Raw genomic sequence first — 72,089 nt, forward strand, 5'->3', positions numbered from 1 at the left:
CACTGTGTGGCACTGCAGGAACTTTCCCTTAGCTGTGGGTGCTACTTGCTGAGTAATTATCTTCTCTAATTCCGGGCTTTTCACACTCCAGCAGATATCATACTCTTGGCTGTAATCTTTACCAGTCTCTAGTGGCTCTTCTCACATGAAAGCTCTGGAATCACAGTACCTTTAAAGTGCTTCTTACTTTTTCTACTCCTACAGGAGTTTGAGATGCAGGCAGATTCAACTTTGCTTTGTGTTCCTCAGCAAGGAATCCACTTAGACCCCAGGCTCAACTCTGTTGATGCACAGATGACCTCTGCAGACATCACCCTGCAATGCCAGTTCCAAAAAATAAGAGCATACAAAACCCCCTGCAACTCTTCAGACTGACACAAATCTTCTCTGGGTCCAGAATGCAAGCAAGAAGCAGGATGAAAGGATCCTGCTGCATTTACACACTTACAGTGTCTCTAGTACCTCATTGCTGCACCATGCAGGGCCTGCACAAACACCTGCAAGTGTTTGTGGCAAATCCCAAGGAATCATCTCAGAGACTGCATGGAAATACAATATTTCACAACCACGGTGTAACTTCCCAAAAATATGCCTGAAACACAAAAATATCCTTAAATAAAATGGACAGAAATAAAAGTAATTATGACAGTACAATCCTTTCACCCCTTCTCTGTTTTAAATAAACTTCAGTACCTCAAAGCACCTATCAAATGTATCTTAGTACTGTTACTGCAGGAGACTGGTACTTTTAGAACACCAAACCTCAATGCTCTATCTTAAAAACTCTACAGCATCAGGATTCTTGGGCCAAAATTTGGCTCTTTGTCATGGATAGAATGCCAGACAGACTGCACATCAGAGTATTTTTTTTTTTAGAAATTAATTGTTCTAAGAAAATAGCAAATGAAACAATGGGAAGGCAATGCCATTGAACTGATTAGATAAAAAAGGCCAGGTTGGATGGGGCTTAGAGCAATCTGGTTTAGTGAAAGGTATCACTGCCCATGGCAGAGGGATTGGAACTAGATTATCTTTACAGTCCCTTCCAACCCAAATAATTCTGTAATTCTAAGCTTCTATCTGGAGGGAAAAAAATATTTCAAAAAATCTTTGCCATTTTATGCCAAATAAAAGCTGAAGAAATCACCAGATATCTACAAGAAAATTTTCCAGTAATTTTGGAAATTGGCAAAGTAGCTGAATTATCCCAGTGGAATTTGGAAGGTTCCTACATTTGTTGAGCTGGGAGATAATCACAAGTCTCCTCGCAGCTACCCACCACCATTAATATAAAACAGATATACAATCAGATCCAGTGTCACACACTATCCACTTGTGCTTCTCACAATCTCCAAGGTCTGAACCTTCATTAGGGACTCATTTTACAACACTGAGACATTAATTCTCACCCATGATGAGCACTGCATGTCCCTGAGAGAACAGCAGCAAGGATTTCTGGGGATATGAGATCACACCTATTAATAGATGGGCAGCCCTCAAACGGGGTGCCAGTAAATAAAACACCTCAGCAGCCTGTTTAGGGAAGTGGTGGTGGGGTAGAGATGGGGACCTGCTCTGTTTGAGGCAAAGGGGGGTTAAATGAGGCAAAGGCATTTAAGGCAGATTAAATGAAGACAGAGGGAAGTTGTCCTGCCTGGGACAGGAAATTAAAATTGGGAGCATCTGGCTATAGGGACACAGGGAAGGAGTGACAGGTGGGCAGGGAAGATTCCCTCCCACCGAACTCTCCTCTGTGCCTTCATTCCTGTGCTGCTGAGCAGAGCTTTTGTTGACAATTCCTATTACCACCTAGTGATTTATAGGCATCTCTCTCTCAGATGAACCAAAACACATCTCTTCTGATGGACTGTGTTCTGCAAAGCATGAGGTTTTACAATACAGCTGCTATGTGATATCCCACACAGCAAATGTGGGAATATTTATGTAGGTTTTTTAATACAACAAATATATTTCCCCAGATGCTCTTGACTGACCATATTGCTAATGGGAGTGTGCTCAGCTTTTCAGAATAAAATGCCTTTAGAAAGGAGAAGATGCTAAAAAGCTCAAGAGTCCAACATGATTTTTTAAATTTAAAACAAGCTTTCAACAGCACTTGCTATCCTTTCTTGTCAAAACTGCTCTAAAATCTACACTACAATATTTCTCACTAGTTCCTTCTTTTTAAACAAATTTTAATTACTTACTCCTCTGGGTAAGTTATTTCCCAGAGGAGATGGATCATAGTAGAAGAAAGATGCATGTAAGATGTTAGGAGGAAATTCTTTACTCAGATGGTGAACTACTGGAACAGTTGCCCAGAGAAGCTGTGGATGCCCCATCCCTGGAAGTGCTCAAAGGTGGATGGGGCATTGATCAACCCAGTCTAGTGGAAGGTGTCCCTTCCCAGGGCAGGAGGGTTGGAACTAGAGGATCTCTATGGTCCCTTCCAACTTAAACCATTCTATGATTCTACGAATTTTTAAACCTATGGATGCCAGAAACTCAATCTCAAAAGGCACTTTTGAAGATTTCTTATTCAGTACAATTTCCAGATTGCACTCAAGGAATTAGGTGGCCAGCTGAATTTAATTTCACCAGATCTATATATTAAATATCCACTGAGAAACAAAATCTAAGAGGTACATGTGAAGGTTTTGATGTTGTTTTTGTTGTTGTTAATTGTTCAAATTCAGAAGCTAAAGGCTAAACCAGAATGGAATACTGTCTAAATGACGTCTTGGAGTGTCTTCTTGTAAATAACCCCTCACAAATAAGAATACATTATAATTTTTATATTCTTTCTTATGTACTGGGTACTGGCTCCTGATATCTTCATGTGCTGCAGGAAATTTTACATTTCCCAGGCTGTGTGCATAGCTTGAACAGAAATAGATTTTCAGCGCCATACTTTATTTTCATATCTTCACCACCACCACAAAGAACTCAGATTTCAGGTAATGCACATGAACAAAGTTCCACAAGTGTCTTGGAAGCATGGCAATTTAGAGCAGTGGGAGATCTAGTCTTAAATAGTAATTGAATGAGAAAAAAAGGGTCTGATCAGATTTACAAATCTACACAGAGTAAAAAAGATTATTGATTCTGTTTAATATTTTAATATTTTATCGGCATGGACTAAAGTCCTTCTATAAGCAAACCTATTTGTTAAGAATTATGCCATGATTAATATCTCCCCTACAAATTCATTTGTGCCTCAGATTTTGAGAATGACTATCATTTGTGTTACTGCCACAGCCTCTGTTTGCTCAATTGATTGCCTTGTTATTGTTTTCCTGTCTGCTCATCTACACAAGTGAAATGATCTTTTCTGCCTTTCTCAGATCATTTAACGAGACACACTTTCCATGCAGCCCTTTGTGATGACAAAGGGGGAAAACTGTGGGGAGAGGGATAGAGAGCTGAAATCATTGTCTGATCCACACAAAGTAATTTACTTGCTGACTGTAATTTTGCTTCCCAAAAGTCTTTCTCTTTTGCAAAAATTGTTGTGTTCATGGTTGGATCCATTTCTTTTCTTTCCCCATGGGGTCACGCTTCAGTGGTTCAGTAACACAGTCTAGCTTTATTTGAATCTGAAAATGCTAAGATTGTCTTTGGTATAAAAAATAAATAAAAAAGTAAATAAAGATAAAGCAAAACTGTATTTTTATTGTTGTTACTATTAAGCGCCCAGAAAGTTACAAAAAGTATAAAAAATCATTCCCACTATAAAAAACTCCCACTTCTTTGAACCTTTAAGAAATATTATTTACAATTATATTACCACTTTATTCCTGAAGATCCAAATTTGTTTGCAACAGACTTTACTGAGCATCCTCTTGAGCTGTGAGGGTGTGTGCTGGACTTCACCTTGTGCCTGTTCAGGCAGCACTCATGGTTTGGTGTCACCTCCACACACCCCAGGCTGGGATGCTGGGGGCAGTGGCTGCTGTTCACTACTGGCTGAGAAAATGGGATTGGCACATATCTGACACTAATGATCCAGCATGTTATGTCTGCTTTTTCTCCAGCCTAACAGCACGTGGGAGCAAAGCCAGAGCCAAAGTGGAAGCATGCCTGTGTGAGGAGGGATTCCTTCCCTTCTCGGTGCCCCACCATGGCAACATGCATCTGCACACCAGGAAACCGGCAGGCTCATGATGTGTGAGTCCCACAGGCTTGAGCAAATAAAAATATCCAGTTCCCTGAGTGCTAACATGTCAGTCTGCAAATTATCCCTGGCACTAAATTGTAAAGGATAACTGAACAGTACAGTGTGCTGTGGGTAGTAGTTAGGAAAACCATAAGCAATTGAATTTTATTTTTCTCAATATATCTGTCACTGATCTACATACTGGTATAGGACAGCACAAAATCATTTTACTTCATCATGCAATAAGTAGAGTGAGGAACAAGACAGAAGGGGGAATTACCCCTCAGCATGGGCAGGCTATTGGGGAGTGCAATGCAGTCTAGACACAAAATGAGATTATCACAAACTATTTCCCCTGAAGCAGCATAGAAACAGAGAACCTAAATATGTCCATTGGTTTTTCTTATTTGCCATCATTATATCTATGCCATACTCTGAAATGAGGGGAGTAATGGAGAGGAGAGGAAGGAGGGAGAGATTTGGAGAGCTAGGATAGAGAGAAGATGGATAGGAGAGGAGATCTAGCGTCTACTGCCGCAGGAGCTGCTCATTCGCTTCCTGACGCTTCTCGTCCGCTCTCGCTCGTCTCTTCGCGTGCTGCCATCTTCGTCATTCTCTTCTCTTTCTCCTCCTTCCTTCTCTCCCTCTGCATCAGTGATCTAGGCGCTGCTCCTTCTCCTTTCCCGGACTCTCTTCCTCTTCGCCTTCTCTTCTCGATCTTCGCCTATCGTCTAGGAGGAGAGGACCTGATCCATTATGCCCACAGGTGAGTCTAAATTCTGTTGCAAGGATTGTGGAGGTGCTCTGGGAGACTGGAAATTCCACAACAGTTTCCTAATGAAGAAGTAATACTTTTTAGTATTAAACGTTAGCTTTGTGAATAGATAATTGGAACAGTTTGCTTCTTCATTTAAAAAAAAAAAGGGAAATAAATTAAATTTTAAAAATCAATGTTCCTTGTACTCTGTGTTTTTATCCACAGTTTTCCATAGATATAACTAAATTATCTACCAGTTGGGAACTATAAATGAGAAGAAAAGCTGAAAGCTGTAGCAATTGCATGGCTTCCCTTCTGGCATAGAGGGAGTTCAGAGAATGGCTTTGAACTCTTAAATAAACATCTCATTGAAATCTATTTATTTGGATAATTATTCATTCACTAATGTGGATGGAGAGGTGCAGAGAGAGGCTGAAAAGGAGACCATACCATATAACTCTGGCAGTAAGTGAAAGTGCCTATAGAAAGAGCTTAATAATACAAAATTTCCCAGCAAAGTGAGGGAGACAGAGAGATCTCAGTACATACTCAAGTCCATGTCCAGAAGAAATCATCCCTCTGCCTTGGCTGGGTAGTCAAGGGAAAATGCAGTTTTTGGCTCAAGTAGATTTACCAGATGCCTAAAACTGGGGAGAACAATTTCTGCCTTTACCACCAGACTTTATCAGTCATCCACCTCATTGGATGAGTTTAGAGCATTCCTCCTATTTCCTGAAGTGGAACTGTTGCCTCAGCTCAGGCTGCAGGCTCAAGAGGACAATAATTTCTTCTGCAATAATTTCTTCTGCATTTGATTTTCATTGTACTGATAGGAAGAGGTTTCATTCCAAGCAGACCCCAAGTACAAAAGAGGGAGTTTTATATACTTGTCTTTTAATCACCTGATACTGTAATGTAAACTTTATCTCCATATTTCACTCTATTTCAATATTATATTCACTCTGTATCAATATTCTACACCTAAAAGAAAAAAAAAAAGGCATTTGGGTTAAAACATATTTTCAGCTTTTGGCATCTCTTTGAGCAATTTCACTTTTTTTCGTTGAAATGTTTAATGGAAGGAATGTTGAAAAGAGAAATAAACTAAAGAAATACAACCAGCATCCAAGACAGTGAGGAGAATGCAAAGCTAAATCAGTTGTGGTCTCATTTGCAATACTCTTGGCAGAGGCTTATATTTGAGATATAAAATGCAAGCAGAGGAAGTTTAATCTGCAGACTTTTGTCATTTGGTTGTATTTCAGTAAGGCTGGAAGTATTTTAACAAGTCAGGTACTATCTATCATCTGATGGCATATCCTCCAGGCAAATGACAAGTTGTGTGGAGCTTCCCAGCAGCCTCCCCACCCCTCGATATTTAATCCTCCAAAAGACATTCTTGGTGCTTGCCCAGTTCCTTGCACACTGCTCAGTGTCAGGGTTTGAGGGCTTTGTCTGGATTAAAACAGGCACCTGCAGTGGATAAGTTTATTTCTGAGGCAGCTCGCCCAGTGATCCCTTTAGCCATTCGAAAAAAAATAAGACCACAGTTTGCCTTGTCCTTAGAAAAAGTCTTGAAGGATTCAGGTGACCTGTATCTTTCTCTGCAAGTGAGCACATATTTTACTGCCCATGAAGGGAGTCTGGAATGACCAAGTCACATGAGAAGATGTCTCTGAAGTTAGGTAAGAAGGTTTCATCTTTTTTGTTAAGATTGATACAGTTGAACCACAGACACTATCTACTGCCACCACAGTGCCTGAGTTTGATACAGGCTTTTAACTCAACGGATAATTGAATTATTCTCTAAGGCATCCTTGACTTAGATTAGAATAGAGACAAATTAAAATCTTTGACAGGATTCTGGTGGGTTTTGGGAGGCTTTTTAAATACATGCAGTGTCATATACCCCATACGCTTTCACATATCTCTTGTGAAGAGGCCCCACTGCCCAGTGAGACTGTCCACCTTCCATTTTCTCCACTGGAAGGGAGGAGGAGAACAAAATAATCTATATATTTCACTAGAAGCTATTTAGTCCTTAATAATTTAATGATTGCTTTTTAACAAGTATGGGCATCAGAACTGATACCATTATTTTCAAAGATGGGCCCTTTATTATGTTTTCAGGGTATCTGCAATATGCTTGATATTATTAAAAACAAACAAACAAACTCCACAAAACATCCAAAACAAACAAACAAAAATAAAATAAGAATACAGTCCTTACATCAAAGAGTTAACAGTGTCAAACTAGTTTATTTAGCTGGCAAAGCATGATTTATTCCATTTTTCATTGCAGTGTTTTCTAAGGTCTCGGAACTTATGAGACCTTCACACAACATAATCTTTCCCTCCTTGCTCCCAGCACAGGGGTTATTTGGGTGATTGAAACTGATCTATGGCACCACGGACAGGCTCTGCTGCAGGCTGAGAGGTGTTGGAGGCAATCAGGCTCAGACCTTCGGGAGGCTTCAGACCTTCCCACGGGAGGGGATCGGGTGCGGGCTGAGCGCCGCCCGTCCCGCGGCCCCTGTCCATGGTGCTGATACCCCCGGGAGCCCGCCTGGTTCCCGCTCCCTAAACTGCACCAGGGAGCGATGGGGAAGAGCAAAACAAAAGTAAAAATAATAGTTTCACAGGGAAGCCAGTGAAATTTTGGTGTAAATTTTAGTGAGATTATTTTTTTTTATTTTAAATTAATGTTATTGATCTATAGTAATTCTTATACACATAAGAATTTAAAACAGCCGACAATTTAGTAATTATTCTGCTAATATAAATACTAACAGAATGCTTTGTGCCAGTTTATATTTCTTGGAATAAAAGCACAAAGCCAGTCTGGAGGAGAGTGAGAGGGAGAAGGAGAAGGAGAAGGAGAAGGAGAAGGAGAAGGAGAAGGAGAAGGAGAAGGAGAAGGAGAAGGAGAAGGAGAAGGGGAAAAAGAGAAGAAAGAGAAGAAAAAAAGGAAAAAAAGGAAAAAAAAAGGGGAAAAAAGTTAATTTTAAAATAGGTATGTGCCTTTTTCTTTTTTTTTTTTTTTTTTTATTCTGTCCATGTGTTGATAGTTTTTATTACTCTTAGAAGAGAGGGAGATACCAGTCAAACCAGTACATAACCATAAATACTGGTTCAGCCAGTATATAAACAGAAACCACTCTATTGAAGCACTAAGTCAGAGTCAAGAGCAAGCAGAAAGGGCTGTTGAGTTTCAGAAGAGCCTTCATTCATTGATGAAAGTTTCATCAGTTTTGTGGGTAAATCCCTTCCTTTTATATTGTTTGAAAGTTACTCTTGCTAAAGCCCACAAGGTGTTTTTCTTGTTCTCATTACTTTTAACAGCTGGATGGATAGCCTGTATAGCACAGAGTGTGTAATAAACAATTAATCACTTTGAAACATGGCTTTCATGAAAAATCACACACAAATATGATGTTTACTTGTAATTCATTTAAGTTATAAAAACACTAGCTGAAAGGGTGACTTCACAATAAATCTGCTAAAGTACTGGGTAATGGAGCCTAGCTTCTTTCCTTTTCTTAATTTGTAATTTTTCACCTCAGCTAATTTATGGGCCCTTTCCAAAATTGTACTCTAAGGCACATTTTTTTTAGCAAATTCCCCAAGTGAAATGCATCTATGGAATTGTCACAAGTTCCTCCAAATTTTTATTACCAGTTTCAATTCAATGAGCAACAAATATTAGAAAAATACCAGATTTCATTATATTTACATTTGCTTCCCACATGTCTCAAAGCACTAATACCTTAAGGATCCTTTAGTGAACTCAGTTATTTATTTCTCCTTATTTCTTCATAAATAAAACAACAGAAGTAATTATTCTTTTTTAAAATAGAATTAATCAAAACTACTAAAAATGTTGTACTGAAAGTGTCAGTGACAGCAGAGTTTTAGTAACATTCATGTGTTTTAAACCAGATACTTAAGCCTTTTACAGATTCACTGACCAGTTGAGCTATGCAAGCTTCCTTTTTTCCTGACCTGCTCTGACCCAGGTCTGCAGGAACAACAGATCTTTAAAGGGCAAATTCTCCATTTCTTGAGCACATCAAGATTAACACCTGGCCACAGTTATGATGATAAGGTGTGGGGTTTTGACACAGAGAGAACCTTGAATGCCTTGCCAACATCACCAAGAGCCCAAGAATTAGTGGTAGGTACAAGGTTTTCTGGTCAACATTGGCTATTCTAAACTCAAACTCTACTTTCAAAATCCTTCTTTCTGTGATCAGATGCTCTTTTATCAAGTATTCAAGTGTATAATATGGAAATTTTTGGTCATTTAAACTTTGCTTTGCAGACCAAGAGTCCTGTAACAAATCTGTGGCATTTGGGGACTCCATTTAATTTCTGTGATTCACCATTTTTTGTATGTACAAGTTTCACTGAAGTCAGTTACAGTAATTCTGTCAGGCTCTGAAGCAGCCTCTTTGATATGGGATGATCTACTTACTGATACACAGATATTATTTATAATTTCATCAAAATAGATTTGTGTGCCAAAAGCTTTCTTACTGCATTTTAAATGCATACTCAGAGCAGAGAAACACAGAAACAAAAGATGGAGTTTGGATGAACATTCTTAAATGAAAGAGGACATTTTTGTTTACAATCAAGAACTTTTCAGTGAAAGCATTTTTCAGCTTTGACTGGTCTGTTTCAATATACCCATTGGAACTGAGATTCAGAGTTAAAGAAGTTTGTAAATCTATTAGTGGAACCACTGAAATCCACAGGATTATCATGATGAGCAATTAGTTATTTAGAGGAAAACCTGAATTACTGAAAGTAGAGCCAAACTGCTACATAGTGATGCAGTCACTCAATAGTGATAGCAATGGACATATAAACAGATAACTCTGTTTTAAATAGATGCCATTACAGATACTGTAAATGAGATATTTGTATCTAAGCAGCACTGACTGAAACAAATGTCAAAGGGACAAACACAGAAGAACAATGCCTTGTATCAGATACATCTGTGTACAAGGGCTACAAAATGCCCAAACACTTGAATCCCTTGAACTGAGATAAATGTGTTTATACTGTATCTTAAAAAGGTCCAGGTTATCCTGCTAATCCAGTTGTTTCTCTTTCTGTTCCAAGTAATTTGAAACTGTTTCAAAAGAAGAGTTTTTCTTTAAATTGGAGGTACTTTTTTAATTCCATTGATTCAAACTTGTTTTAAAACAAGAAAAAACATTCCAACCACCTACAACTAAGTATTACAGTACTGTGTTCAATAATGTTTCTGAATGTGCATTAGTAAAATAAAATAAAATAAAATAAAATAAAACCAAAAAACCCTCAAAAAACAATCTACTTCTCCTATGAAGTTTGAAACCACTCATAAAATACTAACTTGTGACTAGAAACAACTAGTGTCACTAGTGTCCTGGTGAAACTGGATGTTATTTTAGCCCAGAAACATTGACTTTGTGAACCTCATCAGTAAATGTGTAGGTTTTCCAATTTGACAGTTTTACATAAATTCAGTAAAGGTTTTATGAGATTTAACCACCACACAATTTGCACTTTTTCTTCCTAAACTCCCGAATACTCTCTCTAAGATTATGACAAAACCAGAAAACCCACCCACATTTCCTTCACATTCCTCCAAGGATATATCTACTATGACACCATTTTCCCATACTCATTACAGGCAATGTTTTCAAACTCCTGGTAGCAGTACATGTGCTTTTCAAATCACCTCCTATCAGCTGACATTGATGAGAGGAATTACTTCAAAGGTGATAAAATCAAAATCATTTTACCATTTGCTTTCAATTTGGCTGAAAATGCTATTTCAAGCTCTCTGATTTAACAGCAGGGAAATAATACATTTTCTATTTTTATTTAGACAGATTATTTAATTTGAAAATACCAAATTGCATTTCTTGTAGATCACTTATAAATTAGATCACAGAACAAAGAAGCAGCTCTGAAATGTGCCCTGATGGCTGCATGCAGCTTATTGGCTGCTAAAAAGCTGACACTTTTTTAACATTACTGACTTTTACAGGAAGGATTTCCATTTTTGTTTCTCCTCTATTCACCCCTGCTCTATGTGTTGTTTGTTTCTGTTATTTAAGACATCAGTATGTAGGTACAGAGTTTAATTTTCATGAAGGAATGGAGTAGTGGAGTAAGACAACTGAGATGAATGTTTGAAGAGACACTGGTCAATTTTAAATACAGAATTTAAAAGCTCTATAGAAGGCAAGTACCATGTTTACTGTAAAAACTTTGGAAGCATGAACAAGCATGGTAATGTCATAGTTTAGTGGGTTTCTCCCTGTCAATGGCTGACCATCTATATGTGCTAAACTTTCATTGTGAAAAAATTAGTTTAAATTATATTTTATGTGGTTTTCACAAGTTAGACTTTAATTAGGTTTCTGTAAATATTATGCAGGAGAGCTAGGAATTGTTCTGACAAGTGTTTTATTAAAAAGTAGTTTAAAGCTGATACATTTCTCTTCTTTCTTGAGATTTGCAATTGACTGACACTAGTATCAACTTTTCTGTTATTACAGAACATGCACATAGCAACAGACTAATTCATTGCCCAGATGGGGTCATCTGACTTGTGTGGATATTTCAGCTATACTACTCAAAAACTATTTCCTTAAAAAATAAAAATTTAAAACGTTTGAGTTCTCTAATTTTAAAATCCTCACAAAATCCAATCAATTTTTCAAGATTTTTTTTCTCAGGAAATCATTTATTCCTTAGCCAAAACATGTGGACATGAGTGAAGAGAAGTTGAGTCCAAAGAGTACAGTTTTTGATAAAGCAATTTACCCAGTGTCACAGAGAAAATGAATTTTTAATGCTTGGGATCAGTTACTGATAGCCAGTTTTTCTCGTTGCTCTCACTAGATATTTCCAGGGAAATTGCCATGGTTTAATCACCATGAGATTCTCTTCAATTATTGTTGTCAGTTCCTACTCAACAAAAATTATGCAAAGAAAATCATGTTTGTCATAAGAACATGAGCACCATACCTACTAATGAAAGTCACATCTAAAGAAAAGATCATAGAGTATCTTTGGATCATAGGTAACAAAATTTCGTTTCAGTATGGTTAGTTTAGTGCTTAGGATTTTTACTATTTGGGTTTTTTTGTTTTTTTTTTTTTTTAATTGTTTGTTTGGTTTTATTTCATTTTGCTTTCTATTTTCTTAGTGGATGGTGGATATGGATCTATAAATATTATATTACTCATCTGAAGTTCACTATGAGAAAGAACAGGTCATCAGAGGCTTTACCAAAATTCTTAAGAGGTTTCTTCCAAAGACAGAAGTCCTATCAGAACAAAGTTCAAAGCAGGATAATGCTGGGTGGTGCAGGTTTTCTGCTGAAGGTACAAAAGCATGGTTTCCTAAACTCTTCTGAAACTGCTGTTACAAAGATCTTTTCCATCCTGCCACCAAACACCAAAGATCCTTCCTAAACTAAGTTTCAAAACTTAAAGTTCCTGAAATGTTTTCTAAATTTCTACTATTTTTTCCAATGCCACAACAGAAAATTTTCCAATAGATAAAGCACCATTTGAATCCTGACAGGTTAACATCAAGCCCTCGTGACTGGCACTGCAGGGCCAAGTATCAAAATGTGAAAAACAGCTGAGCATGAATTAAACTCATCTGAGTTTTTTTCTTGCATCCTTTCAGTTCAAACCCAAACTCACTACAAGCTGTCTTCACCGTGATTTCAGAATGTTCATAGAATCAGTAATGGCTCCAAAAGTGGTTCAGAAATTTTTCTCCCTCCTTTGGTTTCTCCTTTTGCTCTGGGATGTCTTGGGATATGAGATTTGATTGTCCTCCTTTGGTTTCTCCTTTTGCTCTGGGATCACTAGGGATATGAGACTTGATTGTCTCCAAGATCTGCAAACAGCTCTTATGTGTATTATCTGTATTTCTGACCCACTTGTGCATCAGTCTGCTCATGACTGTGTGACTTTATTTGCTGGGGTGACTTTATTTGGCCACTGGCAGTCTCCACTAACCACCTTCTCTTTCTGCTCTGGGATTTACTGTTGGTTTTCTGTTTCCTGTGGGGATGAAAATTACTAGGGTGGTTTCAAGATCATAATGCTCATGTAGGCATGTTCCTTCTTCCTCGGGTTTGTGATTGGTCACTGACACACTGTAAGTTGCCATACAAGGTGAATTATAAATGGGAGAAATGCTAGCCTGTAGCTGAGGGTGTTCCTATGCCAACTGTCCCCCAGTTCAAAGGCCCTTTGCTGTGAGCTTGAGAAATGGTGGGTGTCCATTCAGACAGATTTGTGGCTCAGGGACAGATTTCCCCAGAAATCCAATAAGCATCTCAATCAACTTGATCTCATTTAGTTCATGGTATTCAAGGAAGGTGGATCTCTGGTTTATCTATTCCCCTTTATTGATCCTAACTCACTGTATTAAAAAAAAGACATGCATAGCTTTTGAATAGCTTGCCAAAGAGATATTTAGCATTAAATCTTTTATTAAGAACCCATAGTTTGCATTTTAGTTTAATCTTGTTACATCATTTTTTGGTTATTTCTCATGTTGTTCAGTGATGCTGATCAGCAAGGCAGGAAAGAAAAAGGAAAATATGCAGATTCTGCATCATGGTCTTTACAACACATTTGCTTAGCACTTATTGCAATGGAGCTTTGATGTCACTGGCTTCTGGAAGCAACAGGGAATATCAGTATTCAACAATTATAATAATGCAAAACTTCCCTACTTTCTTCATTTCAATCAGTATAAGTCAAATACAGGAGTTCACCATCAAGCAGTTTATCTTTGATCTGATTTGCTCTTATTTACAAAGTAAAACAGGAAAAATGCAATACAGATAGTGTCAGAGAGAGAAAGAAAGAATAGAGAATGCTCTTTCAATCTCTTAATTTCATTTTTTTAATCACAGCTTTCTTACAACAGGTAGTCAAAATCTAATTCAGTTCAGGTTGCCCAAAATTTCTCACAATAAAAGGCTTATTTTTAATTGCATACAACTTTGCCAGGCACCAGGCTACAAGCTAAAATTTTTCATGCCAGATGTCTGACTTAGATTGAATATTGATTTTCTTTTCTTCAGAACTTTAGAAAAGAACAAAGCAAAAGAAAACATTAGTTGCTTCTAAGATTTGAATAAAGCAGCTACAGAAACTGACTGGACCTATCTCTTAAATATATAAATCTATACAAAGGTGTCACATATTCCCTTAGTGTGCTCTGTAGATAAAATGATCTGTATTTTTGAAGCACTAATTCTTTGCACCACAGAAACCTGGAGAAAATCACCAGTTTTCTTTTCATTGCAAAGTTTGAAGGAAGTGTATTTGTTAGGCCACGTGGTTAATGAGAAACAAAAAAAGAAATAGTGAAGATCAACTCTTATTGGAAGAGACAAGCATCTCAAAGAAAAATTAGTATGTGATTATGTAGTTGAAGACTCAAAAAGTACATGGATAATAGGACATTAAGATTTAACACACAGTCCTAACTCTGCTTCTCTCATATTTTTAAGTACTAAACTGTAGATTCTTACAGTTCTCTATTTTCTTTTGCTTGTTTGTTTTACACCAAAAACTGTCTGGAACTATAGCACAGAATTAAAAAATGCAGCACATAGCATTTGTCACAGTCCAAAAAAAGTCTGTTTCTTTGACACTTTATCCAGCTTACTACCAAAAGAGTCACATCAGTGATCTACACTGTCTGGAATCCTAAAAGCTCAGAACTGCAGCTGTATCTTCCCAGAAAGGTAGCCAGAGACTGCAAATAACCATCAAATATATCTTCCAAAAGAGCTCTTATCCACGTGGGGTTTTTGTGAGCTGTAGAACAAATGGATGGAAAATTTCTTTGGGAACTCCATGGTTAATCAAGAAACAGTGGAAGGAATCTAAGATGGATACTGCCCAAAAGCCACAAGATGGAGAGACCCTTTTTTAGAATAATTCTTTATAACCCTTTTTGTAAGTGTCAGGAAAACCACAAATACAAGCCTTAAACTAAGCTGTAGTAAAAGCTTTCTTTATTAAGGGAACACACCTCAAAACCCTGGGGTTAGTTACTTGGTGGTGGTGTTGGTTGTTTTTTCTTAAAAATAATAATTTTTTTAAGTAACTCTGTAATCCAAAATCATAAAATGCATAATTACACCATGAAAATTTTAAACATAGAAATGTATGAAAATTTAGAATTTTGCCTCAAAAGTTTACATAGACATATATATATTTATTGTTTAAATGTCCTACATCATGACTTAAACCTGTGACTTCTTTAATACTGGGAATTACAGCCCTCCATGTAAATGTTTACTGGCAGCAGACTTCCGTTTCTGTCCCTCACTTTCCTATTATTCAAACTCCTCTGAGAGACCAAGTAGCAGGAAGCATTAAAAAACAAAACAAAACTGGGTTACTCTTCAGCCTAATTTTCCCTGAAAAAGAATATTTTTTATCATTATCATCTCAGTTAATTGTATCCAGGGTGACCTTTTCCCAAAATAAGTCTCAGTGATGGACATGCATTTAAAAATGCAAAATTCTGTGCCATTACCAAGAGGGAGTCCAAATAACCATATGTGTGCTCAATAACTCTTTGTAAATATTGTAACATCTTTGCTTAAAAGACAGGCATTGTACATGAAAACTAACTTCCATTGTTTCCCCAAAACACTCCTTAAGAGCTGTTTCAAAAACTGTGATTAAAAGCAGGAGTCCATGTCAACTTCCATAAAATCATAGATTGGTTTGGGTTGGAATGGACCTTAAAGATCATTAAGTTCTAATCCTCCTGCCATGGGCAGGGACACCTTTCACTAGAAAGTGTGTCCTTTCTTAAATATAAATAAAACTAAGCTTCAGGATTTCATTTCAAACAGCATATTTTCAAGCTATGTTCTTTTACAAAAGAAAATTACGTTTAGATGCAGTGCAATTGCTTTAGAAGACAAAAAGTACCAATGTATTTTCTCTTTTCCTGGAAGAGATGACCTCAGTTCTAAGTGTTTGGACAGCAGAAGTTATTCTCTCTGGAAATGTGGTCAGGTCTCCCATGGAATCAGTCCTGCAGTTGCATGAAATATCTCTAGCACCAAAGCACATCTTTTCCCAAGGGACATAAAATTTGCTGTACTCATTTGTGCACACCCTCAGATGTCATGAGAGCTGAGCTCTGTGGGGTGTGGCTGATGGATGCTGTTGGGTGCAGCTGGCAGAATGCCACAGGGATCCAGCAGAGCACAGTTCTTTCCCAAAAGAAAGCACTAGAAATCTACCTGATATACCAGTAGTAGATGAGAAGGCATAGTAAATTATTAAATCAACTAATAATTATCTCAGTTACCTCCAGGTGAAGGCAATTTCAAAGCCCAACGCTGCATCATCTAAAGGAACCTAGAGCTCAAACGGAAATCTCAGGAGAGGATGTGTAATTTAACTTATTTATAGTTAAGTAACTTCAGGAGTGAAATGTAAGGCAAAACTTGGACAAAGTTGATTCATGGGGTGGACAGTTGCAAATCAGCTAGAGCATCAAAGAGACAAAACTTGTCACAAGAGTTTACATAAATTAAATATTGTAGGTGTTCAGGATTTGTTTTAGTGAATTTCATTAAAATATAATTTATTTAAAATTAAATATTTTCTAGAAATAATTATAATGAAAAATAGTTTTCCCATTCCAGTTCCATAAAAAGTGTTACTATAACCCAAGTACCAAAGAAATTATAAGAAATACAATCAAAGTCAAAAGAGATTAGTTATAGTCTTCATTGAAGATCAGAGTTGGGATTTAATTTCAGAAAGGATTTTTTTTACCCATTGCTTAATATTTTTTTAATTTGCCTAAGACAGGCTTGAGCCATGCTTTGCATGCTCTTGACTGTTCTTTCTGTATTAAGCTGAACAAAACCCGACTAAAACATAATTAAAACTTTGTGGGAATGTAGTTTAACACCTATTTTAGCATTCAAGCATTTTCTATCATATTTTTAATTGCTAGAATTTTCTTTTCTTCCTAACTGAGACACCCTCATTGTTTCCAAGGAGGTGTATGTCTTCTACATACTATTTATATATAAACCATATGTATATATATATAAAAAATACCTTTAAATAGCTATCTGTGTTTCCTCCATGTCAGTATTTCTGTTTAGGTGGTGCCTTGATGCCCACCTGTGTCTAAGATATGTCTCAGCTGCCTACTTTTGGGAGGAGGTTCTTACTGCACGCTCCCAAGGCAAGCATTGCACCAGTAGAATCACTGAACAACCCATGAGTTGGCTGACAAAAATAGTAGCATTTGTAACCTTTAATTCTTTGGCCACCTTTCTGTGGGTTGCTCGAGTGAGGCCAGACCTGAAAGCAGTCTTATGCACACAATCAATTTATGAGTGCACAATCATAATTTATTGCCCGTGAGGCACATAAATGGCTGGGGCTAAGGGGGTGTGATGTGCTCAGCAGTTCGTGAGCAGGCAGACAAAGCTGCTCTGCTAGCCAGGCTGGCCAGGCACTTGGCAAAAATGCAGGAAGGTGCCAGCCCTTCGGTCGTTCTTTGCAGTAGTCTGAGCTTTTATGAATTGCCACCTTTCTCCTCTCTGACTTTACATCTTCCCATATTTTAGTTTTCCTCTTGAATCGAGGATGATTTCAGATTTTCTGCTTCAAGTTAGTTCTTTTGCCAGTAGCAGTTCTGTACTCCTGTGGGCTTTTTATTTCTACTTTTCAACTTACTCTAGCCAATGGCCCACGTTAACTGCCTCTCAAGAGCTGACAGAGCATGCCACAGTTCAGCATGATCTTCCCTTTCTCAAAACTGGGGCAAGGGCTGTGTGGGTCCTCTTTGCACACGTACCCTTATTCTCAGCTCATATAAGCTCACTGTCCAGCATCATTTGGTGACAGAGAGCAAAAGTGCAAGCACAGGAAAACTGGTATAGTTCTGCAGGAGAGGTTTATAAGGGACATGGCAAAAAAAAAAAAAAAAAAAAAAAAAGAAAAAGAAAAAAAGAAAAAAAAAGGAGTCTCCCAAAGAGCTAGCTGTCCCAGATCTGGGAAAGGCCAATGCATGTTCAGTCAGGTTTGGAAGGGAGGTGTGGCAAAAGATGGTCCTGACCAGCCTCTCCTAGACATACCTTGGCTTGGTTCTCACACAGTGCCAGGCCCAGGGGTGGCAAAGAAAGGCTGCCAGGAAGGGCAAGGGGAGCACAGGGGTCATCTGCCCTCCCCCTACCTCTGCCCACTTCCCTTTCTCCATCACTCTTTTTAATATGTCTTTTTAGATCAGCCCTTTCTTTTCTTCCTCTTTCCCGTTGGTTCAATATGATCCTGTTCCTTCCTGTTTCCCCTCATTCCCTTTTGTCTTCTCACCTCAATTTCACTTCCTAACCCTGCTTCCCTGCCATGACACGACAATCAGTCTCCCTTGAGTCATCCTTACTTCCCCCCAACGTCCCCTACCACTCTGACGTCTTTCCCCCTTCCTCCCCCCAGCTCTGACGGACGCGGTCCTCTCACCCCACTGAACCCTCCTCCTTTATAAAGAGATTTTCCTCTTTTTAATCCGCGAGACCCCCGTCGCAGCCTCAGCACTCGGAGCGCCGTCGGCACCGCGGGGCAAGAGACGATCCTTCCTTCGCTCCATCCCTCCCCCCGCCAGCAGGAAAGCCCCGGGCGGGGACAAAGCCCCCGGCGGCTCGGTCCCGACACCGCCCCGCGGGATGGGCGGCCGTGCCCCGCGGGCTGCGGGGCAGCGCGGCGGCGGAGCGCAGGTGGGCGGCGGGCGGCGGGCGGCGGGCGGCGGGCTCCTCTCCCGGCCCGACGGCGCTCCGGGCGGGCGGGCGCTGCTGCGGCGGGCGCGGGGCGGGGGCGCGGAGCTCCCGGAGGAAGGGCTGGCTCGGGAGGTCGGCCCCGCTTGGAGCCGTCGGGAGCGCGGACGGGTCTTGCCGGCGCGGCTGTGCGAGAGCGAACGCGGAGCGGCGGGGCCAGCATGGGGAGGGGGCTCCGGGAGAGGCTGGGTACGGGGCTGCAGCTGTCTGCGCCGCTCGGGAGTTTTCCTCCGCTGTAGTTCGTATACTTCAACATTTCTGCCTTCCGACAGCTTTTAAGCTTTCCGTTTGCTTCCCGTATTGTGAGAGAACAGATTCATACGTTTCATGCTGGATAATTAAATGTTGCAAAAAAGAAATCGCAGATTTTAAAGTACGGGAGATGTTACAAGGGGGACCAGACTCAGCGTTCCAGCACAAACACTTAAAAGATGTGTTTCGCTGTTGTAGCTATTACTTATACATAGTTCTAGTATTACTTAAGACATTTTTGTCTTCAAAATAGAGATTTTTGTAATAGTCCGCATGGCCAAGATCTTCTATCTCTTGTACCAAACTAGTCTGTGACTGAAAAGTTCCCAGACATTGAGGACTTGGTAATACCAAAACAATTCAGTGCTCAGTAACTGACTTCTAAGGATAGTTTAGCTTTCAGCCACGTCATTCATTCCCTTTTGTGTTCAGAGACTGTAACCACTGGTTGTTGCTCCACAGGCGTTTTAATTGGCATGTGACATTAATCTCAATTACATCTGAAATTCTCATTTCATAAATTCACTGGAATAGCCTCTTTATAAACCATCTGAGGGTTTTTGTACACTGATTCTAAAAAGCAGGCATGCTAAAAGCAGACCTATTATTGCATTCTCTCCAGAGGTCTTAATGAAATAGCGATAAAAGAAACAGTTGGGACTTCAACATGGCTTTCCATGTGGAGGGACTGGTGGCCATAGTTGTCTTCTACCTGGCAATCCTGGCAGTAGGGATATGGGCTGCTTGGAAAACCAAGAACACCGGCAGCGAAGGGGATCGCAGCGAAGCTATTATAGTCGGGGGAAGAGACATTGGTTTGCTAGTTGGTGGATTTACTATGACAGGTATGTAAAAAACCACCTTATTTTTTCCTAGTCAATGTAAAACTTGTCAGTTTTCCATCTGAATGAATTGCAGGTTGCATGTTGAGTAATGCAAAGTGTGGAAAATAGATATACTTTTTTATCCAATTGTTTATGAACAGCCAAATGTAGCATCTGTATAGAAACAACAAATATTTGTAAATCTTACAGAAAGAATATATTTTAACTGGTTTACATATATTTTCATTCCATATTCATCTGTAGATCAGATATGTTTGGGACAAAACTATGGAATTAATATAGATTAATTAGAAGGTCTTAAAGTAATTGTTATAGTTTTTAAAACCATCCATATTTGTGTCATATTTGGTTTGTTTAATCTGAGTAAAACAAAATTCATAAGGAAAAAGATTGTTGGGAAAGGGAGGGTGTACAACATAAATTAACTTTTTAAAAGAAAATTGACATAACTCCAGACTTGTAACTGTACAGATTTCAGCAAACTTACTTTGTGGATTCTTTTAGCTTCTTTTTCAGCAATTGGACAAAATAATGCTTTACTCTCAATAGTAGTATCAGTAAGAAAAGGCTGGGCGAAGGAAGAGTTCTTCACTGATTTTGTAAACGGTGCTCTCTGACTTCCAGAGCCAGTCAAACCAGCTGTCTTTCCTGGCTAAATAAGATATTCACAATATTGTCCAAAATCTTAAAACTTATATTATGGTATTGGAACAAAAATGGAATATAGGAACAGTGAATTTGCCCACCGTTATATTAAGGCAAATTATGTTTAGGCATGGTTGCTTTTTTTATTCTTAATTTAATCTAAATCCTATTCAGGCAAAGCCCTTTCAATTGTCAAATTGAATTTATCTGACTATATTTATGTTTTGCTGTTTTGCCCTGCTCTGCTTTCCCAATGATCTAATAAGGAAGAGTCAGGTAAAACTTGGGCCAAAAATCTGCATTCTTTATTTGAGAAAACTACACATTCTTTTGCAGGGGTGTTTTGTTCATTCAAAGACTGAATGTTTAGATATTGAGTAAAGAATGTTTGTAAAAGTCAATAAAGTTTGAATACAGTCAGATGTTCTACTTTTTGCACTGTGCTGCCATTTACTGTATCACGCATCCGTCAGCTACTGGTGCATAAGATATGACGAGAGTCTGCTCATAGTGAGAGCTGGTTAGACTGCTTCCTGCTGAATGAAATGTTTTCAAAGGCACTGAAAACAGAATATTTTGCAGAAATACTGGTTGCCACAAAGCAATAAACATGAAATCAGGGGAGCCAAGATAAAAAAGCATTTCCCACAGAAGTGGCTATGACTAATGGCATTGCAAATAGAAGATACAGATTCTGGTCTCCTTAATCCTATTTTGCAGGAATATTTTGTGTAACAGCCGAAGCACAGATGAGACCTGAACTGGGATTTCCTATATCTCAGGCATTTTCTGTAGCCACCCCAATTCACACCCACACATGTTCATCCTGTATTGTGCAAGCCCTAGAGATGGCGCAGCATCTCATCTTTGCAGCAGAATATCAGACTGATCCCAAAGCCTTTGGGTAGCTAAAAGTATCACGGATTTTATACTGTCAAGGCTGACACTCTTTTTCCCCTATGCCTTCCTTAAATTTGGCAATTAAAGCTTGGTATGGCAGCCAACCTACCTTTCAGTTGTAGTGAACCACGGCTGGTGCATAAAGCGAGATCTGGGCACAAATCTGCTGAGCCAGGGGTTAGTCTGAGCTTTGTCTTGGTGAGGGTGTTTGGGGCACTCGATTTCTAAAGTCATAACAAAACAATTGTGAAAGTAAGCTGATAAAAATCGACAATCATTTTTACAAGCTGATAATTTTTACAAAAGAGACATTTTTTTAATGGCATAATTGCTTTTTAGAAAATGGTTGATGCTCATTTTGCACCTCGCAACCCTGACTATTCGCAATACATGACTATTCCAACATCATCTTTATGTTTTACAGGTTTAACTGTCTAAATATAAATTAGAAAGCCAAGCCTACCCCATAACAGGAAAACAAGAATTGTTTTAAAGTTCTCCAAGGTTTTAAAAACATAAAGGTTTTATGTTCATGAAGCACTTTGGGTTATGAGATAAGGCCTTATTTTCTCTTTTTTGCCTGTGACAAAAGCTGCAATGTTCCCTGGGTATCAGCCATGAAAGTGGTAGAAGTTTCTAGGGTTGCTTAGTGGAGAGGATGACGGCACTTAGCCTGTAAATTTGGAAAAAAAATTCAGAACATAAGCATCAAAGTCAAGATTCCAGAGTAATTACGGCTGATTTTCTAAACAACATTGAAAAATCTTAAAGCACTACCTACGAATAACAGCTGTGGATATTTTTGGATATATGCTATGATCGTGAAGAAGAAAAAGCTGTATCAATCAGCTACTGAAATGCTGAACACAAAGCCTGTTGAAGGTTGAGTGTGTCTGCAAGAAAGAAAACAGAAAGAGTGAAAACATTGAATTGTGGATGGATCAGAGCAGCTCACATTAAAATGAAATAACATTGTACCATAGTAGACACATTTAATCTGTGTATAATTTTTATAAAATTATAGATAAAATGTTGCATTAAATACTAGCATTCCTTATTTTTGTGAATAATTTTTTTAATCAAGTGATATCTGCAACAAAATTGAATCTAATTTGATTTTAGTGACTGAGTTTAAACCTCAAAGGAAATAGTTGAGATTACATAACTAAATGCTCACAAACATGACCCAAAAGGTAATAATCTATTGATGTATTTTTTGCATTTTAGTTGGATAGAGCTACATAACCCTTCCACATGAAAAAAAAAATATACACAATTCTATTTTATTCTAGTCCTTGAGGACCAGAATTTTCATTTCACAGAACTTGATGAGTTTATTAAATAATTTGAGCTCTCAGACAAAAAATTCTTCCTCAAGAAGTGTCAAAAAATTTGGTTTCCTAGTATATATCACTATATATCAAGAACTCAGAGATCAACTTCTGTGTGTCTCACAGGAGCTAGAAGAAAAATTGAGCTCCTTACCCTCAGTATTTGCCTGATCATTTTTCACTGTGCATGTTTTAAATGGATGTTGGTATTTGCTGTGTTTTTTTGTTCTTCAGACAGCAGGCAAAGAGAAGATTAAAATAGATTACCACATGAATGCTTCCATAGATTATTAAATATTGTATTCCTTTTGGCTGATTTAGGTTAAAAAAAAAGAATTTCACCAAAAATAATGGTATTATACTAACTTTAAATTGTGGTCTAGCAAATGGGGATCAGAAAATTAATATCAAAGGTTGAAATCCCATCCTATCTTATCCCTTTATTTATTTCTCGTGTATTTACCTGTGTCAGTGTACGTGCTGACTATCCATTCTCCCCCTCAGAAAAAGACATAAAACACCTCCCTAGAGCTCTGTGGTCCTTGACAGGTGTTTCAGAACAGTCATGTGCACAGAAAAATTGATTACCAGCAATTTTTCAAACACCAATCCAGAAATCAAGAAATGAAATTAAAAATAAGGGCTAAATAAGGGCTTCATGTCACCTTACACAGCAGCATCTGTCTGCAGGGCAGACAGTGGAGGGTAATGACCCCTACAACATCACATAGAAGGGAATTGACTTGATCTCCTCCAGAAGAAAGTAAGGGAGCTAGGCATGGCATCCAAGTGCCCCTTGGGGGACATTTGATACCTCTGCAGCAGCCATTGGCAAATCAATGCTGGAGCTGGAAGCCCCCTTCACCACAGCTGCAACAATGTTGGACATCTGCCCCAACTATGGGATATTATTCCCACCTGTAACCAAGTATATAATTAATGTAGAATTCATGCTTTTGCATTTTCTGGGGAAAGAGACAAATAAGCTTCCCTTTCTAAATATTTACTTTTTGATAATGGATACAGGTGCTTATTCCATAAGATTATAAGCAACACACATCCCAGGTAGTCACAGATTTCTCCATAGAGAGTGGGGTCCATACTGGGACCAGTACTATTCCACAGCTTTGTTGGGGCCATGGACAAGGGGATTGAGGGCACTCTAAAGCAAGGTTAGAGATGACACCAAGATGAGTGCTGTGGTTGATACTCTAGAGGGAAGGGATCCCATACAAATGTACCTGGCCCAGTGAAAGAGGCCAAGTGGAAGATCCTCCACCTGGATCTGAGCAAACCCAAACATGGATACAGGGTGAGTGATGAGTGGATTAAGAGCAGCACAATTGAGAAAAACTTAGAATCACAGAATTGTAGAATCATCAGGATTGGAAGGCATCTTCAAGATCATGGAGTCCAGCTGTCAAGGCAGCACTACCACTGTAGCCCCTAAACCACTAAACCACATCACCCAGTGCAGGATCCAGATGCCTCACAAACACCTCCAGGGACGGTAACTCCACCACCTCCCTGGAATAGATATTCCAATGCCTGACTGCCCTAACAGTCAAAACTGTTTTTCCAACATCTAATCTTAATCTCACCTGCCTCAGATTAAGACTGTTTTCCTTGTGCTTTACTGCAGATGTGGTAGAAGAGACTGATCCCACATCACTACATCCTCCTATCAAGCTGTTGTAGCGAGCAATAAAGTCCTACTCATCTCAAGACTAAACATACCCAGCTGCCTCAGTTGTTCCTCATCAGACATTTTTTCTAGACCTTTCACAAGCTTTGTCACCCTTTGTTGGACACACTTCAGCATCAATGTCCTTTTTAAAGTGAGGGGCCCAGAACTGGGCACAGTACTAGAGGTGCCAAGTACCAGGGGATGATGTCTTTCCTGGTCCTGCTGGCTGCACCATTGCAGAGGCAGGACAGGCTGCCATTGGCCTTCTCGACCACCGGGCACACATTTGTTCATGTTCAGCTGCTGTTGACCAGCATCCCCAGGTCCATTTGTGCTGGACAGCTTTCCAGACACTGTCCCCAGCCTGTAGCACTGCCTGGAGTTGTTGTGAACAAAGGCTAAGACTCAGCACTTGGTCTTGTTGAACCTCATGCAGTTGGCTTCAGCCCATCTCTCCAGCCTGTCCATATCTTACACCCCTGCAGATCAACACTCTGACCCAACTTTGTGTGATCTGCATATTTGCTAATGCTAGATTTAATCCCCTCATCCAGATAACCAGTAAAGATATCAAACAGGACTGGGCCCAACACTGATCTCTGGGTCAGGCTGGGAGAGCTGGGGTTGTTTAGCCTGTAGAGGAGAAAGATCTGCACAGACCTGATAGCAGCCTTAGAGTACCTAAAGGGGGCTTGTAGAAAAGATTGGGATCAGGGCATGTAGTGAAAGGATGAGGTGTAGAGGTAGGGAATGGAAAGGTAGATTTAGATTATATATTAGGAAGAAATTCTTTATTGTGAGGATGGTGACGCACTGGAACAGGTTGCCCCGAGATGTTGTGGTTACCCATCCCTGGAAGAGTTTAAGGACAGGTTTGACAGGGCTTTGAGCAACCTGGTCTAGTGGGTGGCATCCCTGCCCATCACAGAGGGATTAGAAATAGAATATTTTTAAGGTCCCTTTCAATCCAAACAATTCCATAATTCTAGAAATCTGGTAAACAAAGTATGATATTCCCCTCTATCTTAATTCACATTGTAAAGACTCACCAAATCCCAAATGTTTGACAACTTTTTATGTAGACTATGTATCCTTGCTCTACTTGTAAAGAATCAGCCTTAACCCATCTTCCCCATGTGGCCCCATACAGGCATCACTCACCCCTTACCTCTGTAGTACACAAATGTTCTTGATAACCAAAACTCTACTCATAACAGGTCTCCTTGGGTCACTTCTTTTGTTGCAGCCTTTCTCTGCATGCACTGCCCTCATAAAAGTCCATTATACCATTTCCAACAACAGAATGGTTCTTTCCTGTGCTTCAAATTGCTGAAAGGGGGACAATTGTAATTCTCTGGTTGCTGGAGATCTTTGATTCTAAAGCCACAGTGAAATTCAGCAAAATACCCTCTAGTAGTACTTGAGAGATATCACAGTCAAGCGGAAAAGAGCAGTTATTTAGCTCTTAATGAAATTTCTTAAAGAATTTTATTAAATTTTCTTAATTTGTTTTTCTCTCCAATTGTTTGGCTTGAACACAAAATCAAGTTTTCCTGCAAAACGGTGGATGATGGGAAAATTCTGAGGACTGTTTAAGAAAAATACATTTCCAACTATTGTGACTTTTTACACAGAAACCCTAACTACTCTTACATGAAAAAGTAAAGGCTTATGACACAAACCAAAACATCATTACAAAAATCTAGGTCTGGTAATTGTCTGTCTGCCCTTGTTCAAACTGCAAACTTGGATTTCTAAAACTTGCTTATTATACATCAGAGATAATAATTTTTTTTTTGCATGGAATCTGCAAAGAGGAAGATATGAACTTTATTACTTGATTTGTTATTAAATATTTTTGCATATGTAATCACAACACATTTCTGTGTTGGAGTTTTTCTGTCATATATACTGTTGATCCCAAATTCTCAAATGTAGAAACTTCCCTTAAAGGCATAGAATCAACTCATTAAGTGTCAGTGGTCAGTATATTAAAAATACTGCTTTCTGGAGAGAGAGATAAAATCAGAAATATTGGAGATAGCACATATCCTTTATTGAATATGTGTCAAAGGAGAATAAAAGAAATGAATTAAAGTTTAGAACTTTAAATTCAGAGTTTATTAGTATGCTTCATGTAATGACAAAAATTTAACACGGTTTAAAAGTTTTTGGTTTTTTTTCATGAAGGTCCTGGTAAATAATGTGTTCATCAAACTTTTGCCTAATTTACATGTTCTTCTTCAGACTCCCCCTTATACCTCTCCTTCATTTGTACAAACAAAATAGTAAAGGTAAAAAAGGAGTGAGGGACTCACCCCTCACATCTTCACTGACTATATAGAGGCTTAGACACTTCGATGATTGCCTCAGTCCATTTGACTTCTTTTTTCATATGCTTAGGCTGTAAATTTAAATTAGGGCTGCCTTTAATAAAAGGATGCCATGCCTGTTGCATTGTTCATATAATAAAAAATAGCCATATCCTACATAATGATGATTTTATTATACGGTGTGTGATCTTTTCTTTCTTTGTGGACATTAAAAATCTTTCCATCTCTTCTTTTTCAGCCACATGGGTTGGAGGAGGTTACATCAATGGGACAGCAGAAGCTGTGTATGTCCCAGACTATGGTCTAGCTTGGGCTCAGGCTCCTATTGGATATTCCCTTAGCCTGGTTTTAGGTAAGCAAATACTAAAACTAATAGGCCCTCATTTTAAAGAGTTCTGATGTCAAGTTCATTCTTTGAAATATAAACCTAGGGTCTGGTTGCTGAAGTAAACTGGATCCCATCTTCTGGTACATCTGGCTATTGAGAAAAACAAAACAAAACAAGACAAAAAAACTCTATAAATAGTTTGATATCTCAAGTCTCCTAAATTGCTTGCCAAGACCAATTTGATTATTAGAACCATATTCTTTGGGGGTGGGTAGAGGGAGGCAGCGATGTGTTTTAATTGTCAATACCAAGTTTAATATATTCAAGTTTTCTTTAATTGCCTATATGACCTGGAACATGACCCAGGTGCCCAGGTACCAGTACATCTATAAATCTTGGAATTAATCAAATATCCTTTTGGGTTAGGAAAGTGCTTCTACTTTATATATCTCCACCAAGAATCTAGGTAACTTTTCTGATTTTGTGTAGGAAGTATGTAGCACATATTCCTAAGATTGGAAACTATTTCCTTAAAACTGAAATATGCAACCTCGTAAATGTACAAAACTCTAAATCACACGTCAGTGCAAATGCAGAATCCTGATAAATGCAGGGACAGAGTGTAAAATACAGACAGCATTATAAGTTCTAACGCTGAAATAATGATGCAACTGTTTAAAAAACATGCTGTTACAGAAAAAAAAGATCCCGTGGTTTTCATATTTCCTTAATGTGACTGATGTACTCACTTTTCTAAGATTATTTGACCTCTCAGTCAAGTAATAATAGAAAAGTGAGTACATCAGTCAGCAGCTTTATGGAAAAAGTCTATTCTCAGGGTCCTCCTAATCTGTCCCTTTGTTTCCTTTGGTTGCTTATCCAGATCCTCTTCTACATTTTATTTCTTCCTATATTTCTTTCCTTCCTCTTTCTTTTTTCTCCTTGAAAATGTTTTCCAGTGGTCTGTTATCCTAGTTATCCTCACTTCCCAGGCACAAACTTCCCCCACTGCAGACGATCCTCCCTGGCAGGTGCAGGCCAGCTCCAGTTCTGGCAGTGGCTGTCACCCCTGAGAGCAGCTCTGTGTGTTGTAAGGAAAGCAGTGGCTGTGGATGTCACTCTCCTTCTGGAGAGGAGTTGGTGTCATTAGGAGGTCATGAGGTGCCATTGGTGTCACTAACCGGCTGTTGGGATTGGAGTCACAAGCATCCTCCTGGCTTTCAGCCTCTGCAGAATTGACACAAATTACCAATAGTCTGGAAGAGTTAGCCTCTCTGCCTGTTTTCAGCTGTTTAGAGATACCCAGACTTGTTTTTCCTGAAAATTATGATGGCCACTGCAGAGAAAAGCAGTCCACATGTGTAACCATCTATCTCTCTGCAGAGCATGGAGAGAAGGAATTGCTCTAGGCATGATCCGTACATGAAGGTTTGAGGGGAGGAATTCTTTATCCTTCTTTAAAAAAATACATAATCAAAATTAAAAATACAAGGCTGGGAGAAATATTACTGCTTCAGACAGGGAGTATTTAAGATGTTTTTATCTCCCTGTTTGCTCTCCATACAATTTTATTTTCCTTATTTTTTCAAGCAATTTAGTTTTAAAAGTTTGAATACCTCCTATTTCCTTTGACAGGAGTTTGAACATCCTAATAGATTATGTTTTTTCTTCTTCAGTTGTCTTTTGCAATGATGGCATAACAAGTAGACTAGGAGAAGGATCCCTTACCAAATCAAAAATCCCCCCCCAAAAATAAAGAAAAAAAAAGCTGAAGGGTTTCTGCATCGACCTTCCTAAACACAGCATTCACATAAGCATTATAAACTGGGATGACAGTGTGTGACCCAGTACCTTCTGTTTAGGGAACTTGATGAAGTGAAGAAATATGAGTTATAAAAGGCAATACATAGAAATTGGGAAAATCTTCTGCACAATATAATGAATAAATGACATATCTTGTCATGAGCAACCTAATTAAGGGTTGCCAAATGCCATAGAGTAAATCTTACTGGGAACTGACAAACTGACAAAGTTTCCAGTTCATGATTATACCGTATTATACAGCAGTTTTACTGTGGTGACTTGGTTATAGTCATGTGCAGATCTCAACTACACAGCTTTCCATACAAGGGCTCTTTCAGCTTTCCTCAGATAGACAGAATTTCCCCAAGACAGAAAGAATTTGAGGAGGGGATGTCTTTGCACATTTATGAACATATCCAGCCCACCTACCAGCCAGGCAGAGCAGAATAGTGATATATCAAAATTCCTGAACATGCATGAGTGAAAAAACTGTATGAGAAATATTCAGGGAATCTGACACCGGCAGAACTCAGAAGACCTCTGTCATATCCTGCAGGTGTAGTAAAGTTGTTTCAAACATACATAATAAATCTGAATTGTCCTGAAAGAATCAGATTTGCTGTGTGTGCACTGAACCACATGTGAAATTCTATTTCTAATCCAGGAATCTCAGGTGGTTTTATTTTTACAGTAGGACTGTGTGGAACTTCATGCTGGATTCTGGTCTAAGAATCAACAGGATTAGATAGAAAAGCCATTGTCTCAGGCTAATCCAAAATTAGGCAAAACTCAGACACCATCCATAATGGGAGATTACATAAACTGAGCCAGAAAAAATAAGAAAAAGCCTTTTGTAAAATCATCAGACTATAGATACTAATGGAGTGTGTGTGTTTAAGTAATTCTTTAGACATATGTAAGAGTTTCCGGAGTTTATTTTCACTGTACTTTTTACTTACAAACAAACTAAATAACTAATAGTATTGGTGACATTTTTGTACCCTTAACTGACAATGAATGTTTTATCCCTTAATGGTAATGCATTTCTAAACTGCAGCTGGTGTCTTATGTGGCTTTTTCTTTGTAGGTGGCCTTTTTTTTGCAAAGCCCATGCGATCCAAAGGCTATGTGACAATGTTGGACCCCTTTCAGCAGCTTTATGGAAAAAGGATGGGAGGACTGCTGTTTATTCCAGCTTTAATGGGAGAAATGTTTTGGGCTGCTGCCATCTTCTCTGCCTTAGGTAAGGAATAAGCGGTATAAATAACAATTTATTACAGGTAGAAATTATCAAGAATATCAGAAATGCATTAAAATTCTGGCTCCAAATGGTAACTATTTAAGCCAAGTGACTCAGACTGTGACATTTCTAAGACCCATGCTAACTAGCAAATAAATCCAGTAATACTACCCCTTTTATTATATTGATAAGGGAAAGACAGGCAAAGTATCTATTCATTTTCACATACCTTTAAGATGTCCCTCTTCAAAGAGCATGAAAGGATTTAGGAGCAAATTTCTGTTCATAGTGAGGGCGTCATAAGTGATTGCAAGGGCCCCTTTTGTATCAAATCTGACCCAGCTTTTCTTTTACATCTCTGGGATGAGAAAAGACAGTCAAAATTTCCTTTAATGATATGTAGCCATTTTTCCAATGCATCTAAACAAAATAATCCTTTGAATAAAGGAGATCTCCGTATACAGAACATTCCATAACACAAACAATAGAAGTAAACCAGACACTGATCAATAAATTGAAGAATTCTTCAATTCTAAATGGCTTTCTTCTTGACAAAATGAAGAAAATACTCAAGAAAGGATTTGGAGAATTAGTGAAACTATGACTCAATAGAAAATCACTCAACTACTCATCCAGTCCTGAAAAAAATCAGCTTCCAGGGTTTTTAATTATATTTCAGGCTGCATTTAACAACCCCTTTAAGAATAGAGAAAGCCCTTGAGTTGAAGCACCAGTAATTGACTTTTACCAACTAATCATACTAATAATGCACATGCATGTGGTAATGCCTTCTAGCATAAGCTATTTTAAAAAATAAACTTTGAAGGTACTCTCCAACTGCGCTCTGATGAACTGCAAAGCAATGGGGAGCTTGTTTACCACAATTTCATCACAAAATCCTTAAAAGACTAAGAAAAAAATGCATGCTGAGGTGATAGGAGTTGAATAACTTGAGGAACACTCAGAGCATTTGCAATATTTTTGATTAAGGACAAGCCATTCTCTTTTATTTCAACACAAGAGGTATGAATACCTTTCTAGATTTAGATAACAGCCAACAGTTAAAGACTGTCAATGATTATAAAGGTCATCGAAGATTTTGATTTTAACTACTTTGTGAGTAATCTAGTTCCTTTTTCACACCTATCCTCACTGATGAATGTTTAATCCCAGTATTCTTTACTGCTTGCTCTTCATCAATACTCCTTGCTTGACAGGGTTGTAGATGGGAAACACTGGTCTTTAAGCTGTGGAAGAGGTCTGAGCTTGTAATTCTTAAGGGCGTGAACTTTGAAGGCTCATTGTGCAGCAAAAGCCACATCTCTCCAGAAGCTCTTATATGTCACACATCAAGTTGTCTTTTAAGTCCAAAACTCTTCCAAATATGTGCTCCAGACTATCCATCTACAATAACTGCAAGCCACAAAAGTAGTTGCATTGCAAGATGTTTAATTGAAATCATCTTAATTAGAAGGAGAGGAACTTTTTAAGCGCGGTCTTAAAACACTGCAATGGCTTGAAATAGCTGACACATAGAAGGGAAATGTACAGCCATCCTGATAGCTGCTGGAGGGGCCGTGTAGGAGGACACAAGCTACTCAAGAGGTTTCTTGAGTGCACTGGCAGCAACCTCGTGACACAAATGATCAGGGAGCTGCTGTAGGGAGGTGCTCTGTTGAACCTGTTACTTAGACACCAGGAAGAACAAGTCAGGGGTATAAAGATCAAAGGCAGATTTGGCTGCAATATTCATGAGATGGGGGAGCTCATGGTCCTGAGAGTGGGCAACAAGGCAAATATCACAACTGCAGCCACAGACTTCAGAAGAGTAGAGCAGGCCTCTCCAATATTCTGCTGGGAAGAATCCCATGGGAGACTGTCCTGGAGTCCAGCAGAACTGGTTGATATTCAGAGATCACCTCCTCCATGCTCAAGAGCAGTTCATCCTAGCAAAAGGGAAAATGTGGACTGCTGTTGAATTGGATGGGGCAGCCGGTGGTAAAAGACGTGGAAAAGGCTGATGTATTCAGTGCTTTTTCTGCTCAATTCTTTGCTGGCAAGATCAGTTTTTAGGAATCCCAGGACCCTGAGAAGCCTGGGAAAGTCCAGTGCTAGGAAGACTTGTTGGAAAAGAACCAAGTGAGGAAACTTTAAAATACACTGGATAGACACAATTTCATGGGACCTCAGGGGATGCATCCTGCAAGTGCTGTGGCAGCTGGCTGGTAGCATTGCAGGAACATTCTCAGTATCCTTCTGAAGACTGTGGCAATCAGGGGTGGGCATAGCTGGTTTTCACAGACAGAACAAGAGTGTAGTCCTCACAGACACTGAGTAATGTAAGGAAGTGCTGTTGGGACACTTCTCCAGTTCCTAAGAACCTGCAAAATGGCAGATGCTAAACTTAGACCAACAGGAGCACCTCTTTTCCCATTCCCTTCAAAGGTGCAGAAAGGGTGTGTGCAGGATATAGAGAGGGGTAATTATTAGTGCTGTTACTAAGTGTCAGACCAGAACCGAGATAAGCAACTTAACAAAGGTGTGGTTCTCATCAGACTGCTGTGATACACACACTAACACACAGTGCTTTGGTTTTCCCCTTAGGTGCGACTATAAGTGTGATCATTGACATTAATGTCAATATTTCAGTCATTATTTCTGCCCTGATTGCCACTTTGTACACACTTGTGGGTGGGGTTTATTCTGTGGCCTACACCGATGTAGTTCAGCTCTTCTGCATCTTCCTGGGACTGGTAAGTTTGGCTTTTTTTGCCCTTTTTTGCCAAGGATTTTTCCTGAGAAGCTAGAAGGGCCAAATGTGTCCTGGGCTGTACCAGGCACAGCATTGCTAACTGGTCAGACTCACAGAGTGCTGACTTTAAAAGAGTCTGCATTTGCATCAAAGTACAGCCTGTACTTGGGAAATAGTGCTGTCCAAGAGGTCTGATTCTTTGGCTTTTTTCCAGCCAGTCTGAGTATACATCTAATTCAGAATAGGTCTGGTGCTGACTCCTTCCCTGTCAGTCTGTAGGACTGTGACTTAGGCACTGGAAGGAGGCATCAGACACAGCAAGCTGTTGGTAAAGAAGTTCTGTCACTGGACCTGCAGAATTGATATTCTACTGCCTCTCTTTTCTGTGGTTGTCACCTACACAGCTTAGTTAAGCTCCTGTTAACTTAGTTAACATTCTTGGTTTTTCCCTCCACCACCCTTGGAGACCGTAATATAGGAAGTCTCACCAGATGCCTTGGCTGTTTTAGTGTGGAAGTGCAAATATCCCTCATCAGCTATCAATGACATGGGTAGCATTTTATTTTCTGCTGTTCTTTAAGCCCCTATTGGAAAACATCAGTGTGACACTGATCACAAGGATGCAATCAAAGAAGCTGCTGGCTTTGTTTGCCAGTGGCAGCAATAGACAGCCGTAGGTGTGCAGAGAACTGTGATATGCTAAAATAAATGGAGTGGCTCAAGATGAAGGAATCAAAGCACACCTTGGAGGCCTGGTGTTCTTTCTCTGCTTTCAACGGAGTTCTTGTGCAGCTCTAGGGAAATTGTAAGCAGAGCTTCAGCCACTGCTTACACAGGTGGTCACTAACCAGCTCTCTGTGTGTGCTTACTCTGTGCCATCTTACTGTGAGGACTATGGCCTTTAAGTGATTTAATGGAAATGGTGCTAAATAGCCTGAAAAAGCAAATCCAAGTTCCAGCTGGCCACCTCAAATGAAAAGTTATTCCAGACTTTCTTCCTTCATATCTTTGCACTTCATCGGAACAGTGAGGAAAATACTGTCTCTTCCCCTAACATAAATGTTAATATTTGTGAAACATGAAGTTTCTACAGATGGCATGCATTACAGAAATTCCCAAAACTGGAGATAAATCAAAGTACAGAAATTGTCTTCAAGCATGATCTATTCAAGAACCACTAGATAGCCTGATCCCGCAGGAATAACATAAAAATTAGTGTGAACCTGATGGGAGGGTGGGAAGCAAATGAAGGTTGTACAGAAGTTTTCTAAATTATTAGATCTAAAGCTTTATAGTGTTTTGTTTAATTCAGGTTGGGCTCTTTATGTAATTTCCCATTTGAAATAAACAGCAATAATGTAATGCTGAAGAGCCCATATTCATGAACTCAAGAATGTCATCAGTGAGGCTGAAGAGTCAGTATCTAAATGGTCATGCTCTAGGGAGGCAGGTTTAGATCAGATGGGACTCTCTCACAGTAGATGTCACAGCAGAGGAGAGCACAGATTCAGTTATCCCAGTTTCTCCTCCAGACTCTGGAGCAGTTTTTACTCCCACTGTCACAGAACTTTGCTGCTCCTTCCTCTAACGTCTGGTGGTTCAGAAAAGAGTGTAAACAATGTATGAGGAGGTTAGGTAAAATAGAAAAAAAATTTATATAAATGTGTATTTCTTCTGCTTTTGCAGTTTCCATTTATTAATTCTTTGCTCACACTCTCGAGAACACGTGAGCTATCCACAACCAAGCCCTCTGGATTTCAGAAATGTTCCACCTGCACATCTGACTTTTTGTAAATCATCTTGATAATTTAGTATTCAATCATATTCAAACATGCAAGAATAAAAAAACTTAATGAGTGTTAATATTTAAATTTCACAGATTTAGAATATCTTCCTTAGACCTGAGCACGTTGTTTCTCTTTGGTTACAGTGGATCAGTGTCCCCTTTGCCATGTCCCATCCTGCAGTAACAGACATTGGGCTCACGGCTGTGCACCACGTGTACCAAGCACCTTGGCTTGGATCAATCAACTCACTTGACATTTACACATGGTTGGACAATTTCTTTTTACTGGTAAGTGCTATTTGTATGAAGGAGTAAAGTATTTAAGCACTTACACTATGTTACTGTGACAGCTGAAAATGATGGAGTCTAGTTAAGAGTTTCTATCACACTGAAAACTTTTACCCTCTTGACTCCTGCTTGATATTTCTGCACATTTGAATGATTTCAGTGACATACCAGCCAGCATTGCCAGGAATGCTATTTAAATATCATCAGGCTGAAAGAGCTGACATGTTAAAATTAAATAAAAGTGTGTGGCTAATGCTTAACTGATGCAATTGTTGGCAGAGGAATTCATATATTGCAGGAGGCAATAAATACATTATACAAATGATTAAATATGCCTTCAGTATAGGGGAAGAAAAAGCTGTGCAGAGATGGATGGCAGGATGGATAAATTCATACATGCACACATGCCAGAATGAACCATGGTCTTTCACTATTTAATTCCTATATTACACATGGGATCAGTGGTTATTAAGTACTTTCCATTAGAGGATCTAGAAACACATGCTAACATTTTCCATTCTCAGTGTCCCTATGCAAATTTACACTGGTTTTATTATCATGTTTTATTTTGGGATTACATTTTCTGGCTTTTTTTCAAATTCTCACAGACAAAAATCTTCAGGGTTTTTTTATAATTGGTCTATTAAAACATGTTATTTTATTCAGCATTCTCTTAGAGACCTCAAGACATTAGCCCAAGTGCCTGTATTCTCTCCTGCAAGCCTGAAGGTTTCATTTCTGCTGTTGCCCAAAAGAAAGTTCTGATACTGCCAAATTATGTCACACTTTATTTTCATCTTGTCTGTTTCATTATAGCTCAAGAAAGTTATACATTCTTGGAAAGCTTTGATAAAGGAACATTATTATCAAGATGGCAAAGAAAAACAGTCATAAATAGCAAGTCAAAACGAGACTTGTCTGTGAAACATTATTTAGTCCCTATGTGTGCATGAAGCTATATGAAACACCTGCATACACACTTTCTGGTCCAAATTCCTCCTGCCTCATTTGGTGTATAGAACTAGGTTATAAAATTTGCTTGGCTTTTTTTCCATGCTGTTTAGAGACAGACACTCGGTTACTTAGTGGAGACTATTCAAATCCTGCTCTCAAGACAGAATTGTTAGCACTTGAGTTTTTAACCTTTGGTAATACTATTTTGTGTCATATTTTGCAGAAATAATTTTAAGTCCAATCAGGATCTTCAGCTACATATCCAAATAAAAGCAAAGGGTTTTCACCATAAATCAAAACTTTTCCTTTTTTTCCTGTGTCTTCTACCAATTTCTATTGGTACTGTATTTGCTTAAGGCAGTGGGAGAATAATTTTTCAGATTCCTGAGGTCAGTGTATACAGAATGTCTCACCTTCTTTAAATCACTACACACATTCACAAAGGAAGATAAAATCTTGCTCTGATATCATGTCACAGTCTAATCTAATTTTAGTGGAGGAGGAGTATTGGAGGGCAAATTCTTCAAATATGAAATATGAAAATATTTCTTTCCATTAAGTTTTATCAAGTCAAGAGACCTGGGGACTACAGGGACTATGAAAGTGCAAAGGGTTGATGCTAATTGTATAAAAAATAACTTGTCTGAAAGAATGGGATTTAAGTGGACTTACACAACTTTGACATTTCTTTTGAGAATGAAAGTTGCAGTTATTACTGGCTGGCTGATATTCAATAAACAAATTTAAAAGTAGCAATATGGCTTACAGCATTCAAGTGATTCTTGTGCAAGTTCTCTGTATGGTGACAGTAAAACTATTCAGCTACCCTCTAGTCACAGCATGCTGTTGTGTTTGCAGACATTAGGAGGAATTCCATGGCAAGCATATTTCCAGAGAGTTCTTTCCTCATCTTCTGCCACATACGCTCAAGTTCTGTCATTCCTGGCTGCTTTTGGCTGTCTTGTGATGGCTATTCCTGCAGTACTGATTGGTGCAATTGGAGCATCTACAGGTAAATGATTAAAAATCAGTAGTACGACAAATGTAAAATGAATACATTTCACATTATACATAGTGTGTGAAAATAAATCTTGTGTTAGATATAGGTGACATACAGGTTAGATAACCAGGTGACATCATTTTTCAACTCATGACTGATTCAACAGAAGACTACACAGAAAAATAATGTTATAGAATATTTCTCCTAAAGGAAGTTGCTCCTACCACAGTGGATGAAATTAAATAATTTTGTACATTCTAGATACCTACAGACACAATATTTCAATCTTTGTGTTAGATTCTGGCACTTTTATTGTTGTTACAGTAATAATGGGGAATGGCCGAGGGAGCTGTGGTTATTTAGCCTGGAGAAAAAGACACTGAGGAAAGACATTTTGCTCTCCACAACTACCTGAAAGGAGGTTGTAGCAAGGTACTTCTCCCACATAACAAGAAACAGGATGAGAAATTGCCACAAGTTGCAGCAGGGGAGGTTTAGAATGGATATTAGGAAAAACATGTTCACCAAAAGGTTTGTCAAGCACTGGAACAGGCTGCCCAGGGAAGTGGTGGATTCTTCATCCTTGGAGCTATTTAAAATATGTGTAGATGTGGCTCTTGGGGATGTGGATTATTGATGGGCTTAGCGGTGCTGGGCTAATGGTTCAACTCAATAATCATAAAGATGTTTTCCAACCTAAATGATTCTTTGATTTATCAGAAATTTCTTACCTTGACCAATATATCCTTGCCAAGGTTTTTTTTTATCACAGTGAAAGTGATCCCCATCACAGTGACTGTGTAGATAAACTGATAAAAATATTCTGTTAGAAATATTTACATTGCTTTGAACCTTTTAATCCAAAAGAGTAGTTAAACACGTGACAAAAAAACATGGATCCCAGACTTATTTATTGAATAAAACTACATTTATGAGCAATTTAAAGTTTATTTTAGAGACGAAGAAAAATGCTGAGCAGAATTAAATCTGCCTAACAGAAACTGGTGTGACACTGCCTCTCTAAAATGCTATCGGTTGGGCCCTAGTAACACTTTGTTCTTGAATTTGCATGAAAATGTGGCAATATGAATAGCTTGCTACACATGAAGTCAAGAGGTGCTGTGGCTGCTAATGTTACTGATAACATACTGGTGTCCATGTTGCAGCTTGGAACCAGACTGAATATGGTGTCCCTGATCCCAAGAGCAAAAAAGAAGCAGATATGATTTTACCTATCGTGCTGCAGTACCTTTGCCCGGTCTACATCTCGTTCTTTGGCCTTGGTGCTGTATCTGCTGCTGTGATGTCCTCAGCTGACTCCTCAATTTTATCAGCAAGTTCTATGTTTGCTCGGAACATTTACCAGCTTGCCTTTCGGCAAAATGTGAGACAATGTTTTCGTTTTTACTGTTAGAGACAATTTTAGGTGAGACCTTCGCTAGGTGATACACAGATTCATTTCATGATGAAACACCTCTTTCATGTTCCTGCCTGTAACTAGAAAAAGAATTTAATTGCTAACAGTATGTTGAACCAACTGAAAATCATAAAAATAATTATGGTTGTGACTGATGACAAAAGTGAAAAAGCTGGCTCGGGGAGGGCAGCTGTCAAGAGTTCTCAGGGACATGCAATTTATCCAAACAGCTAATTAGTGTTGCTACAAGTGTAAGTTCCACTTAAACTCTTCACAAAATGAGACATTCTTATAATCTTTCATTTATTGGGAAATCATTTGACAACAGAATAGTCTAATGAGTTGGAGTTTTTCTTAGAAAACAGAGAAGAAGAAATTCTGATGCTAACAGATTTTTTTCTAGTTGTGATTCTATTTAAAAGTTATTTTTTACACTGCTGTTTTTTCTCTTTGACTCATTATCAAGCTTTTTGCTGTGTTCAAAGAGTAATGGCTTTGGAAATGGCAACCATAACCCCTAGGGTTTTTTCTCTGAGCTTGAGATTGAGCTAGGGTTATTAGTTTGTAATTATTATTGAATTAATCATGCAAAGCTTTCTATTACAACTCAGTATTTTATATTGACTGTATGTAAGTGTAGGCATACATGTATAGGCATGAAAAAAACATCTAACACTGCCCTTTTTTGCAGGCTTCAGACAGGGAAATTGTGTGGGTCATAAGAATCACTGTTCTTCTCTTTGGAGCATCAGCGACAGCGATGGCACTGCTGGCTTCATCCGTGTACGGCCTCTGGTACCTCAGCTCTGACCTCATTTATATCATCATATTCCCCCAGCTCCTGTGTGTGTTATTTATTAAAGGAACCAACACCTACGGTGCCATTGCAGGATACCTGTTTGGTCTTGTCCTCAGAATAACCGGAGGAGAGCCCTACCTCTACCTTCAGCCCTTGATCTTGTACCCTGGCTGGTATCAAGATGATAACAACCTCTATATCCAGCGATTCCCATTTAAAACACTTGCTATGCTCACCTCCTTCTTTACTAATGTCATAGTCTCCTACTTAGCCAAATACTTATTTGAAAGTGGGACTTTGCCACCAAAGCTGGACTTTCTTGATGCTGTTGTTGCCAGATACAGTAGAGAACACATGGACAAAGCAACTCTTGTAAAAAGTGACAATATTGTATTAAATGAACTTGCACCTGTGAATCCACGACACAGTCTAACTTTGAGCTCAACTTTCACAAACAAGGAAGCCTTCAACTACGTTGATTCAAGTCCAGAACTGTCCAACACTGAAGATAATTAAAAAATCTTGTAGCCACGGGAAAAAACAATGAGAAGCAGGATATTCTACAAAGAATACTAAGAAGCATTTTATCAGAAAAAAAGCAAGAATTGGGAATAAAATTCCGCTGCACATTCTTTAAATTGTTTCTAGGAGCAGGAACATCCCATGGGAGGAACTCTTTTCTGCTATTATCTAATATGTTGGATTAGATCACAGAGTGTTTACTAAAGTATACACTTAATCCCATTCCTTCCATCCAGAGCTATATACTGTACCATTAAAAAATATTTAAAATTTAAAATATATGTAGAAGAAAATGTGCAACAGTTTTTAGCTAGGATATCATATGAAGAGATTATAATACAGTAAGTCTGAAATATTATCACTCAGCATTTTATTGGCATTAAGTGAAAATATATTGCCACAGCTATAAGTGATTTATTACTAAAAAGCTAGTTGCTTGAGCAAAGACAGATAGATATATTCCCTGGGGTTTTGGCCTGGTAATTTTTTTTCCTCATAAAGAAATTTAAATAATACAATCTAGTACTTTATTATTTGTATGAGACAGCAAAATGCACAAATAGTAATAAATTCCCTATAGGAGTGCTAAACATGATATATTAATTTTTAAAAGTTAAAATTAAACCACAAGTTTAAAATTATATTATAGCTGATATTAGGCAACCTTAAGCAAAATATGTTAATATGGGTGTTCTCTTTCCTTTTCTGTGGTTAGTGACTGTCACCAAAATTCTTAGAGCAATAACTGGAGTTGAAATTCAGCTTGTGAAAAGTGGCTCTTATAGAAAAACTCAAAACAAATAGAATTTTTCAGTGTTGGGTGAAGAAGACTTATCTTGATTTATCATCAAAATGAATACAAGCAAAGCTGTCTGACACCAAGCAACTTCACCAATGGAATAAATATTGAAAAGTAAAGAGAATAAAGAAGCTTTGAAAGAGAAACAAGAGGGTTTTCCTTGCAGAAAATTCCCAATTTTCACTTACTAAAAAAAGCTATTCTTAAAGATGCTGAAAATCTTTTGGCTTGGTCATGCTGGAATTACTCTGAAAAATCCAGATTTTCCATAGAAAATAACATTTCCTCCAAAATTTCTCAGAAAACCAGGCTTGCTGTACAGCTTTCCATATCTCTAAGTGTTTGCCTCTGAGAGCAGCTTGGAGAGGAACTGAAAGGAATGCTGAACCCACAAATATAGTGAGAGGCACAGTGGTGTCTTCCACTAAGTGCCGGACTCCTCCGTAGATCCTTGTCCTCCTGGCTGTCTCAGTGAGCCTGCAGAGCAGCAGCAGTGGCCAGGTGCAGACAAGACATGGCTCACAAATGGCAATGCTGGCCAGACGCAGCACAGTGGGGAGATGAGGCCTCTGCTGACTTTGCCCAGGCCAGCAGGAGCACGCAGTGCTGCTTCCACTTGCCCACGGCCAAGATGATTGTGTCTGTCCCCATTGGTATGTGCCTTTCTCAGCGCGAGCTCCAGTAGCTACATTTCTCTACAATTAAGAGTTATGCTCCAATAATTCTTTTTAAAATCTGTGTATGACGCAAAATTTTCAGTTGAAATCCAGATATCCTCCTGTTGCTGGTCACCAGTGACATTTCTTTTTTTAACACTCACAGCACGAGGAGTTATAAGGGAGGATAGGAGACGTAAGAATAGGTTTTGCTGCTAAAGGAAGAAGCCATCAACTTGTGCATTCAATGTTGACATAAGCTTTCACAAGGCTGAATCCTTAGATATGTTTTGCTCCTTTTGTGGAGTCTTAACAGCATACATATGTATTTAATATGTAGAGTACATTCATTTCAGAGATGTTGATTTTTTTTTTTCTCCTTACACTACATTTAAAAATAACATTACAACTCATTTCTGAGTATGCACTGTGACCTGCAGTACTACTGTGCTTTTCAGAGTGTGCTCTGGGTGGAGGGAATCAAAACCAGGATATGCAGTAAGAAATCAGAAGAGCCAATATAGCAAAGAAATGAAAAATTCCTGTGAGATGAGTTAATAGGCCACCCATGAAATTCAGGGTGCTGAGTATCACAAACCAAACATGAGCCCAGCAGTCTTAATTCCCCCATGAACCACAGAAGGGAGATAAGAAAATAGACTTTATAGAGGAAAGAGGGGAAGAACAGAAGCACTGCTGAATTATTTTCCATTTTCAGCCCAAGTCCACTAGTCTGAATCCCTTCTAATGGGAAAATATCAAGACACAGTTTTACCTGCTTACATAGCCAATGCCTTATGCTGCTGTTCCAAATTAAGTTAGAGGATCCCATTTGACAGTCACCTGTAGGCCTTCCTAAAAACTTTTCTCTTACCTCAGTTTCATCCAGAAATTGCTAGAATTTCACTATGAGATGCTGAATAGTGACCAGATGCTTTGAATACAGCAACATTTCGATATTATTTATTTCAAAATGCCCAGCTATGGGAAAAAAAGAAAAGAGAAGAGGATTGAGCTGCAATAATTAAAGAAATTTTGATTGAAAAATAAAAATATTTTTCTTTTGTATTCCATTGTTGCCATGAAAATGTAAATGGCTTTAAAATGCTCCAAAAAAAGGTAGGTGAAAAAAATAAGTGTTAGCCCAAAAACTTCAAACCAGATGCTTTCAACATTACCAGAATGTTTTGCACTTTCTATCCTATAGAAATTTTTATTAAATTGATGTGATTTTATGCAGTATTCCTGCTTAGATGGATTACAAAAGACGAACCAAACAGCCCCATGCAAAGTCTGTTTACAGGTTTCATTGCCTTAGCTCAGCTGTCCTAAATTTGTACCGAGCTGTTCATATAACCAAAGGCCATATCTGTGATTGATAGCTGTGGAGGAAGAAAAAAAAAACCAAACCCAAAACAAACAAACAACAAAATAAACAAACAAAAACTATGTTACTTCCACAAGCAAAATGCCAACAGGATGTGATTCTTTAAGCAGATTTTATTTTCAGAGGAATTATAAGTCTTTCTCCCTTTTTGCAGTTTGTGGACAGTGGTACTGTGCAGTTAATTGGATTTATAATCAGTGAAGCAAACAGCTCATTTTCAGACACTGAGGTTATTGTTTCTGAGCCTACAATTTTAAGATAAAATATTCATGACACAATCACATATTTTACTTTCATATTCTTAACATTTGTGAATAACATTTATTTGACAGGGCTTTTTTCCTCCTTTGCATGAGATGTGTTCATAAAATCAAGGTTAATAACATAGCTGACATGTCAAAAAAGTTATTTCATCTCTACTTGTCCAAATGGGATGGTATATGTATTATATACAAACCATACTTTTGTGAACCTGAACTGAATGTAAACATTAAGTGGATCAAATAAAGTCAGATTTAGTCTTTTATTTTCATATAGTACAAGAATTTAGGAGTTCAAATAGAAGTATCATAGGAAAAAACTGTTATTCATTTTTCCTTCTGCCCTTCAAGTGTATTTGTCAAGTTCCACGTGCAGTTAGTAAGTTATTGTAAGTCTGCTACTAATCAGGGCAGTATTCGTGGATGTAGTTAAAAAAAAAAAGTATATTTTTGTCTGTGTCAGAAATGCTATATTAAGACTATACTTAAAGCAGATAGAAAGCATAATATAAATATCTATGTTTTAACTACATTTGTATTGTAGTCAATAGCGTCCATGCATTTCAGGAAAACACTGTCTGGTTTTGGGTCTGTTTTGTCCATCTATTAAAAATAAAGACGTTTATTTTATTATCACTCAGCATCACCTGAAGTCCTGTCTCACAAGCACAGCCTCACAGAGATGAGGTGGTCCTGGCAAAATGGGATCTGGCCCACACCCCAGTCACCAGCATGGTCACAATGGCTACAGCCCTACCCCAAAACCTGGCTTCAATGTTGGAAATAGAGCTCTCATCTCAGTAATCTCCCCCTTGTTCTCACAGTCACAAAGAAGAAGAGATGCCCCTGAGTTGCAGGATAATCTACATCCAATGGAATTCCCTCCTGCAGACCCCTTGCCAAGGATTTTCTGCTTGGGTGCCACACTGGGATAGGGGCTGTGAGTCTGGTAAGGAGCACAAACTGCACTGTGAGTCAGGAACTCCCACACCTGGAGACTGCAGCTGTGATCCACTTCTGTGTGAACCCACTGAAGAATGGGTCTGATAGCTTTTCCCTTTGTAGAGAGACATTAAGTCATCCTGGGCATTGAATATGTTATAAATATTGTTATTTAGAAATACAAAAATTAGTGAATTGAAAGCTAAATCTAAAATAGGCTTATTAAGAGTTTGATCATCACAGGAAAGATACAAATGCATGGCTTTCCAAATGCTAATGGCATTGCCAAATAATGCCACATGCCAAATATGCAGAGTGTTTATCCCCCAAATGCTTTGAAACAATACATTAACAATACTGTCCACTCATGGATGGGGAAAATAAGGCACACTGGTTTGTTTTCCAGGGCCCTTATGGAGCAAGCACAGTCTGAGGTTTTCAAAGAGTGTTGAACAGTGTAGACATTTCCCCGAGGCCGTAACGCCCCAGTCTCTTCTGCAATTAGTAGTTTAATACCCACCCGCATCTTTGAAACAGAGAAGCATGCTTTAAGACAAGGCCCCTGATATCCTGTAGCTTGCAACATAGAAAAAAATGCAAGTCCATAATTCTACAGATTCATAAAAGGAAGAAAAATCCTTAAGTAATGTCGCACTGATGGTGGCAATGGAAACATTAATGAATGGTTTCACCACATTACATGACAGGTAAAATGCCATGTGGATGCCAGCTCTGGCCAAAAGCACAGCAAAACCCAGCCTAGGAAGCTCTACATAGGGACTTTGGGGCTTTTAACCTTCAGGAAGCATTTCCAGAATGAGCATAGTTCCCAGGCGTGAGTTTGCACCTGAGTGTCTGGAGCACTGACCTTCAGCAACCAAGACTAGAAAAACAGATAAAGAAAAACATCCATCTAGGCTGCAGGATGTGATCACATGTTGTGTGAGACATGGTCTATGTGAACAACTGGTGCTAATAAATGAAAGGTAAAGTCAATGTGAATGAGGATTTAGTCAGATATAAGGCCATGCTACAGAATAAAGTAGTGGAGAGCACAGGGGGAAAAAAAAAGTATTTCTGCAAATGAAAGAATTGATCAGGTTGGTTATATTCAACTGACTTAGGAAACACTGTGAGGTCAAAAGGAAACAATGAAGCTGCTTGTGGACTAATGCAGGAAATGTGGGTAATGAGATGGAAGAACTAGAACTGCAAGCAAGATGTGGAAACCTCTCATGCAGAGTAGAGGAGTGACGATAGAATGGCGCTCAAGATGGAAAAGGATTTGAAAAGACCATTTTCTGAGGTTATACAGGCCTAAAGAATTTAACATGAATGTGGAAAAACACACATTAGTATTTTCAGTGAAAGAAATCCAAATTCAAACTGCATGATCCCGTGAACATTTGAAACCTGACAGAAACTGGGAAAGAAAGACTCTTGCAGTGCCCAAAAATTAGCAAGTTTAGTCCTGTGGATAATAGATTTCTGTCTCAAACAGTCAAAGCACAGAAGAACAGTGCTGATATTTCAATATTGTACTTAGTGCAAAACCATGTCATTGAAAAATATCTGGTGGTATAAAATCACTTTCTATTGGAAGCTAAGAGGGATAAGATTATATACAAAGATTAATGAGAGGACATATTTAAGATGGAAATACCCTAATTAAGTGGAAATACACGATATTAATTATTAAAAATATATTCATTAAAATACATGAGTACACAATACTATAGAGTAAATCTGCAATGGCAATTGGAAACAAATTCCTTATAATATGATTGAATTTCTGAAATAATTGGGATATTGTAGAAAAAAAGCAGAAGTAGTGCTAAAATAGATTGTGTGGGTGAAACAGGAATGATGGTCAGGTCCTGCAGGCCACAGACCTGCATCTCATGTTGCTTCTGGTCCTAATGTGCATCATTATAGGAGTCTAAGCACACTTGAAGTAAATTTGAGTGGCATCCTGCAATGCATAATGGCACTTAGCCACTTGTTAATTCTCCCAAATGAGTTTTCCACAATTATGACTGAAGCACTAAAATTGACTTACTCCTTTTGAAATGGAAAAGGTCATTTTTTTTTTGCCAAGCTAGTGAATTTCACTACAAGCAAAAGGAATTGAATATATCCGGCCAATTTGCTAATGGAATATAATTTTTATCCATTTATTAATAACGGAGGTTAGAATGCTGAACTGCACTTTGTGTTATTCAGCAGTTCACATCCATCAAAACATTGGACACAATTTTCAAAAAGACTGGGAAGGAAAGGTGCTCCCAAAACTTATCTGTCACTGAGGGCATGGCAGTCAAGGCATGGGCAGCTCCAGTTATCTGGTTTCTTGTGGTTTCAGCACGTTTAGATAGAATACAGATTATCTTTGATCAGGGCTATTTTGACAACAGAGTCAATTTTTACATTATGCCACTAAGCACTGCAGAGCCATGACTGGGTAAGGCTTTTCCTCCTGTGGGGCTGGGCAGGAGCATGGCCATGGTGAGAGGAATGAAGAGATGCCTGCTGCCCACCAGCCTATAGGTCTTTTTGCTGTCTCTCCATCTTTTGGTACCTGCATTGTTCTGGTCTATGGTCAAGCATAGTGAATAAGCCTGTCCTCAGCATCACATGAGTTGTCTGGCTATGAACTTGCACATAGCCCACTAATAGTCAGCCAAGAATGGGAGAGAGCCATCTTTAAAATCCACATCATCCCACAGAATCACACACACAAAAATATCATCAATGAAATTCTGCTGGTTTGATTGCATGCTATGCTGAGCAATTCCACTTTGCTTGTGGAACTGCCCAGCATAACATGCAATTGCTCCTTTAATAGTGTTAAGGTTTCCTTCTTTTCTTTCCTATAGAACAGCTTCTTTGGAATCTAGAATATCTTGATTTGACTTCCTCCACAATGTGCTCTTCCCACTCCAGTAATGATCAACAGCTACTTTTGCCAACACACAAAGTGCAAGCCTCATTGCTCAGCATGTAAGAGGAATGTAAGAAGTTTGCAATAAAAAAGATTTCTAGCCTGTACAGATTTTTTCAGACCCACAAAGATGAGGTGAGAGAAATATGACAGTGAAGTTAACTGAACACCAGAAGTAATAAAATTTCTCAGGGCTTGTGTATCAGAGAGCTATGTAAACTTTATTATTCTGTGAGACTGTTAGAAAATATTATGCTCCAGCAAAGCAATGAACTAATAACTTCTGCTTCATTCTTGTTTCCTGCACAACAGGAAAGAAATATTTGAAGACATGATATTCTTTTTTGTCAGTTATCTGTTCTGCTGGGTACTGTTAAGTGTATGTTTTAATTATTATACACTCAAACCATACACTAATTTTAGATTAGTGATAAATTTCAATAACTAAAGGTAAGACAGCCAACCTAAAAATGACAACTCTGCTCCTTAAGTTTTAAGGTAGGCTATTAAACTTAATTATTTCATCTGTAAAGAACTATACAGAAAGCCAGGCTCTGGTTTATGAAAACAAAAAAGAAAAATAACTGTGGTTCCTACTTAAGATAGGAGATTGTTTTACTCAAAATAACACCAAGAAAACTGACAAAAAAAATGCATTTTTATGGGAACTCATCTTATACAGCCTCTGAACTGTAGCCATTGGACAGTAATGACACCTTCCTGGTGTCACACATGGGAACATGCTGTTGAGCAGGATCAGCTGTGTGAAGCCAGAAGGTGTAGAAACACCTTTTGCAGGAAACAAGAAAAGGAAGATATGGGCTCAATGAGTTAAAACTCTAATTATCCAGCAATCATGTAGTGCTTGCTGACAGAGACTGATTGGTATTCTACTATGTAAGTTAAAATGATATTTGACATTGTCTGATATTTGTGTATGCCCTCATATACAGCAGTTATGCACGTAAGGTGTCCATGCTGAGGAACAAGCACAGTTACCCAATTTTAGGACTGAAAAAAAAATTTGTGGTTTCCATCAGTTTCAAATCAAGTTTTCTGCTTCTGGTGAAGTGTCCTTGAGGATTTCACTTTATAAAAACTGCTTGTAATTTAAGAGAAATGTCATTTTACCAACCTAACATAATATTCGAATAAGCAAAATAAGCAGTTATATCTTCATAAAGAACTTATTTCCCTTCTTAAAAAAGGAAAAATGAAGCCTTCATTCCTGAACAGGCCCTCTCACAGGATTTCAATGCTAACATTTTAAGGGGACTTCATTTTTAAAAAGAGTTACATGTTTGCACATTGAATACTAAATCAGCACAAAGCAGAAATACAAACTTATACAAACTTAAGAAAACCTGGATTGTGCAGTCAGTTCAGTCCCATGCCTGATAAACTGACTAAAATGTATGTTTAGCTTATCTTGCACAAAGGCTTGCATCAAAACTTGGGAAACTTGACACTGCCTTTTTATAACTAATTTTCATGCACAAGCAGTTTCTATTCAGGTGTACTATGAGAAAAATACATGCACCAGAGCAAGGCAAAACCAGAAATTAGTTGTCTCCTAGCCCATATATTCAGGAAAAAAGCTTTGTCTGAGGGATTTCTCATGTCATTCCCTTTTATTTAACCTAGTAAAGCATTTACAGCTGCACTGCTCATCCATTTCCCTCTCAACATCTCCTCTAGATTTATGTCTCTTTCCAACAACCTACGGAATACTGCAGAGGTTTTTAATTAATCTAGAGAAACTGCCAGCAAAAAGATTTATTTAACAACACGTTTCTAATTTAAAAATAGGGATATAAAATGCAGAGGTCTCACAGCAATTACAGTACCTACAGTCATGAGAAGAAATGTCAGAGAAAATAGGCATTTGGCAATATGACATAGAATAGCAATACCAGGACAATGCAGAGTAACTCCATTACTCAGTTTAGTAATGAAGGTTAATGGTCCTGTCTCTGCTGTCTCTGTATGCCAGAGTAATCCTGGAAACAAGCAGTGGGGATGCAACTGAAGAGTTACCAACTATAATTGAATATTTGAAAGTAAACTTTACGTTAGTAATAGATTCCTGTTAATCACACAATGAGCCATTGTGACAGGCATTATCAGTGAGGAACTTCTTGTTTACAAGCCCACTCAAAATGCATGGTCTGGGATGGTTTTCAGCCACACAGAACACTGCAGGGTAAGAAGACCAAGTAAAAAATATGGTGCTTTACTAAACAATTTATGTATGGAGACAAAGCAAGTTGGGAATAATGGTAGCTACTAATAGCAAGCTAACTTTTGCTTCTAAACCAAAGCACCACCAGCAAATTAGGATGGGAATGGATAGACTAGATATGTTTGTCCTGCCCCTCATCACACCTGTGCTGTAGCCAGCAATAACCTGTGTACAAAAATTTTGTAAGGAGAGGTACTAAACTTCTAGATAAGTAGCAGAGTTTTTGTAATTAAAAATATTTAAGGCACCAAGAAACTGCTTTTCTAAATGCAGGTCCACCACATCATATATATGCAGCTGGAGCTGAGGGTTTACGACAAGGAGGACAAGAAAAGGGCTCACACAGGTGGTATAATTTGGATTTCACTAGATGATGCATTAGAGGAAGCTGAAGCAGGCCTTGGAAGTATGTGACCTCTTCAAATTCTTCATACTGCTTCTTTCCCATCTTTTTCTCCCCAGTCTGTCACTAAGGGCACGAGATAATGAAAATGTTTGGATCTGTTTGCTGAATTTATTTGTTCTACCATAACAAAGGTTTGTACCAGACTATTCCTCTGGATTTGTCCAATTTCTCTTTATATAATTTCTCCTCACAAATTTATGTTGATTTTTACAATCATTGCAAAAGTCAAATGGCTGCAGTTTCACTGCACTGAAGAAAACCACAAATATATAGGGAGACAATGCATGTTCTGCAGTGTTATTCCCATACAGCTGAAGAGGACATTTATAAAACTACCAAGGATTAAATGTCAGGACAAGGGCAAGCATTCATACAAAGGCAAACATTCATACAAACAGGCTGGGAACACAACTCCTGAGGTTCATCTTACAGTTTTGCTATTAAAAATAGAACAATAAATGCCAAATTAGACTACATGCCTCTTAAGTGTCCTGTCTTATAACCTGAGTAGTGGGACCAGGAAGGGAATGTCATTGTCTGTAGAACCAGAGAATTGGAAGGGTAGCAAATCCATCCAAAATATCTTCTTCAGTGTCTCAGACATCTTAGGCACTTTTACAAAATGAGTATTTGATGCTACTGCTGTGGTTCAGGCCAGCTGGGCAAGCAGCAGAGCAGAGGAGGTGAAGTCGGGTGTCCTCCTATCTCTCACGTGTTACCTGGTCAGAAGTCACTGCACCTCAAGTCATTGCACCTCTTTGCTTTTGCTTGTCCTCCACTTTTTTATTTTATTTTGCTTTAAGGTCTCTAAGGTAACATCTCTTCCTATGGACCTGGAATGTGCCCAAGAAGGTTTAAAGTTGTCCAGAATACCTATATGCTGTTATAATATAAATAATGATAGAAATAATGAATACATCCCCAGCCTTCTGCTTCAACAGCTATTTCCCCAGTACATGATTAGCAAAATTAATTCAGAAGTTGGCTGTTCTTTGACTCACATTGCTCTGAGTAATGTCTGGCAGGTTTTCTATGACCTTGTGCATGCAGTGTGGTGTTAACAATTTGACGTGCAGAACTATTTCCTGCAGTAGAGGATTTATAAAATGTCACGTTGCTGTGCAAAGACACTCTCTTCCAGTCAAACACAGTGTTTGGCACAGTATTTACTGCTAAATTAGCAATTGCTAATTGGTTATAATAATATTATTGTTGAAAGAGGCATTTCATTTCACACAGCTGCCTACCCATTTACAACATTCCTGTAGTTGATGGGAAAATTAGAAACACCTTAGAGGCTTACAAATTCAGTGCTCTGTCTCAGTGCCTGAAATGATCCCCTCTTTAATGAAATGTGAATCCTGAAGGACTGGAAGGTAATGAACTTTGTAGTTGTTCATTTTTCCAGCCTGTTTTTAAAGTCTGCCCTATGGCTTTTATAATTTATTTGTGCTTTTTTTATCTAAGGCTCAAGGTTTTACACCTGGTCTAGTAGATATTTGCGTTCCGTTGCTGGCACTTTCAGAATAAATAACTGTCTGCTCTTTCAACTACTGAAATATCTCTTTGAAGCCAATTATTAAAGAAATCCTGGAGTAATAGCACATGCCCTAGACAGCCTGTCAAACATATACTGCCAATATTATATATTTATACTAATCCTGTGTTAGAAAACAACCATTCCTTGGATTTCATAGCACAGAATTCTAATGGTAAATGACTTTTTCATTCCTATGTAGGTAATTTTTTGAAGGGCTTTAAACTATAAGCTCTTTAAGCCAGGACTTATGTTTATATTTGTCTCCTGTTCTTGGCCAAATATTTTTAAAAGACCCCAATCCCCTAACACAATACCATTTTTTGCATGGTTGACATATTAGTTATCCAACTTGCTAAGCTTTACTGTCTCCCCTTGGTAGACTTTGCTTGAGCTTTGCAGATGGATGGCAATATAATATCAAAAACACTGAAGTAATTTTAATAAAAGTGCAGAGAGAGTGCTAAAAATTAACTATATACATACATGTAACTTTGCAAGTACATATACAAGGAAAGACCTTAATTAGAACAACTAGAACTTAATATATTTTGTAATATTTAAGAGACCCGAAGCAAGGAATCTTTGAAATACACAGACTTGCAATAACAAAGAAAAATACTCCATTCACAGTCTTTTCACGCCATAGTTCCATTTCTTGTAGATTTTTTAAATTAACTATAGAGCAGTAAAAGTGTATGTGCAACTTCAGAGGGACCATCATGGCAACTGTCAGGAATTCCATAGTAAATGTGCTGTGTTCAAAGATACACAGATATACATATATATATATAGATATATATATATAGATGTATATATATAGATATAGGATACATTGCTCACTTTAAACATTTTATTTCATTGTTGCAGTATTCTCTGCCTCTGAAATGATATGGATCATATGCAGATATTCTTTTTAAAGCAAAAGCTCTTAAATTAAAAGCTTAGAGTAAAAAGAGTAATTGTCTTCACTCTCCTAGGGCCAGCTGAAGAAGAAATACTTTGCAAGTCAATCATTTTGTGCAAAGCGAAATCAAGAAGTAGAGTGAAGTGTAAATCACCACCATCAGTTCTGATCTGGTTGCAGTCAAAGCCCCCAGTGCAAGGTCATCACTGGGGGAAATGAAAAAACTTTAGATGCTGAAGGTCTTGCTTCCATTACATGGAATTCCCACATGCATATTGGTCCCTTTCCACTTTAACATGCAATGACTGGCATATTAGGGGGCTGCACCAGCAGTCTGTGAAAGATTTTGGGGGATATTTTAGTTCCTGCAGTGCTTCTGTCTGAGCATACTAATATTAACTAGCTCTGCCAAGCCCTAGCCTCTGAGGCAGGTAAAGTTAAGCAAAGAAATCTCAAAGTCATTCTGAGCAAAACAGTGACCTTTGAAAGGGCCACTGAAGTAAGGAAGGGTGTCAGCAGAAAAGGTACCTGTGACTAGCACAGGAAAACTTTGGCCTGCTCAGGATGCTGGTTGAGTGAATTCCTACCTTGGGGGGCAGTCCTGAAGAGTAAAGGTGTCCAAGAAGGCTGGACATTCTTCAAGAAGAAAATCTTCTAGGCACCAGAGCAGTCCATCCCCATGTGCCAGAAGGTGAGCCAGAAAGAAAGACCAGCCTGGCTGGACAGAGAGCTTTGGCTGGAACTTGGGAAACAAGAAGAAACTTTACAGCCTTTGGAAGAAGCAGCAGACAACTCAGGAGGACTGCAAGGGTGTAATGAAATTATGGAGGGAGAAAATTAGAAGGGCCATCTACAAGAAGGGCTGGAAGGAGGATCTGGGTAACCAGAGGCCTGTCAGCCTCACCTCAGTGCTGGGGAAGGTCATGGAGCAGATCATCTTGAGTGCTGTCATGCAGCAGGTACAGGACAGCCAGGGGATCAGGCCCAGCCAGCACCAACATGGGTTTGTCAAAGGCAGGTCCTGCTGGACCAACCTGATCTGCTCCTGTAATAAAGGCAGATGTAACTCTGCTAAGTGATACAGAGTTACAGGCTGGGGGCAGAGTGCCTGGAAAGTTGCCTGCTGGAAAGGACCTGGGGGTCCTGGTGAACAGCAGCTGCACAGGAGCCAGTGTGTGCCCAGGTGGCCAAGAAGCCGGTGGCATCCACTCAGTGGCATCCTATCAGCAGCACTGTGTCCAAACGGACCAGAGCAGTGACTGTCCCCCTTGCTCAGCACTCGTTTGAGGCCAGACCTCAAATCCTGTGTTCATTTCTGGGCCCCCACTGTAAGAGGGAGGTTGGTATGGTGGAGAGTGTCCAGAAAAGGACAGCAAAGCTCATGAAGAATATGGAGCACAAATCTTATGAGGAGCAGCTGAGGGAGCTGGGGTTGTTTAGCCTGGAGAAAAGGAGGCTCAGGAAAGGGCATTATTACTTCCTACAACTACCTTAAAGGAGGCTGTAGCCAGGTGGTGGTCAGCCTCCTCTCTAAAGTGACAAGTGACAGGATGAGAGGAAATGGTTTCCAGTTGCACCCTGGGAGGTTTGGATTGGACACTGGAAAAAAATCCTTCACTGAAAGGCTGGCTAAGCATCGGAACAGGCTGCCCAGGGAAGTGGTGAAGGATATCATCCATGAAGGTAGCTGTGTCACCTGGGGGCATGCTTTGGTCGTGGACTTCACTGTGCCATGTTAACAGCTGGACTCTACAACCTTATGCTTAATGATCCCATGACTCTGTGAAATGGATGAGAAGGAAACTAAAACAAAGCAATCTAATATTTAATTAAGATGGGCTTGTGTGTTTAAATAAAGCACTGAGGAAAGGTGAAGCTGTAAGCCCTGGAGCTGCCCTGTACTGGATGGGTAAAGAGAATGAAGGCTTTCAAGGTTAAGGGCTGTCTTGACACAGGTGTCATATTGCCCTGTACTGTTTTGGTCCTAGACTATAAAAGTACTGTGAGGTCAGTATTTATGTAGGAAAGCAAAACAGAGAAAAGATCACATCACATTCATATAGCTAAGTAGTAATAAATCAGAAAAGAAAAAAAAGTGTTGTCATAGTTGCTTCAGCTTTTCCCAGTCTAAAGCTGAGAGTATTTTATAAAGGGGCTTTTTCATTGTTGTTTTAACAAAAGAAAAATCATTTAATGCTGCTAAAACTTTGCCATTTGTTAGGCTGCCTTATCCAAGGTACAGCTATGACAGCTTCTCAGCAGGCACCACAAATGGCTTGTTAGCTGAAGCTGGAAGGATATTTAATATCTGACGTTTCAAAAGAACTAACAAGCCCCTGAGACAATGCATAGATATCAGTACACAAAATAAATAAAGCAATGTATAGATCCATCCTTCTTTGCATACTCTGGTATTTAGATAGCTTGCACAGAGTTTCATCTCAGATCTGAAAAATGGCTTCTGAATGAGTCTAAATTTAAACACAGAATAACACGAACAGTAAAGCTCTGTTTCAAAAGATTTATTTATTAGGGAGAATGGAACAGAATGATTAATCATCTTGCTCCAGACAGAGCTGCAAAAGTGAGCTGTTGGATTGTTCAGTGAAGAAGACACTCTGAAGCACAACTGCAGAACTACAAAATATGGTATGGAGAATGTGTGGTATCAGGAATTCAGTGAGTAGATTAGGGTCATCAAGTTGCATTAAAAAAAACAAAAAGAAAGTTATTATTTGTAGCATGCATTTACTGCAGTTTAGTTTTCCCCATCAGTGAATGCCTCTAGAGGTAGCTTCCTAGGAAAGTCCTGTAGGGAACAAAGGCAAGATGCCTAAAATTTTGACACAGCTATTTTAACATTAGTTAAAGCCTTCATTCACATTCAGGATAGTTGCACTCTCACAACCTTCTTTAATACAGGTCTCTGCCTCTGTGTCTTCTGGTGCTCTAGAAGCCTGAATATATTGCTCACTTTAAACAGCTGCTCTATTCCAAGCCTGTGTCAGGATGCTTTCAAAAGCTTTTTATTTTGTGCTTTTAAATCCCTTAACATAAAAAAGACCTGGACACACTCTCTACTATTAATAATAGGAATATGGAATGCTTCTTGTTTAAAGTTGTCTTTTTTCTAAGTCAGCTTTTTGTGTTTCTTCTAAAAATGTGTATTCTGTGAATGAAAATATCATCTGATACAGGAGACTGCCCTAATTAGGGAGTTTAACTATTAGAATGCACATCATTCATGACACAATATACTTGGCATTTATAAGCCTTGTGCACCAGTTTAAAATGATGGCAGACTTGTGTCCAGAACTTCTATTGCAGCCAAAAGTTTTTATTTTCTCCTAAAAAGCATCTTGCCAAATACTTGTGTTGCCGAAATTTTCCAAGGTGGTTTCTGACTTAAGTTGTTTTATTCTCATGAGTCCTATTTTCTAAGCCACTCTCCATGATTTGCCCATGCAAACACAGTCCTCAACATTCCTGTGGCTTGCATGAAAATTTCACAAGCAGACAGCTAAAAGTACAATTATATTAAAGCAAATAAACTGTCATGCAAACAAAAGTGGTTATACTGTTAAAAGTTCTGGAACTATTTGTTTGATTTTCAAAGCTGATTGGCTAATATATATTAACCATCCTTGGGAAGATACTCGTGTTATAAATCCACAGTATTGATATTATTCTGATAGCTGAGTGACGACATTGCAATAAATTTTTGGCAGATACAGACTTTAAATACAGAATGGCAAACAGACAAATGTCCCTGAAGGGCTTTTAAGAAGCAGAAATCTTAATGAGTTCATCACTTACAAAAACTGGGTACCTGCCTGGAGACAGACAATGTGAATGGTAGAGGAGTCATGTGGTAATGTTTCTCTTCAAGCTTAGGCATCCAGCTAAGCTCATCTTGTGTCTGCTCTTGCACAATGCCACATGCACTGAAGCAAGACTGAGCTGTATAAGTTATATTAACCCAAGGTGATATTTTGTTTTCTAGTCATTCCTGTAAAGGATGAAAATGAACCTTTCTCAAACAAAACAGGTTCTTTTCTTCTTTTGCAGTTCCTTGTTCTATTTAGTCTTTAACTGCAAACATGGCTTTTAGAAATCTCAAGTGCTCCTGCAGCACCTAAGTGAGTGGGTAGTGTTTGGTTTGTAACATTTAATCACGCCTGGTCAGAAATAAAAAAAGTCAGTGTTCACTAAAACACTGACTTTTATCACCTCTCAAAACCTATAAATGCAGAATACTGTCAGTCTGGAGTTTGATTCTTCACCAAAATCAGTTTATTCTTATCTTAGTGGCTTCTGGGAAGTATTTACAAGCCCTTGCACATAAAAAACTTAACATATGTGTGTCCCCTGTTAAACAACTTCATAAATATCTGTGGCAAAAACTTTTTTATTCTGGAATATTTCAGATGTCCTCCAATCTTCCTTACAAATCCATTTGTCCTTACAAATGGGATTTGTTTTACAGCTTTTCTGTGAGCATCGAGCTAAATCTTTCAAGCACTTTGACAGACATTCCTCTAAGGGCCAGTTTAGGCTGCATGAAGTGAATTGGTTTTGTTTTCCTTTATTTTTAATTTCTGCTCAGCTGTCCAGGGACTCAATAAGTCCCTTTCTCCATGAGGTGTTCAGGACAGTGCAGTCAAATTGAGATGTGAGGGAAGGAATCTTCTTTTCCTACTAAATAGCCTCAGGAAAGAGAAGGCTGTCTCCCACAGAAAGCAGGTAAAGGTCTTATGAATTCAACCTCTAAGCCAGGCCAAAAAAAGACGATTCACCCTTGCCCAAGCTGCTATGCATTAAGGAAAGAAATGTGACAGCACAGAATACATCTTGGAGAAACCTCTTCTGGCTAGCAGCATGGTAAAATTGCAGCCTAAGTGTATGCCTGGCTTTTTTCTTTCTCCAGCATCACTTACCTGCAGGTAACAGCAAATCCATGACAGACCCTCAGCTCAGGATTCAGAGATCAAAATCATTTTCATGCTACACATTCTTCTGCTGGCCACTGGCCTCTTATGACAGTAAAGCACTAGTTAGGCATCTCCCCACTGCTCAGCCTCACTGTGTGATTCCTGCCCTCCCTGGGGCTGACATCAGCCAGGAAAGCAGATGTCTCATCCCACAGTTAAGTCACCATACAGTCAGCATCCTGCAGGCACTTCAGCCATCCAGGAGCAAACAGATGGTCACTGGCTCCCCAGGCTGACCCAGCTTTGTGCTGGGTGCTGCAGGTGCATTCTAGGCATGGCTAGGCTAGAGTTCGTGACTGTGGTCAAGTGTCATGAAGAGACATAAACAGTCTGGGTTTTTCACAACATTTCTGTAGGGTTATATGGTATAGTTTTAAATTGGACTGGGTCTGCAAAAAGAATCACATCTGCTGATCAAAAAAGAGAGGAAAGAAAAAGTTACATGGGATAGAGCAACCTACCAAATGGGCATATGAGCACCACTGCAGGCACAAGCATGCATTTCAGAGAAAAAAAAAAAAACAACAAGAGAACAAAAACATTTTTTAATATCAGTGCTATGGTCTGTTTCTCCAGCTGCTTTCTTTGTGACTTCTTGGATTTACATTAATGTTGCATGCATCCCTTTTTTTGTTTTTTTTTACCCCCCCCCCCCAATCCTTCCTATTCTCTTAGCCTTCAAACTCCTTTTACAATTTCAATTATGTGCTCCAGCTGGAGACATGAGCTCTCAATGACTAACAACCATAGGAGCTGATTTCACATAAACTAGGCAGAAGTCCAGCATGTGACTCAGAAGCAGTCATTCTATCAGAGTTCATGACCTGCAGGATCTCACTGTGGCCGCACCACTTGTACCTACAGCACTGCAGTTATTACGGGCTGAAGGCTGTGCTCCAGCGCAGGACAAATCGGCTGAAGCCTGTCTCCCTTCATCCTACTTAGAGCTAAATGGAATAAACCAGCAGAGCTGGAGTAAATGAGCCATGGCAAAACTGATCTTAACCTCCACCCCCTTGATTTGGCAGCCAGGCACTAGGGCAGGAGACAAGATAATTCCAGTCAGCTCCAGCAGGCTTTGTAATGCAATTTGACAAATCAAATAGATAGTTTTATTAATGTAACTAAATGAATTATTGCAAATGGGAGATGTGGACATTGATCTGTCTTCATTTTTGCATTCTGCTTTGGGGGAGGGGAAATAGCCTTTAAATTCAAGCTGCTGCGCCTGAGGTAGAAATTTGCTGTAATGAATCTGTTCTGCAGTTTCATATCCCCAAACTGCCCATTTAACACCAATACCAATAAAGATAAAAGGGAAATACAGAGGAGTACTATGCATGCAGGGCTGTCAATTTTCACACTTGGACACACAAGTGACAATTCAGGGCCAGATTTTCCTAAATATGAATGTCTGCTTTGATTCTCTGGTTATGAAACGGGACCAGCAAGACTTTTTAAAGACTTACAATACCAATGAAAAACAAGGATACCCTGGCTATATTCCTTAATAATAACTTTTCCTAAATAAACTGCTTAAATAATGTATTTCACGGAACATATGATGCAAACACACAGATGACTTCCTCAAGGAAATCATTCAAGTCCAGGTGTCTCAAATCAGGCAAATAAATTCAGAACCTAAAGAAACCTTTATATTCCTGCCCTATTATCAGGGCTGTGACAGAAGAACCTGGATATTTTATTTGAAACAGTACTTTTTTATGTCTTCACATCCTCCAGAGCTAGCTCTGAGAAAGCTAGAGGGTGATATGTGTCCTTCCTCCCCTCTCTTGTGTGTACCCAGAATTAAAATCCCACTGTGCTGATGCCAATCCTACCTATGCTGGCTGAAGCATAGCATGGAAGGCGTACCAGTACTGGAAGAAAAAGCAAAATAGTATAAGTAGAACAAAGACTGATTTAACATGCAGTAAAGGAAGTCTTCTTGGAACCATTTAATGTGCTGAACTTCTGGGAAAGCAGATTAAGCAACTCTTGGCTTTGTGTAGATATCACTTTCAAGATAGCAACATATTATGTTGAGCCACTGAGCTGAACATGTCAGATTCTCTCCAGTGATCCAGCTAGAATGGTTCAGCTTTCTACAGACTACAAACTGGGAATGGATTTTGTTTTGTCACCATCCAGTAAAACACTCTCCCTATTCATGTATGCGAAAATATATTTTTGGGTTCCTTGGAGGTTTTTTATTCTTAGCAAAACAGAGAGTTTTGGTTTGCTTTTGTTTAATTTGGCTAACAGTGAGTAGTTGATTTAAAGTACTTTTGGATGTTTTTATACTATTTATTCAAGGGGTTCTTTTTAAAAACCATTCTCCTAACATCATAATGGAAGAGTGTTAATGCAAACTTAAAGTATGCCATGTATAAACAAAATCCATGTCTCACAAGTATTAAGGAAAAATGTGACTGGGACTGCAATTATAACTTAAATTTATTTTATTAAAGGTGTTTCATTTGAAGGTATCTAATGCATCAGCTTATTGTCACAAGAAACCTTATCTATACACCAGAACAGAAACCCACATTTTCACCAGTTTTGGAAGTTCTGGACAAGGGTGCACCTAAAGGTCTTCCACAGCTTTTTAGACAGGGAACATCACAGCTATCATAAATGCAAACCCTCTCAGTATAAAGAGACCTTGGGTAGTACAAAGTCTCCATCAGCCTGCAGGTTTCAGATAATTTCAGTAGGAAGTTGTACAGTAAGCATAAGTAGAAGGCTTCTTCTCTGAGAAGAAAGCATTAGTTTCCTTCTCTCTCTTTTCTGCCTTTCATTGGAAGGGTATTACAATGAGCATTAAAATAGAGACTTTTCAGGATTATAGTGGGGAAGATATCACAGCTCTCAAAGTGGGTCCATGAAACAAACCTGAGGGTTGTCCTGCTTTCCCTATTTTGCATTTCTCATACAGGAATAACAGTTCTGTCACACTCTCCCAGTTTTGAGAAATATGTGACCATTACTTTGCAATTGCATCTGTATTTTCCAGAATGAGTTCTTGGTATCTGTTTGCTGATCCAATATACCATGATATAATACCCCAGAGACTCTGGATTACTTCTGACTTCATCTCTGCTTTATGTTCTATAAAGATGCCTCTTCCCTCAACAACCAGTGTTTACAGACCTTCCTAAAATATTGCTGGGCAAATTGCACAGCCTCCCAAATTTAATTAACTGTTCAAGTCAGCATATCTCAGTTTCTAAAAGGAACCTTGGGCAAACACTGAGGCAGGTGAATGACAGTGTTGCTTACTGCAGTAAGTCATCAGTGTGTACAGCTCAAATGATCCCAGCTCAGGCTGATGGTACAGTACAAATTCACTATTGCTAGGAATGGTAGGAAGGAAAAATAAGAAAAAATAATGTGATGCTCAAGCACTATTATTATTTGTTGTGGAAATAGGAATAAAACCATGAATCCATCCTCTTCCATCATGCATTCCTTTTGAAGAGATGCTATTTTAGGCACAGAGGCTTTTGAGGTCCCAGAAAAATGCTGAGCAGCCACTGAGCAAGACCACAGAAAGAAGGGTCCCAGCAACACTTATTCTAAAATATAAGAGATGGAGTTTGCCAGAGCCAGCTTTGACTAAGAAACCCAAGAGAACACTAACAGTATAGAGATCTTTTGAATACCCAGGTGCTGAAAGATCAGGCAAGCAGTAAGGCAATTGCATCTGAGTAAAGAGAATTAGGTGCTGTCTGCTTTGAGCTTTGTCTAATACAAGAGCATGCAATAGTGAAAGCATAGGTAAACTGGATCTGCAAGACTTTAGATGCCTCTCTGCTCTGGGGTGACAGGAGATTACTTTCTAGAACATTTACAGCAGTTTATGGCAGTGAATCGTTTGTTTTTCCTTGTGTAACTGTGTTTAATAAAAGAGTTGTAATATTAAACTGCACGATGTGGATGCATATCTTTTTTCCCCTCACAGCAAAAACATTACTTCAGCAATAAATTGCATGGAAGACAGTAGTTTTGATTACCTGTTTACTTGGAAAAATTCAAAAAGTAACACCTAAGATTTTACTGGCTCTGAATGCCAGTCAGACTGAAAGAGCAAAAGGAATTGCTCTGGCTTTATTAGCAATCTTTATTGCTCAAAGCATGTGAAATTGGGAGAGGACAGAAGCAACAATCTGCATTTTCATTGGTTCACAGGTTCCCTTGGGATGAAAGTATGCATGTGTATTCCCAGTGAAAATCCAGGGCTGAGCTCACTGCTGTGCCTTGGGAGGCAGCATGTGGATAGCTTTACTCCACTTGTGTTCTTTCCTCTTGCTCACTTTTTCCCTCTGTAAACAGCATTTACTATAAAATTTTGCAACTTGCATTTGTCTTTTTGCTCTGTATTTTACTTTGTATCACTACTAGTCTAATAAGGCATTAAAACATATTACTCTTCTTATTTAAGCTTCTGGTCCTGTCGTACCTAATGGACTTGGGAACTCTTCCAAGCATCTGTACTCTGCAGCCCATGCCCTCATTGTCTCCTGAATATCTGTAAAAGCAAGACCCAGGCACACAACCTCCCTGCCCTCCACTGTGCACAATTTCCACAGAGAGAAAAGCAAATTGCTCAGGATAGACAAGGATGACATACCCTTGTCCTAGTCCCATTCCAGATGGCTGAGAACCCTGTACTCTGGGATGTACTTCAGCACACAGCCACCCCTCAGCTGTGGTGACAAAAAGGATGTGTTCCTTGCCTTTAATGCAAACAGCACATTCTTAAACAGTCTGTCCATTGAATGGTTGGGGATTTGTTTTCCTTATGAACCTGTGGCCATTCTACATCTGCCCAAAGCTTTTGGAGGGTCAGCTGGTGATGGGCCAGGCCTTCCATTTGCTTTGAATCATTTCTTCTTACTCAACTGCAAGTGCCAGGTATGTCCAGTACATCTCTAACTCTCAGATCTCAGCAAAACCCCTCTCAGAAAACTGAAGGATAAAAGAACATTGCACTTGTTTGGCTTGGCCCCTGCCAGCGGGGCTCCTTGACCACTGTAACCACAAGTTTCACTCCATACCAGAACTACCTTGTAGCTTTCCAGCCAGTCAAGCAGCGTGGTGAGCAGCAAAGCTTTGGTGTATTTCTGTCCAAACTAGTGGGATCCAGCTGGAATCCAAGGTTACCAATTCAAAATCTGGTTTTTACCACAAAAAGAAAAAAAAGGCCTGATGCATTCTAATATGTGTTCACTAATTGGTTTAACAGCTTGTCTGTGAGTTTCACACAGAAAACATTAAAACCTCACACATCTGCTGGGCAAATATCCTTCTAGACATCTGGAATTCTGCCCACTTACAAGTATTTTCATGGAAATTTGCAGATGTGATTTGGGCTTAGCAGTGCTGAAGGGCTCTGGTTTTTGTTAGGCATGTCAAACCTGACAGGGACAGTGTCCTATCACAGTGCAGAACCTGTCAGCAGAAGATGGCAGTGTCTCTATGAGCTGTCATGTACAATTTTTGCAATTAAATAGGCCCAAGTCTATCTAGAAGTATAAAGGGCTCTCCAAAGAATACAAGTCTGTTGTCCCTGTTGTGTGTCTTGCAGAAGAGAAAGCACCTGAGGGGGAAGAGAGTGGTCTGAGGTCTGGGTCTCTGTGGCATAGAGTTCCAGAAGGACTCTATATATATGAAGACAGCATCTTAGAAAAGCTGTTATTTTCCATTGTGAAGCATTAAAAAACCACCCAGAGGCTGTTTCAATGTCAGAGGAACCAGCATAGCTTCTGTAGAGTTAGAATTTAAATACTGCCCTGGGAGGCTTAGGGTCAGTGTGAGATCACATTGAAGCAGAGCCAGCAGAAAGGAGCATCCCAGTAACTCACCCTAGATAACCAGAAAAGTGATGGATGCTGCACTGACCGCAACATGTTTCCAAACATAGCAGTGTCACTACAGCAGGTACTTGTTTTGCCTCAGCTCTCAAAGAGGAACACAATTTGCTTCAAGGAAAGCAGTCACCCCTTGGTGCAGCTCCATTAGGTGAAATACCTGAAAAAAATGAGCCACAGAAGTGTTGCTCTTCTTTTTGCTTACATTTCTATACCTAGATTTATGTTTGTCAAATAGTCACAAGCTAGAAGAGCCATAAAATGCTTTAGTATTTGTAACAAATAAATAAAAAGAATTATATTCCTGGGGAAAATTTTTCAACTCCTCTGCCTTCCAAACTGTTGGCATTACTCCCAAGAGGAGTCCAGACATGAGTCTGGAAACAGCCTTTCATTTGTACTGTATTGCTGCAAATATGAGGTCATCCTCATGTGTTCAGAGCTCTAACAAAGCTTCACCAACTTTGAATAAGCCTGTTTTGGACAATGTGATGATACACAGAGATATTCCAGATAGTCTAAACAAACAGATATGACAACAGAAGCGATGCAGATGTATCTTCACAATCATAGCCTAAGCTGACTAAACCTGATGCTGGGTTAAGGTTGCTTTTAGCAGTCTTGCTACCTCTGTCTCTAATACCCCTCTGTTATCCCTAGAAGTAAACCAAGTGCTGTTAGCCAAGAAGCAAGACTTGGCAGTGAACAGGGACCCACAGAAGAAACAGTGGGATGGACCAGATGGTTGAGTGCAGCAGTGGAGCTTGCACTCATGCAGACAAAAAAAAAATATCTCATGAGAGCTCAGTTTCTCTGCAATACTGAGGTGTAAAATGTAGACATACCAGACAGGTCATAACACCACAGAATCATAGAATGGTTTGGGTTGGCAGGGACCTTTAAAGGCCATCAAATCTAAACCCCTGCAGTGAGCAGGGACATCTTCAACTCAATCAGGTTGCTCAAAGCCTCATGCAGTCTGACCTTGAATGTTGCCAGGGATAGGGCAACCACCAGCTCTGTGGGTAACCTGTCCTAGGGCTTCACCCTCCCTCATCATAAAAAATTTCTTCCTTGTATCTAGTCCCTTGGATTTCTTCCAAATCCAGTTGAGGAAGAGGCTGTTTCAATAAACTGAGGCTTAACCTCAACTCACTAAAGCTCATCTCCCAAAGGCTGGAATTCTAAATGTTATTGTCTCTGTGATTCATTCTGTTGGACACAATATATCACTCATTTCACTGACCTAGTGCAACAACCTCAGCATCATCAGCTCAGAGTAAAAATCTTGAAGGATGGAAATATTAAAGTTGTTTAATTAGCCCTTATAAAGAGAAAAAAATTAGCCCTTTTAAAACAGAGAACATTATGATAAAACTCAATGTTTAAAGTAGAACAAATCCATTGGAAAACAGAAAGTTTCAATTATGGTCATTCAGTCAGTGAGAATATTTATACTTCACTGGACTATGGCTGCTACCACGCTCACATGGTATCTGCAGTTCATCACACTAAATTCATTTACAGACCTAATGGGCAGCACCATTGCCATGGACACACGCAGCTGAGTGAAAGGAATACATCCCTGAGCGGGTCCAACATGTGCTTCAGACAGACTCTCATGTAAAACACCACAAATGGGGCACAACAAGTGTCTAAGTAATCTTAGATTTGTTGCTCCTTGGACAGATTTTCTATTACTGGGTCCACTCTTGAATGTATGAAAGGATGAATGAAAGGAAAAGGGATTAGTTTATAAAGACTGTGTCAGTAACTCGTTTCCAGACTCCTTAATATAATGAGACATCAACTACCAGGCTTTCACATTATCCTATCTTGTTACCCCCCAGGCTTAAGCTCCTGAAACATTAAGGAGCCTGCATTCACTTCAACCACTCACTTCAAAACAAGCAAGGTATTTCACAGCACTTTTTGGCATGTGTGCTGCTCAGAATACTAGGATTAACTTCACTGTCAGTGTACAAAAGCAAAATGCTTTTCCAAAAGCCTCTGTGAGCCGCCTTACTGAAATGGCATATACGTGCATCCCGTAGCTCTGTCAGATCAAGCAGAAGGGATTTGATACACTCATTTGATAACATCCATACAGTCAGTATAATAATGCCATTTATAATGCTGTACTACCAACATCCCAAATTACTTCAGAATACAGTCACAACTCACAAGGGAAAAATGCATTAAAGTATTTTACCTTTAGCTCTTGCAGTCTGCTTTTCATTTCCTTTACACTAAGGTTTATACCCTTGTTTATGGAGAACTATGGTCATGTATCTTTGCAATAAATAACCTAATCCAACAGACAACACTAACCAACACCAACACCAACATACAACACTATCATAATATGGAGAATGCAATATTTCTCAAGCTTATCCTGCTAAAATTCAGGTTTCTATTCAGCCATAATAGTAAAATTATTCCATAAACAAATCCTCCAAATATTTGTGAGGCAATATTTCATCCTTTAGATAGAATACATGTCAGGGATACAACTGGGATTTTCCTTGAAAATAAAATGCCTAAGATTTCTTGCATTCATCTTACAGGGCTATTTTTCATATTTAGTGATTTACCCCATTTCCAACTATCAATTTGTCTCTCATGTCAGCTTATCTGAAGGTCAAACATTAAAAATAAAACTAATATTTAATCCTAGTAGCATTTAAATATTTGCAGATAATTATTACATTTCTCCAGGTCCCAGCATTATTTTCCAAGCTACCAATGTTTAACTCTCTGGCTTTCCCTGAAAATCAGTATTTCTTGTCCACAACTAAAAACTCCAATTCCACTAAAATACTCTCAGCATTTCAATCCAAAATGTTAATGTTATCACTAGTTAAAAAAATAAGGAATTTATTCAGATTCCATTCATAATCAAGATGCAATTTTGTATTATATCATATTCTCACTAGTTATAAAACCATGGGACTTCATCAATTCATACCTAGCAAGGACCACTACAGTTGCTCTATTTTATTGTTATAAGAATGTGGCAACTCTTGCATATTCTAGATTGCAAGAAGGACTTCTGGTTTTTGTATCTAATACCATTATCATGAATAAATTTCATCATGTATAGAAAAAAAAGAACCCTTATTATTAAAGCTTATTTCTTAACAGTAAAAAAAATCAATTCTATGGGGTCATATATACTTTATATATACATATAAATATATGCACACACACACATATGTTGTATGGCTTGTAATTTTCCTCTGTGTGAATAATACACTCCACACTGATCAGCAGGCTTTTGTGCTCCAGTAGCAACAGCTCCTGTCATTAAGATTTAAGTTGCATGGGGCACTTGTAATGGAATTATAAAATCTATTTCTAAAAGAATGATTGATTCAATTCATTACCAGCTTTCAGTATACAATAAAAATTTTTCTGAACCTTAGGAAAAAAAAGTCATGAGGCAAATCCAAGTGATAATAAATCACCTGTATAAATGTTAACAAAATGGACTCAAAACGCAAAACTCACTATGCATGGCCACAGTGAATGCTGTATAAATAAAACATATTTTCTTTTTCATTAAGTAACATTTCAAGGAGTTAAAATAATTCAGTGCAGTAGAAAATGGGAAAAAGGGGGTTGTAGCAGAGTGCACAGTAAAGATCCTTATTGACTGATTAGCAATTTGTTTCTACAAACACTGCACAGCAGTTGCCCTACTTTGCAGCAGGCTAATAGAGCCTAATGAAAAATGTTCATTTTCGTTCGAGTTAATGGTCTTGAACAGAAGCCCTGTGCTTCTACGAAGCTTTATTCTGTACTTAAATTATGGGTTCATGTCTGTCATTACAGCTATTGTCCCTTGTTTGTACAATATATGCACATTGCACAGCTCTGTATTTACAGTGTGACTCCAGCAAAGATGACGAACAAAACCAGTCTCTCTCAGATGGTGAAGGCCCTGTCCTGTGAGAGCAAGCAGCAGGACTCTGTCAGCAGATGGGCTGATGCCTGAAGAGCAAATTTGGCTGGATGCTCGCAGCTTTTGACATTTCAGGCTCTCACTTAAAAACTTCAGCACAGGAGTGGTCTGATGTACATGGCACCTGAAGGTACAAGAAGTAGCACTGTAGATGAAGTTCTGGATTAATTAGAGACCAGGGCACTAGCTGGGGATTCCCCTGCCTGGGAGAGCACAGAGCTGTGCAAGGTGCAAACACCACGGCAGGGAGAACAGGGCAGTGTCCCATGGAAACCTCTCTGCTGTCACCAGGCATGGAGCACAGGGTGCCAGCACAGCCAACAGCTGGCCCTGTTCTACAAATCCACAGCAGCAAAAACCTAAGGATGATATAAATGGGCCAGCAAGAAAAAAGAGGTACTATTTTACTTTTTAACAGATGATAACAGGAGCTTTCCCCTTCCTACTAGGAGGATAGAGTTGAGAACTGGAGCCAGAAAAAGTTTAAAATCACATGTTGAGATAAAAATTATTTAATGGAAACAGCAATGACATAAGAAAAATGAGCAGAACCAGCAACAGTATTAATAAAAAAAGGTATAAGACAAAGAAATAATTTACATGGAAAGTAAAACACTACTAGACCATTTCACCCACCATGTTTTTTGCCCTCAACTGGAAAGGAGAGGGTCCCTTATTCCCACTCCTGGCTCCCTTCCTCCTGTCCTTGGCAAATAACATGACATGGCATTAAATAAAATTAGCATCTGGCCATGCTTTCCTCTACCTCTGTAAAACATTAACTCTGTCCTGGCAAAAGCTAGGACAATCAGTCATTGCCTATTTCTAGGTATGCCTTAGTAAGTCTACACTGGGTTGATTTTTTGTGTGGAGCTGCATGTTTTATCTCATGCTATTTCATATCTAATTTGAGGTTATGTGGCTCCAAACTAAACTTTGTATTTACATAGATATGTGGACACATATACATGTGTGCGTACACGTGTTATGTGGTTTGTGATTACAACCAGTAATCACAAACCAGTTATTTATCTGATCTGGTTTCATGTGCATTGGAGAGTGGTCACAGACATCTTTGGTCTATATACATGTATTTATGCTAACTATAAGATTTGCTTTTATTTTCCTTCTGCTTTCTTTATGGCAATGTCTAGTTCATATCCAGTTCTGGTTCAGCTGGAGTCTTGCTGTACTTTGTTTGCCTGGCTTGGCTCCTTGAGGCTTGGGGCTGCAGCTCCTCCAAGTCAGGGAAGGGAAAAGCTTTTTGATGGGCAAGCAAAGCCAAAAAAGCCCAGCAAAACCGAACCGTGCAGAGCTTGTCCAGGTGCCTGTGGATGGCCCGTGCTTGCGTGGTGCCCCTGCCCCACTCAACCTCCCATCCCCAGCAAAGGCGCCAAAGGTGCACTCGGTGCCCTTGGGTGTCATTGCTAAAGGCAGTGACGAGCCCTGAGGGACACCCCTGCCTCCTGCAGAACATGGAGCCACTGCCCACAAGTCCCTGGCACATTCCTGCAGCCAATTCCTCGTGCCCTGGGCAGGGCAGCCTGCAAACCCAGGGCTCTGCAGTGTGGGGCACAGGCTGTTGTGGGAGCATGGCGAAAGCCTCTCAGGACTCTGGGCACAGCAGGGGCATGTGGAGAATCAGTAGTCATGGCCAAAAGCGAAGAGAGCTTGTTATAGATGGATAATGAGATGATTGGCTCTTGCAAATAAAAGATAACTATTGTGGTAATATTAATAAAAGCTTTAGTGATGTATAGTCATGTTATTGTAGTTTAGGTGCCATCTGTTGTCCCCATAGCTCCCTTTCCCCCCCTGTATTGCTGCCATCAGACAGTCTGGGTTGTCCAGCACAGGTAAAAAGAAGGCAGCACATGTGCCCTTGCATGGGGCAGTTGGGAATGGAAAAGCTCAGTGCTTAGGGGGTGCAGCATGGCAGCACCTGACCTCCAATCGAGTTACAAGAAAGCAGTTTCCACAGATAAATGGCAAAGAAGAGCTGACTGACAGACTTTGGGAGGGGCCAGGGCTGCCTGATGCAACCCCCAGGGTATAAAAGACTGAGCATCCATCTTGAAGATGAACTGGCCATTTAGTATGCATGTGGGTAGTTCTCAGCGCTGCATCTTTTTCATTATGTAGTCCTTTGTTGTATTTTTGTTAATGTTTAATAAACCTTTTTTAATTTTCTAAGTGAGTAGTTGTTTCTCACAAGCTGTTACATTTTCACACTCAGTGCTAGCGAGAGCCCTGTGAGCAGTGACTGCTCAGCCCCCAGCACCAGTGGGAGAGTTCCCAGCAGGGCACGCAGGGCAGGGCTCTCCCTGCTCTCCCAAGGGTTCACATTGAGCCCAGATGACAGCAAAATGTGCTGGGACCCCCTCTGCACCTTGGCTGTGCAGCTTGGACAGCAAAGCCACCACAGCCCGGCTCAGACACTGCCCATGGCCAGGGAGCCGAGCTGGGTTAGAAAGGCAGCGCGAGTTTGGCGTGGCCAAGGAGCAACAGCTGCCCCTTCCCAGGCTTGTGTGGTCACAAATGTGCTGCAGAGGCTCTTCTGCCCTGTAGCAGCTCGTTTGGGGGATCCCCGGGGGCCCCCAAAGCTGTATGTTAGCTGGTAGCAGCAGGCGGGCAAGGAGACTGCACACAGCTTCGGAGGGTGCTGATTAGATGAGGGTTCAGTGGGGGCTCCACCCCCAGGAGCAGCAGGGATCCTGAGGGAGAAGGGGAGGAGGGTTTAGGTGAGGGTTCCTTGGGGCTGCCACCCCCAGGAGCAGCAGGGATCCTGAGGGAGAAGGGGAAGGAGGGTTTAGGTGAGGGTTCATTGGGGCTGCCACCCCCAGGAGCAGCAGGGATCCTGAGGGAGAAGGGGAAGGAGGGGGAGGGAGGGAGAGCCTGGGGAGCAAAGGGCCGAGAGAGAATCTGTGGTCTCCCCCCGCAGCTTAACAGGGAGATCCAAAGTGGGCACGGAATAAGCCTTGGGGCAATGGGATTACAGATCCGTGATACTGCAGGGGAGGATCACAGGCTTGGAACAAACCCTACATTTTCGAGCGGTGAGATAGAGCATACTATTTAACTAAAATGTAACACCACACTCCCCATTTTTGCTTCTATTTCACACACAAAACATCCACCAGAAGGAACTTGCAGCTGACCCTGTGGCTAATGCTATGAGTAGACAAATTGTCCATTTTTTAAAGGTTGCAGAGTTCACAAGTTAAACCAATTGCTGCCAAGTTGGAGTTCTAACTGTTTGTTGTTAATAATTTCATGTTGTAATCACCTGTTGTTAATAGTTTTTCTTTAATTACCTGTTTTTGATGGTTAGAAATCCCTTTTGTTGAATATCACCCTGCTGCTTCCTGGAGGATGGCACCTGGGACTGTGAGGAGGAGGGGACATTGAGGCTGGTGCAAATGAGAAACCCCTCACCAAATCTAGCAGGAAAAACCCCTAAAAACAACAAGCCACCACCGAATTAAGAGATCAAGCTGATGTCTAGATGTGAGGAACAGAATCCAGTGTCTACTAAGACCCTTTTTACCTTTCACCCTAACCTTAAAGACGTCAGCTAAAAAGAGGACCTCAAATGTCAGACTGAAAAAGTGGGAATGTCCTGGTGCTCTCATGAGGACATAAGCCCCAGCTCTGTCTGCAGACCAGCAGACACAGCTTCACTCTTCTTGCTCCTCTGTGCTACTCCTGGGAGCAGTGGAGGTGTGTGTGTAACTCATCGGTTCTCCCCACCCGAGCTGATTCTTAATAAAGGCATTAAAAAGGAGAAAGATCTCCTGCCCTATTTGTTTCAGCTAAAGTCTTGCACCCTCTACTCCCCTGTTCTTGCCCCAGGTGTGCTCAGGAGAGAGCAGAGTCACTTCTGGAGTCTGTTCATAACTTCTACTCCAACAGAATTGTTGGGTTTGGCAGGGACCTTATGGCTCGTGTAGTTCCAGCTGATGATCTCCTGCTCTGTGTCTCCCTCTCTCTGACAGGTGTTTCCTCTTTCTTTCTCTCTCCCTACCTCACACTTCTTGTGCAATCAAATCCGTGCTGTTGAATAAAATCCCTCTGTTGCCATCCCAGGGCCTCATTTGCCTCTTAATCAGGGCCGTATTTGAAACAACCAAGTGAAAAGTAAAGCAATTTGATAAGTTACAGACTATATTAAAAAAAATAAAATTCTCATCATCCTCAAGGGAAATTTAACACAATCTCCATACCAAGCACGTATTTTTTGAAATTCCTCTCCTGAACGTATCCCACAGAAGAAGCTGTGACAAACTCAGTTACAAAGTAAAAGACATTCAAGTGATTTTGGTTAGCACTAACATGTCTGATTCTTAAATATTCTATGTTTAGGCAAAGCCTCCTGGATAAGCAAACAGGCCCTGCAACCAGCCAAGTGCAGGTATCACTGTGACAACTTGTGCCACTTTCAGCAAACAAAACAAATTCTTACAAAAGGATTCACACAGTTTCTGCAAATACTTTGTGTCTGTGTGAGCAGTCTGTTTTCCTCTGTTTCTTCTTTCTGATCAGCCTTAGGGATGATTTTGGGACTGGTTTTATTTTCTTGCCCTCTGTTTATTCATTTTGCTATCCACTTCTTCAGCTGAAACAGGGCTTTTGATGATAATGATGGTAACAACAGCAGAGTTGAATGTGGTGATTTTTTTTTTTTTGTGCTGTTAAGATTTTGCTTCCTGGAAAAAATTGCTATTGATTGTTCATCAAGTTATCTGCTGCAACCCATTATTTATACCCACTCCAGTTCAGACTTTTGGGAGAGAATTACATGGCTGATGATGTGAAGCGCTCTGTATATGGAATGTTATTTTTTGATTGCTAAGCTTCCTATAAGAAAAGCTGTTATTGACTTCCTAATTCTTGTGGGTTTTGCTAAGAATCAAAAATTCCTAAAGCTATTCTCAATTAAATGAATATCTGTTTACTTAAAATAGAAAGCATATAAAAGAAAAAGTGTGTTCTCACCCTGTCTGCACACACTGATCACCTCTAGCTGTAACATTTCATGATTACCATCACATAGTTATAAGCCCATAAACAGAGTCCATGTACTCTAAGTTTGCACATTACAGAACAAGCATCAACACCTGTTGATATCATAGCTCCTTTCACCCTTGCATGTGTGGAAACATCCAAAACATCCATCTAGCCTAAAATTTTCTCAAGCCCCCTGAAAGTGATGAACAGTAGTGGCTATTCTCTGTTCAGATGATTGGTAGACCAAGGACTACTAACCAGGTGTACTGAGTAGTGTGGTGTAGCAACTTGTCAGCAACTTGTGGCCCATCAGTGAGCCACAAGTGTTTTGCAGGGTTTATGATGACTTTTTGGCCTGGAAATGTGTGCTTCAGGGCAAGGTCATTCATACTGAACACAAGAAACCCTGAGCCAAACCAGTGCACACTGAAAGTACAGCCTCCCCAGATCTCTCCATGGACACTCTTCCCTTCCAGTACAGGAAGCAACTGCTTTGTTTCTGATTTTTGTACACTATTCATAAT

The 72,089-nt window shown here is 39.3% G+C and overlaps 1 protein-coding gene across 1 annotated transcript; it reads left to right on the forward strand.

Moving 5' to 3' along the window:
• The first annotated feature begins 19,653 nt into the window (after positions 1 to 19,653).
• SLC5A7 (solute carrier family 5 member 7) lies at positions 19,654 to 43,355 on the forward strand. Its single transcript, XM_009085437.4, has 8 exons — positions 19,654 to 19,868; positions 27,003 to 27,116; positions 29,983 to 30,138; positions 32,740 to 32,888; positions 34,818 to 34,961; positions 36,774 to 36,927; positions 38,082 to 38,299; positions 39,024 to 43,355. Exons 1-8 carry the CDS (start codon positions 19,691 to 19,693, stop codon positions 39,645 to 39,647), a joined length of 1,737 nt encoding a protein of 578 aa, XP_009083685.1. The 5' UTR covers positions 19,654 to 19,690; the 3' UTR covers positions 39,648 to 43,355.
• The last annotated feature ends 28,734 nt before the right edge of the window (positions 43,356 to 72,089 follow it).

The sequence above is a fragment of the Serinus canaria genome, chromosome 1 (genome assembly GCF_022539315.1).
Source record: "Serinus canaria isolate serCan28SL12 chromosome 1, serCan2020, whole genome shotgun sequence".
NCBI classification, from domain to species: domain Eukaryota; kingdom Metazoa; phylum Chordata; class Aves; order Passeriformes; family Fringillidae; genus Serinus; species Serinus canaria.

What these genes read in the sequence shown, in the direction of transcription:
- SLC5A7 (XM_009085437.4), top strand. Translation starts at nt 19,691, where the DNA reads ATGGCTTTCCATGTGGAGGGACTGGTGGCCATAGTTGTCTTCTACCTG. An exon ending in TCTGCATCTTCCTGGGACTG is followed by an intron (nt 32,889 to 34,817) that starts GTAAGTTTGGCT and finishes CTTTGGTTACAG; the next exon opens with TGGATCAGTGTCCCCTTTGC. An exon ending in TGGACAATTTCTTTTTACTG is followed by an intron (nt 34,962 to 36,773) that starts GTAAGTGCTATT and finishes TTGTGTTTGCAG; the next exon opens with ACATTAGGAGGAATTCCATG.